Below are 59,268 nucleotides of genomic sequence, written 5' to 3'. Positions count from 1 at the left end.
GTTTGTCAAAACTTCATTTGAATACACTTCATCTCCACTGTAACTGTAGTTGTCAGAACATTCAGTATACTGTATTTTTGAGTGTGTGTACAGTGTGTATCATCAGTCCTGCTGTAGCTGTGTGTAGTGTGTGTGTAACCCAGTAAGAATGCAGGTGTGTGTTTATCTGCTCCTTGTGCTCCACACTGCTGATGGTGAGTGTTATCTTCTCTCTACTTCTGTAGAACATCAAATATCTACTCAGTAGCTACTTTATAAGAAACACTGGAAACATCTAATATGAGTCCAGTTAGAGGCGACATGTCATATATTTCTGATAACGTATAAGAGGCACTCCATGTTATCTGAACATATAAGGTAGAATTTGAACAATTACGATTTGCTTTTTAGACTGCCATCGGTCGTAAATCTTGAAATCAATGTATTATTGTGGTGCAGTTAAATCTCATGCATATCAGCTGCAGCGCTAGAGCATAATAGAGCAAAGTAAGCAATCGTTATACTGTGATGGAGTAAATCTTACTCTCAACAATCCCTCTACTAGTTAAAGGAAGTAGCAGTATAGTGTAACTTACAAGTATGTAAAAGATAATTAGGCTTTCTGCATATAATAATGTGCTTAAAGCAATTCACTGTGTGCTTGAGATAGTTAAGCCATGTCAAAAAGAAAATCAATGCTGAATTTTTAATTTGAAACACACATGTGCTGAAGACATTAATAGTGAAGGACTTCAACTGGTGTAGCTGAAGGCTGTACACTGGAACATCACAGGATCACAGAGATCACTGTATACGCAGGAGATTCAGTACTGCTGCCCTGTTCCTGCACTGATATACACACCAGACCTGAGAACTTCACCTGGTATAAATACAACACAAACAGAAAAACATGGGAAGTGATCTCCAGTGAGAGTGAACAGTACAGAAACAGAGTTCATACTTATAACTGACCACACTTTTCTATTCTTGCAGAGGCTCCATATTAACCTGTAAATCTTACTCCAGTGGACTCTGACACATCAAGTCCAACAGCTTCAACTAAACCTACTACAACAATGACATCTCCAAATGGTTATAAGTTATTAATTTCATCAACTACTACTGATGGTAAGATTCATTTGTTTAATAGTATTCTCCAATCAACACCATAAAATGATTCCCCACTAAATACTACTACTACTAACAATAATAATAGTAAGTGACATCAACAATTAATTTCTTAATGTAGTTCACTTCATATAGGATACTGTAAGGGTTGGCACCAGGCCAAGGCCCCTCCGGCCACCAGAGGGAGGCCTCGAGTCAACCACGACACTAATCAGGTTTAACACCCCACAGCTGGGTTAGACCTTATAAAAGCCCCGTGACCCCGTCATTCAGTGCTGGGTCTTTGCTAAAGTTTTGATCCAAGCTCCTAGCCACTAGCTTTGGGTATTGAAGTCTGTGAGCCCTCGTGCTACACCTCACTTCTTGTCTGTGAGGGTGTTTGTGCTTTTATGTGTTCCCTCCCCTCTCCAGTTTTCCGTCTGGAGTCTGTCTCTCTCCCAAGGCTTCCCTTAGCCATTCACGTTCCTCCCTGTTTTCTGGTTTTGTTTGGGAAGTTTTAGTTTGGTTTTCCTCAGTGCGTCTGCGTTTCCATTTTTTCCTGTCATGTCCTTTGTTCTCCCTTTTTCCACGCTCGGCATGGTGTTTAGTTATTTACCTTTTGTTTTACCTGATCCAAGATCTAACTGTTCTGCACAGGGACCCACCATTGTTAAAAGCATTGTTGCTTATCCAGTAGGCTATTGGTCTCGTTACTTAGGTGACCTGGGTTCAAGCCTGCCTTACAGATATGTTCTTGAACTGCTTTACAGATGATCTTTCCTACAAAGGGCCATATTTATAGATACTTTAGGAATGTTTCCCAGCTTTCATACCTGACTCTTCACTGGCTCCTACTTTTCAAACCCCTATTAATATGATCATTTCATGTTCATTCATGTTGTGTTTATGGCCTGATTATATATAATCTTGCATTCAGAATGTAAGATTGTTTGTGTTTATTTTTAATGATGTGTGATGTTTGGTTGTTAGATTGTAAATTTTTTTTGTGTTGTTTTTTCATGGTGCTTTTATTACCCAGTTTGATTTGTTAAACTACGCTTCAGGAATTTCTGCTCAAGCTTACCGTGGCCTGCACAGTGTTGTATTCCCAAAGCCTGAGGAGCTGAAGACAGACCTGGTAGCTGTGAAAGAAACACACCACCTAATGGTGGCAGGTTATGGTGAGACTGATGAAGACATTGAAGACCCATATGAGGATGTTGCCACGGATGCCTCAACAGATGATGAATTCTAGACTCCATCCTGTCCACTGCACTCACCACATTAATTTCAAATCTGTATGCCTATATAATACATGTAGTGTTTTTTATCCTTGTCTCTTTGTAGCTAGGTTGTTTGGTTGGGTGTTCTTTATAAGATATAAGAAACATTTTTAAAATGTATGCTAACCTTTTTTTCTTTTCAGCAGTAATTAACCTTTGTGAAGATGAGATCGAAATGTTGTGTTATAAAACACATATTGGAATAGCCCCTGTAAAACCACATGCAGGTTATTTTGGGGCTACAATTCTGCACTTTAAAAAAATATATTTAAAAAAATAATAAACCATTTGAAGCAGTAATGAACGGAGCATTTAATTGTGTTTGTCTAGTTGTTCAGTTTCATAATATAAGCATATATTATGCAAGAAAGTGTTTGCATAACTGCGTAGCCTTGGTACTGAAACACCAGAATAAAGATAAGCCTTGTTTTGTTGAACATTGTATTGGGACCAATAAGCCTAATTTTCAGTTAAAATGGTATAATTTCTTAAGATTTTATTATTATTGTTGTTGTTTAGGTTGCATTTTGATCCTTAATGAGTGTTCAAATGACTTTGGATTATAACGAATACAGAGTGAGTGAATTGTACCTATGTGGAATGATTACTAATTAATTAATATATAGTTTACATGTATAGGTTATATTTACTTTATTTATTTAGATTTTTTAATCTGAGCCAGATAACAAAATGATAGCGTAAAGAGGGGGAAATGATTTTAAAATGTGATTTATAATATGAGACTATAATGTCATTTCAGCTGCACTTCTGTCATTGTTCTAAACAGCCACTGAACAAAATTTAGCGCTCGATTATGTCATAATTTGTCATTCTATTTCTGACCCCAGATCAGTTTATTGAGTGGATTTGCCGATGACGATCATTTTAGACAAAACATCAACAGAGACTACAAACAATTCTTCACGCATAAGAGGTACTGAGAAACGAAAACAAAACGTAAGTAGAATTTAGTTTTATCTACAAAGGCAGATACTAAATATTTGATAACGGAATCGTATTATAAACAAGTAGCCAATATGCGAAATTAAAATGAGAACACACATTTTAATGATGGAGAACTTGTGACTGAACGGAGAAATAATTAGTGGGCTGATAGTGAGCTCCCCGCCCCACTAGTCACGTGGTACGGCCCGCCGCCTGCAGTGGGAGTTCATGGTCTTGTGTGAAACCACGACTATGTAGTCACATACACCTGCAGCGGGTTATTCTCCTAATGTCTGTGTGTGTTTAAACCCCGGTTGGTGTGTATATCCCTGTCGGTCTGTGTTCTCGCTAATGTTGACGTACGTGGTGCACTTTATGTTTGTAAGCTGTGTTCAATGTTGCTCATGTTCATCTTGCCTGTTTCGTGTGAGCGCCACTGTGTTCGTTATTCGTGTTCGTCTAATAAACGTCTGTCTACGTCAAGGGAGTTTGTGGGACCTGCGGCACTCGGGCCCTCACAGCTGTTTAACTTCACTGACCGCACAAATATTTTAAAATGCGGAATAAGTGAATAGAGAATGAACTAGCTAAAAGGAAACGTTGATAAATAAAAGGGGAAGTAGCTGAAAATATTCGGGTAACCGAACTCCTTTAGATGAAATACGTTGACTGAGACAAGGGAAAGTGACTGCTGCGCTTGTTTTAGAAAAGCCTCTGTAAGACCACGAGTGTGGCCATTATGCACTGTCGCACAACAGACAACCTTTGTTTCACATTTATTAACATTTGTAGAAGAAATTGAGCTACGGGTGGCCATTTGTTCTGTTACATAATAACTGTATATGAATATATAAAGTCTACAGGCTTTGATTTCTCATTTCCATATAGAGATATGAAACTGGGGTACAAAGGTAATCCTTTGCACAAATGCATGTAAAATAAGCCTTGTTTTGTAGAAAACTGCCTAATTTTCATTTCAAATTTTAATTACTTCTTAGGAATAAATCTTTAATTCTTAAAAATTAAAGTTTTTTTTTTAATGTCCAAAAATACATGAAAACTGTTACGACTTTTTAAAAGAAAGTAAACAGCTTTATTATCGTTCAGTGCAATAGAGCTTTCTTCTGCCCTTTCTAGATGCCAAGGGACAACTTCATTATTAATATTATTACCAGAAGCCAGAAGAGTCATAGAGACCCTGCTCCCATTGCTTGGTTTAAGCAACATTACTGTGCCAATCTGGGAGAAAGTGTAAGTGTCTACATCTTTTTTACTGCATCCACGGTTTTATTTATTTTGCCTTCACATTTTCCTGACTTGTACAGATGGCAATCCAAAATATGCTGTCCATTAGTGGAGTTTCGACTGCCCAGGTGGGGTCAATGGATGATTCATTTCCGTTACAATTCATCACTGATTATTTCTCATTTCTCACCCAAGAAACAGGAGGACTGTAAGGAGGTTCGTACCATCCGGAGCATAACTGCTGAATGCTTTATGGTCACAGAGTCGACGGAAGATATTTGCTCTTTGGACCACAGTGTACATGTAGAAGGTGCAGATGTACTTTCTTGCATAAATCTAGCTTTACATTAAGAACACACAGTAGGACATGATGTTTGCTCACTTTAAATATGTTCCTGTACTTTATTATGTAATTGCATTTTTATTGATTTTTTGGGGAAAAAAACAATATCTGTAGATGTAAGAGAGGATCTGGATGGAGTAGTGGAATCTATTACAGAGGCAGTCAAAGTGGAGAACACCCCAGCTGGTGAGTAGCATCAAAGCACCACATCAATAATCAGAGTTTACATACATCCACTCCATGGACACCAGTTTAAAAATTATACTTTTATTTCAAATATAAAGGCTCAGAATGCAAGAAGTTGAAGAGAGTACGCATCTTCTTCAGACGAGGATGGCAGGCTCTAAAAAGCACCTTGTCCTGTGCCAAGCGCTCCAACAAAATTAGCCCTACTCTTTAACTTTTCCCAGCTCTTTTTAGCAATTTATTTTGTATTTCTTTTTTCCCTTCATTTTCCCCAACCTGTCTTTTCATTTTCTGAAAAAAACATCTTTTGACTTTTTGATTTATTTCTGATTAATAAATTTTACTTCATGCAAAGATTTTGTTTGTTTGCATTCTGGACCTTTTAATCATATTTTCATTCTAAAACCAGCCAGGTTATGATTCTAATTCAGTCAAATAAATCTTGAATGATTCAACTCACTTTAATAACATTTTTAGATTATCACATATATGTACAGTTTCATGTCACTCACCTTTAGTGAGAGGAAGTACAGTAAAGAGAAAACACAAACTGAGCATCCTTGTCTCTATGGAAACACCACTGACCTCCCAGCACACACTGACAACTCTACAACCAGATCTCCACTGCCACTGTGGACACACACTGACTCCAGAACTCTCACAGCATTACTTCAGTACTCCAGACCCAAATGTCCACCCAGCAGAGAGGAACTGGGAACAAATGAACTTGGCCAGAGCTCTTATGTTTCTTTTCAAGTTCACATCACCAGCTTTACGGAGACATACAAAACCACACACAGTGCCCTCATGTCCTTTGACCTGTGAGGTCTCTGGTTGTTTCTTCCTTTGTGATGTATCCTATAACCCCACACTGACCATGATGCTGCATCTGTGAAACCATATAGGAGACACACATGCTCATTATAAAGCAAAGGGGGTGGAGTCTGATGTAGAGGAGAGAAACAAACAGACATATTATCCCATCGCTCTTATTCTCAAACTCCTCTTTTTAAGTTTATAGTTTTAAAATGCAGTTTATAGAGTTAATCACCTCAAAGCTTGCACATATACAAATTTTTGCATTACTTTTTCATGGCTTGAGATATTTTATGTTTGCATTATCTTATGATGTCCTGTGTACTTAATATGTTATTAATTGTATCAAATTTGATTTATTGGTAAATATACTTTGAACTATTATGCACTGTCACTACAGAATGCTGTCTGCTTTATGTCTCCAGAGACTATAAGCATGCAAACATACATACACACACACACACACACACACACACACACACATTCAAGAATTTCTAGATAGTGAGAGGACCTGCTTTTTGTTTGGTTTTTCAGTTTCCACATCACAATAATTTGTTGTGGACCATTGCTTATGCAGAAATGTTCTTTAAGATTTTTTGTGAGTGTGATGGAAATTATTATTCGATCATGTATTATCATGTGATTCATATATAATCATGTTAATCCTTTCTCTATGTAATCCTATATGAATAGTTTAGTCTGCACATTCTGTCTTTGTATATTGTGTGAACAAAACGACTGCTGAATCAGCTGCTTCATGATCTTGCATGTGTCGTGAGACTAATGCTGATAAAGAGAAACTAGCAAACTGTGTCTGTCCTGGTGGAACAGAGCATCCTGGTATGTGCAAAAGTGTTTAGCGCGATAAGGAGCAGGAAATGGGTAAATAGGATGACCGCGCACCCTCCCTGGGGGAAGTGAAGTTTAGATATAAGGAACAGAGTCAGTCTACCCCTTCAGAGCTTTCACTTTAGAGCATTAGTTCTCACACAGCTGTGTTTTGTATGTCTTATTTTCTTTATTAAATTATTCTTTTAATCACGTCTGACTTGCTGTTTATTCAAAATTCCACCACAGAAATTGACGTAGTCGGCAGGATCAGCGAGAGTCACCACGCAGAGCAGTGGTGACTGAACTTCGAGGATGCTCCTCAGAGAGAATTTCTCGACTGAGCTGGAGAAAGAGGGAAACCCACAAAAATACGGGAAGTACCTAACCAGGGAGTGACGTCCCGCTTGACTCCGGTCTGATCTAACGGACTGAAAGTAAGTGGTGGAGATAGTAAACCAATCGTTAAAAGGACAAAATCCGCCAGAGTTTGCCTGGGGGCGTGCCTGAGAAAGCAGCGTAGTAGAGGAATACTAGCGCTCAGAAAGGAGTCTGGGACTCCGGAGTCTGGAGTCTGGGACTCCAATAGCCTAAAAGAGTTAGGCACACTGTGTAGACGTACAAGTGTAAGAGAAAATAGGCCCGGGCTGACAGGACGCCCCATTAGAAAGGAGTCTGGGACTCCAATAGCATAGAGAAAGAAGGAAACTCTGTTAACCAGCACGAATTACTGGAGCGGAACTAAATTAAAGCAACGTTAGAGACGTGATTAACAGAAGGAAAAAAAAAAAAAAAAGGGGGAGAGTGTCACCCATACCCGTATTATTCATATTAATTGGTCATATTGTAATCACATTTGTGCAATCACCCTTACCTACAAAAAAAAAAAAAAGGGTAAAGGGCAAAGTAAGGAATATGAATTTAGCCAAGACAGGTTTTCTAGTAGCTTGTTCTTCCAAATGAGTAAAGACTATGGGGAACATGTAAATAAACATGTCCCGTTTTGGATTAAATACTATGGGTTTAATGCATCGGGGACCTTGAGTGTTGCATATTACTTAAATTGATTGAAAGAGTAAAGGTTAAACCAAGGGAAGCTGATAAGAAAGTGAGGAAATATTTTGGTAAGAACAGTGAAGATATGCTGGAAAAGGCAAAAATGTGGTTAGAGGAGGCTGCAAAAAGACAGAAGCAGCAGGTAGGGCATAGAAAAGGTAATAATGAAGTGTCTAAGTGTGTTTCCTTAGCTGATCCTGACCTCGATGCCGCCCTGCCGAGAGCCCCCCAGCTGATTCAACAGCCACAAGCGCTAACAAACCCACTTCCATATCCTGAGCCAGGGACTTCATCGCTAACATCAAAGCTGTCTCCATATGACGAACCAAGACGACAACTGGAGGCAATAACCTCACCAGTGGCTCATCGCACTCGAAGTCACACCACTATAAAGCCATCTGCAGAGCCTGAGGCAGGCTGTGCCCCACAGTTCCCGATGGTGGAGGTGTCTGGACCAGATGGAGTAATTATCGTCCACCGCCACTGGACTGCAGATGACATCATGAAAGCGGCCGACGGCCTGAGCAAACCAGGCGATATCGGTGGACAATGCTTCCGACAAGAACTTATGGTATTTGTGCAGTCCTGCAGACCAACTCAGGCTGAATTGAGACGATTGCTTATGATTCGACTCGGACCGCAGTATAACCACATTGACAGAGACTGGGTGGATGGAGATGTTCGTCTCCATCTGCCTGAGTGGAATGCATCGCCCCAAGGCCAGCTTGACTCAAATGGCCCATACAGAGAGATGATAAGAGGACTCATCGAAAGGGTGGAAGCAGCATACCCGACAACTATTAACACCGACGTGATAGCAGCATGCAAACAAAGGGATGACGAGCCCGTGGCTGATTTCCTTGTCCGTTTGACATGCGTCTATACTGATCATTGTGGAATTGATGCACCAGCACAACGTGCAGCGGGCCCCGGAGAAGTGGGGGTGTGGGAAGCTCATCTGAGAAACAGCTTCCTTATGAATGAGAGGACATTAGCGACCTCATCAGAAAAAACTGCATCGGCTATAGTCGAGCCCCTTTGTCAACTATTGAAGAACACGCCAAGCATCATGAAACTATTCTGGGCAAGAAGGATGCTAGACGGGAGTGCCAGGGCGCCGACACCACCCACCAGGCGATGCTGACCATGCTCCAAATAGTAGGAGACAGAGGAAGAGGTCGCGGACGTGGCAAAGGACGTGGACGCGGATGAGGGAGAGGAAGAGGTTGAGGAAAAGAGTCTGGAGGAAGGGAATGCTACAATTGTGGAAAATTCGGACACTTTGCAAGAGACTGTCCTGAAGAAGAAGGGGAAGATAGAGACAGCATGGCTGTGGAAGTCAAAAAAGATTGACGGACAGCCAAGAGGCAGGACAGCGACGGGCCACTGAAGGAAGACGACAAAAGGGAAGTAACAAATTTAAATGACCAATTATTACAGCAGATTAGTAAAGGGTCAAGAGGCGTCCCTGAAGAAACTGTGAATGTAGAAAGGAAAAATGTTACGTTTTTGGTTGACAGTGGTGCCACCCATTCGGTGTTGAGAGAAGGTTTAATAGAATGTAGAATGAGACCAGGGTATGGGATAACAGTAATTGGAGTGGGAGGCCATCCCATTGATGAAAGGATGTCCAAGCCTCTCCAATGTAGTTTAGGAAATAGCCAATTCAAACATAGATTTTTGTGTCCAATTAATTTGTTAGCTAGAGACCTGATGTGTAAACTTGGATGCACAATTAGCAGCAACCCAGAGGGGTTATTTGTCACGTGGGAAACACGCACACAGGGAGTCCAGTTAGAAGTGGGAGTCCCTTTGTATGTTTATGAATTGCTGCGCACTGTTGGGGAAGTACTAACACATTTTATGCCTGAAGTTACTAACACACTACCTGGTGAGCTGACGGTTAAACAAAGTGACTCTATTCACTGTACAATGGAAGTCCATGAGGGACCAGACGTTGATTTTGAGCAGAAATTTGACATAGGGAGCAGCGACAGTTTGATTATCACAGCTATAGCATGGGACTGCGAGTGGGCTGCGGGAGTGGTGCAGCTCTCAGCTAAACAAAAACCTTTATATTCGGTTTCGCATGCAGCGCCTCATGTGTCGCTGGCTAGCACACATGCTGACCCAGACTGGCAGAGAGCAGGATTATGGACTAAACGTGTGTTGAGCGCAACTGACTGGGTAAAAGAACCCCAGTGTGAAATTATGTACAGCCCGAGCATAAAAGCGTGGAAAATGCCAGCCCCATATAGGTTAAATTGCAAAAGGGGGGTCGAGCTTGTGAGTCCAAATATGACGATTATGGTAGCCTCTGTTACACTCTCAGAGGAAGAGGAAGAGGAACTGAAAACAGTTCCTGCAGGGTTATGGGCACAGCGAAAAAATGATGTGGGTTTAATAAAAGGATGCGAGCCTGTCCACATCACCCCAAAATCTGATTATAGACCACACCAACACCAATACCCTTTGAAACCAGAGGCAGCAGAGGGTATTAGGCCAGTGTTCAAATAATTAATGCAAGCAGGAGTAATCGTGCCATGCCCAGATTCACCGATATGTACTCCAATCTTCCCAGTTAAGAAACCAGGGAGAGATGAATGGAGATTTGTGCAGGATTTGCAGGTTGTCAACGCGGCAGTACACCGTAGAGCACGAGAAGTTCCAAATCCGCACACCATTCTCTCTCAGATCCCACCAGACAGCAAGTGGTTCAGTGTAGTTGACTTGGCCAGTGCTTTTTTCAGTGTACCTGTGCACAAGGATAGCCAATTTTGGTTTGCTTTCACTTTTGAAGGAAAGCCATACACATTCACGAGGTTGTGTCAGGGGTATTGTGAATCACCAACTATTTACAATGCCGCCTTACACCGAAGCCTAGAGGCTTTAGCGCTCCCTGAAGGAACAGCTCTGCTGCAATATGTTGATGATCTTTCAATTTGTGGAAAAACACGAGAAGCGTGTAAACAAGCCACGGTGGCACTGCTACATCATTTAGCAGGGGAAGGCCACAAGGCATCCAAATCTAAATTACAGTTTTGCAAGCTGCAAGTGCATTTTTTAGGACATGACATTACCGAACAAACGCGCATGCTGACTAAAGACCGGGTGAATGCTATTTTGACTATACCGAAGCCTACGACGAAAAAACAGCTGCTGTCCTTCTTGGGCATGTGCTCCTATTGTAGAACGTTCATACCATCTTATGCAGAGCATGAGGGGCCACTCAGGAATATAATACCGACCAAGGGGTCGAATTCCTCCCAGTTAGAGTGGACGCCAGAGGCTGAAGCGGCCTTTACAGCATTGAAGCAATTACTACAGGTCATGCCCACCTTAGGCATCCCAGACCTCAGTAAATCATTCGAACAGACAGTGGATGTGAAAGGACAATACATGACAAGCGTTTTAACACAAAAACACAGGGACAAACAGAGGCCAGTAGCCTACTTCTCAGGAAAGCTGGATGCAGTCGCAGCAGGCCTGCCATTGTGCATAAGAGCAGTAGCCACAGCAAAAAAGGCCCTAGTAGCATCCAGAGATATAGTAGGATATGCTAATCTGACCCTACATGTTCCCCATGCAGTATCGTGAATATTGCAGGATCAAAAGGTGGCACATTTATCCACTCAGCGATGGCTCAGGTACCACACTGCTTTATTGGATATGCCAAATGTTACTGTGAAACGATGCACAACCTTGAACCCCTCCACTCCATTGCCTACAGAGGAGGAGGGGGAACCCCATGACTGCCAACAAGTGTTAGAAATTGCAACATCTCCTAGAATAGATTTAATGGAGGAACCGATACTTAATGCGGACCTGGAATTGTTTGTGGATGGTTCAGCCAAACGTGACTCTCAAGGCACTAATCGAGCAGCATATTCTGTCGTGTCACACACAGAAGTGGTGAAAGCAGAACCACTCCCATCTAACTACTCAGCGCAGGCTGCTGAGCTTGCCGCACTCATACAGGCTTGTAAGATAGCACGGGATAAGACTGTGAATGTTTGGACTGATTCCCGATATGCTTGGGGAGTGGCACATGACTTTGGGGCCATTTGGAAACATTGCAACTTTCTCACCAGCTCAGGAGCAAAGCTAAAAAATCACCGCCTGGTAGCAGAACTGTTGGAAGCAATCCAACTGCCAAAGGAAGTAGCAATTATAAAGTGTGCCGCACACACAAAGGCAGATGATGCTGTGTCAAAAGGAAATGCTTATGCAGATAAAGTAGCTCAACTCACAGCGTTACAGCTGCTCAATCCACAAATGGCATAAGCAGATACTGAAACCAGAATAACTACCAAAGATATCCAAAAACAAGCCACTCCACAGGACTATGCAAAATGGAAAAAAGGGGGGTGTAAACAAATAGGCAGGATATGGGTACACCCAGATATGAACAAACCATGTCTCCCCACAGCTTAAATGAAAGGACTAATTGAGATTGCTCATGGAAGGAGTCACATGAGCAAAGGGGGGATAGTGGAGAGTATAATGAGACATTGGTATGCACCAGGAATAAACAGACATACCCAAAATTTTTGTTCCCGATGCCTGGTATGTGCACAAAATACACCGCATGGAGACAATCATACCAAACATGCACCCTCTGGACACCCGCCGCCTAGTGAACCATTTCAACATTGGCAAATAGATTTTGTAGAACTAACACCAGCAGAAGGGAAGAGATACATGCTTGTGTGTGTGTGTGTGCATGTTTAGTAAGTGGGTGGAGGCCTTCCCAACAGGAAAACAAGATAGTGATGCAGTAGCAAAAGCGCTACTGAGAGAAATTATTCCCCGGTGGGGGTTGCCGCAATGAGTGTCCAGTGACAACGGAACACCCTTCGTACACGAAGGGTTAAAAGCTCTGACTAAATACCTAGGAGTGGATATGAGAAAACACTGCAGCTATCACCCTGCTAGCGCAGGGGCAGTAGAACGGGCAAACGGTACCATTAAAGAGGGTCTAGCTAAATTAATACAGGAAACAGGCATGAATTGGGTAAAATGCCTTCCCCTCGTCCTGTGGCAATGTCAAACCAGGCCGCAGGCACGAACAGGCTTATCAGCTTTTGAGATAGTGTTTGGACGGCCTCCCAACACGGGGATAGGTCCGCCCGACTGGGATACTAACCTGATCAATGAATCGCTTTTGCAGTATTGTGTGTCTCTGCACAAATCTCTCTCCCATGTGTCTAAGCAGGTGAAGGCAGTCCTTCCCGAGGTGACGGACAATCCCCTCCACACGCATCAGCCAGGCGATTGGGTGCTGATAAAAGACTTCAGGAGGAAGCGGTGGAGCCAACCCAGGTGGAGAGGACCATTGCAAGTACTGCTGACGACACAAAACCGCATGGCCTTGGACATGCTCCTCACTAAGGAAAGGGGAGTGTGCTCAATGATAGGCGACCATTGTTGCACGTACTTACCACCCAATGATGCACCTGGAGGTAATGTCTCCATGGCCTTGGACCACATGAGTAAGATTGCTGACCAACTTCGTGCTGAAGAAGCCGGAGTGAGACCTTGGGACTGGAAACAGGGATCTCTATTCTCAATGTGGAAAAGTATTGCAATTATGATTCTCCCATCCATTTTACTACTTGCCTTGATTATATGTTGTGGACCCTTGTTATGCCAGTGTATACTTAGTACTATTTGCATGAATATGGATACCAGATACCAACTTATTCAGGTCACTAAAGAGGACCTGGATGAGGATAACACCCTGTACCTGCACACTGTATTCTCTGATAATTAACAAATGATTGTATAAGAATCAAAGGGGGGAAATGTGATGGAAAATGATACGAAACGATGTATTATGTTATTTATATAAAATCACACTGATCCTTTTGTTCTTAAATTAATAATGCTGTTTGCACATTTGTATCCGCCTGTTGCTGATAAAGTTGAACATGTATCAGGAACATCAAGGTCAACTTGACATACAACCCACACTGTTTGGAGTCAGTTTGGGTTGGTTTGTGGGAAAAGCCAAGCCGAGAGCTGATTGGCTTATAGCCACAGCAACAAAGGGAAGAAGAGCTGCTTAAGAAAAGATGATTGGTTAAAGACAGCACAGGAGTAGTATAACTAGCCACGCTTTTGTATACTCGGGGCTCCCTATCTGAGGCGAGCCAAACATTTATTTTATTCTTTTTCTTATTAAATTACTCTCTTAATCACGTCTGACTTGCTGTTTGTTCAAAATTCCACAACAGTCCATCATCTAGCAATGGAGGTAACATGCATTGGTTTAACGAGTGTGGGGTAGGATGCAAGTGTGAGTTATCTTTGATGTGGTTTTTAATGAAAATGAAAGCACACGTGAACATACGGTGTGAACGTTGCATACACAGAGTAATACATGCGATTAATGCAAAATAATTGACATTAGTGGTTGGAAAGGTTCAGGCTTTATATGGGAAATAATGAGGGTGAGACTAGACCCTATGGGCAGCTAAGTGAAAGGGGAGACACAGGACCCCTGTGTGATGGTGGTGAAGGGGTGTTACAGTAGCCCCCACCCCAACGTGCAGCTCCTGACATGCGTACCAGCTGACGAGGGTCCCACATGACCCTTTTGGTTCCCCCAGTTAATGTGCAGTCTGTGAAAAACACCCGATGGAAACAGTTCAAAATTCCCAGGATGAGGGCCTCTGCCATCCTTTTTGAGTATCAAACAGGCCTTGACCTCCATAGTAACCCACAGTAACATGCACACTCTTTAGAAATATAGTCTACTGAATGTTCTACACTTACAGTGGAGAGGAAATGTATTCAAATGAAATTTTGACAAACTTCTAACCCCAACAGACACACCAAATATTTTTACTACCCTGTTTGGTCAGTTCATTTCACTATCAGTTCAAAGGGATCTTTTCTTCTTATTAAGGAAAATAGCAGGTGGAATTAAAGCAGCTAAAGAATTGGCTACCTGAGACTTTTAAAAAGTGTTGAACAGATGTTAAGGAGCATTTTAATTTCAGAGCATTCTTATTACCGTCAAAGCAGTTTGCTAAGCATCTGGATGGTCAACCCTCAGTGAGGAGTCCGGTTTCATCTTTGTGAACCTCAGGTTCCTGGAGAGAAGTCCTGAGCTGCACACAGGACACTGGAACCATTTGTCAGAGGATATTTGAAGAGTACCGACAATGGTGTGCAGCTTAGCATTGAAAAGTCATGGAAATACCTACCTGTTCATTGAACAGTTGTCGCATCCTCCAGTGTTGTTAATTGAGGTGATGTTGGTTAAGTAACGGGTGGCTTGCAACGGCAGTTCACGGCTACCAGAGAGAAGCCACAAGCCGGGAGCTAATTAAGGTTGGTTAGCCTGATCTTCTTCAGGTGGCATCACCCTACATATCAGCTTCACAAAAGCCCCTCTTAAAAAAGTCTTGTTGTGACACACGTGTGTTACGTCTGTCAGGGTGCCTCACCCCTGATCAACCTGACAGTCACAGGTTACATGTTGAAATTCTGATTGGTGGGTTGTGTGAGTTGTGGATGCAGACAAAACCACACCGGGGCACTTGGTGTATTGCATTGCTCCTCCATGTTTTCCTCAGTGTCGGTTAGGAGTTGGTTTATGGGGCAGAGTTGGTGGCTCTTAATGAGGGCACAACCTGATCAGAGTGTGCCAAACAGCTAGCAGGAGGTTGGCTCAAATGGTCTTCCCATCAAAACTTTGAAAGGGGACACTTTTGTGGTTGCACTAGGAATCATATGCATTTCACAAAGAACTGCAGCTAGCAGATTTTTGATCATGTAGTCTGTGATTTCCACTATGCCTGATGACTGATGGTAATTGCGGATGTGAAACTTTGATGCTCAGATATTTACAGAGCTGATGAGTCATGCAAAACATCAAAGCACTGAAACAGGCAATGAGAGTCAACGTTCAGGATGGTAGATAAAAACAGATGTATTTATTGACACCAGTATGGTTTACAACAAAGGAGTTGCCTACACCACCACCAAAATAGAGTGTCACCCTCCAAGGATGCCATTTTTTATTTTCTTATGCCTCAGTGAAATGTCGTCTCTCCAGTCTGAGCTCTCCATTACCTTTTCACACTTATCTGCACCATCTTTGCATTGGCAAAAGCACCATTGTGTGTTAATATCTGCTTTGGTCATTATTTACATTCCAGCATTCAGCCCATATGTGTCATATCGCCCGATTCCTCATCACACTATAACACTCAGCAGGCTGTTCGTCACCCAACCCAGGACTCCACCAATCATGAACTTCACGTCAGATCGTCATCACCGGGAATATTGAACTCCCCTGTGTGCTTGATTATTTAAGCCTGTCTTGAACATTAGGACACTGCGAAGTATTGCGTCTAGAGTCCTATGCATACCGAACGCTCTTGTGGATTGTTTTTCTGTGTACTGAACATTGACTTAATGTTTCCCGTTTCTGATTTTTGCCTGCCCCTTTTGGAGTCTGATGCCTGGATTATTTGATGGTCTTTATGGTTTTTTGACACAGGCTGTTTTCCCTACTTTTGAGTTAGTAATTTTTTTGTGACTGTTTCCATTACCTGTTACTTGTTTATCCGTGAGCGTCTGATTTTGCCTGCTCCGCATAAAACAGAATACTTCCCCTCCATGCAGACCGCAGCATCAGATGCTTTGAAGGAAGCTTTGACCAACCAGGGTCAACTAATCCACCAACAGCACCAGTTGCTTGAGGGTTTCACATGGGCAATGGATACTATAGGCAAGCAACAAGCAGACCAACAAACTCAAATGTTGGAACTAGGACAAAGTCTCAGAGAACTTAAATCCCAGCTACAAATGATGACTACTCCTTCTCAGTTCAGTCCTACGCCTGCACCTACTACCGCCATGAGCAGTATCCAACCAACCCTCCCTGTGAGTAAACCCAAAAATTATGGCTCCCCAGACAAGTGGTTTCGTGTTGCATTATTCATTGTATTTCAATATCCTTCCAACCTGTTCCAATCAAGATAAAATTATCTTCATTACCTCTCATCTAACTGACAAAGCTCTTACCTGGCCGACTACCATCTGGGCTAACGTATAACTGGCATCTTATGATGATTTTATTGAGCAATTCAAGGCTGTGTTCGATCACCCACATGAGGAAAGAGCCTGTGGGGAGATACTTACCAAATTACACCAAGGCAATCATTCTGTGGCTAACTACGGATGAGAATTCCGTAGAGTCGCTGCTGGCAATGGATGGAATGAGGCGGCGTTGATCGTCACTTTCCGTAACGGTCTCAGTGTAGAGGTTTTACATGAACTGGCTTGCTGAGATGAAAAGTTAGATTTAAGTCGGCTTATACCTCTTTCTATACATCTGGATCATTTCATCCAAGAACAAAAACCATGTAGAACTAGTAGTTCTCGCCATACCTATCCCTCTCCCAGTTATAGACCAGAGCTCAGACGAGAGCAGACAGAGGAACCAATGCAATGTGATTCCAAGACGGTCTCTGTTTTTACTGCGGCTACTTAGAACATGTTATCAGGGATTGTAGTCTTCGACCTAATCGAGCATCACTGAGCCATAGACGCATCAGGCAACCCACGTCAGAAAACAAGATAGAGATCTTGCCACCAAGAAAGATGATTGTTAAGTCATTTTTTAAAACTGTTTATGTTGGGCCTCCTGCACCATCTTCTGTGTTTGCAGCCTTAGTTGATTCAGGAGCTGAGGGAAACTTCATACACACACATGTTGTACGGGAATTGGGACATCCCCTCCGGCCACCAGAGGGAGGCCCTGAGTCAGACACGCTACTAATCAGGCTTGATGCCCAACAGCTGGGGAGAGATCTATATAAGCCCAGTAATTCAGTGCTGGGTGTTTGCTAACGTTTTGACCCAAGCTCCTAGCCTGTAACTATGGGTATCGATGTCTGTGAGCCCTTGTGCTACACCGCTCTTCTACTGTGGGTGTCTGTGTTTTTACACGTCCCCTCCCTTCTGCAGTGTTCCCCTCTCGAGTCTGTCTCTCTCCCGAGGCTCCCCTTAGCCACTAAATTACCGCTCTGTTTTCTGATTTTGTTTGGGAAGTTTCAGAGTTTGGTTTTCCCCAGTGCATCAGGGCTGCCATTCTATCCATGACATCCTTTGTTTTCCCTTTTTCCACACTCAGCTCCCAACTTGCAACTGATTTTGGGGTACCCCTGGCTTCAGCGACATATTCCTCATGTAGACTGGCTGAGCTAGTCAGTGCTGTCTTGGGGTTTGACATGTTTTGTTATCTTCCATTGCTTTGAAGTGCAATATAAGGGGAGGATAGTTTATGTCTGCTGTAGTCTAGCGGGAGCTTGTTTGCCTCGCAACAAAGCGGTTTGCTTCCCCACCATTGGGTTTTTACTTTTCTTGTTTTCTGTTCTAAGATCTAATTGTTTTGCACATGGGCCCACCTTCATTAAAGTGTGGTAGCTCACCCAGCCGAGTGTTGGGGTCGTTAGCTATCTGTCCTGGATTTGAGCCCCATTACAGATTATCTCATTTCTTGTCATAGAAGATGCCTCATTTCCAGTCATTTTAGGTCTACCTTGGCTAGAACAACATGACCCAATTATATCACAGTCACGTAAGGAAATCACTCAGTGGTCATCTCAATGCCTAAGAAATGGTTTGATATTACCAGTTGTCCAGTTATATTCCACCACTGTTGAGAGCCCTGCTGATACACAAGCCTTTTCCCTCACTCCGGAATACCAGGATCTCTCTTTGGTCTTTAGTAAGAAAAAAGCAACCCTGTTACCTCCCCATCTTCCCTACGACTGTGCTATTGAGCTCCTGGAGGTAGCCGTGTTTCCCAAGGCTCGTATTTATCCTCTCTCCCAAGAAGAAGAGAGGATCAAGGAGGAATATATAGATGAAGCATTAAGTCAAGGCTTTATTCAGAAATCCACTTCCCCCATGGTATCAGGATTTTTCTTTGTAAAAAAGAAGGACGGAGGTCTTCGTCCCTGTATTGACTACCGAAATCACATTTCCAAGAAATATTCATACCCGTTACCTCTCATTCCTGTCACTCTGAAACTACTACAAGAAGACAAGATCTTCACCAAATTAGACCTCCGTAATGCATTTAATTTGATAAGGATCAAGAAAGGTGATGAATGGAAAACCACCTTTTATTGTACTTTCACAAGGACAAGATAAGTCCAAGTTACACCCAGTAGCTTATTGTTCCCATAAGTTATCACCAGTGGAACATAATTACTGAATAGGAGAACGTGAACTGTTGTCCATTAAACTGGCCTTAGAAGAGTGAAGGTGTTGGTTAGATGGGCGACTCATCCCTTTCTTGTTATCACCGACCACAGGAATCTGGAATACATGCCTACAGCTAAACAACTCGAGATTTGATTTTAAGATCGTGTACCATCCCGGGACCCGGAATACTAAAGCTGATACCTTATCCTGTGTTTTCTTGGAGGAGACAGGAGATGGAAACCATCCTTCCTAGCTGGATACACCTGTCATCTATACAATGGGAAATAGATGATGAAACAGAACAGGCCATGCAAGACACAGTCATTCCAAAGGTGTGTCCGTCAGGGAAACAGTATGTTCCTACCTCGTGCCGTGACCGCCTGTTGACGTGGGCTCATTCCTCGCTGGTTTCAGGGCATGCTGAGAAGACATGTACTCGACAGCTTCTGGCTAACTGGTACTGGTGGGAGACCATGACGGGCGATGTTCATAAATATGTTTCTTCGTGTTCAGTTTGCAGTCAGAGTATAACACCTAAGACCCTACCCACAGGAAAGCTCATGCCACTTCCCATACCAGACAGACCTTGGTCTCACATCGCTTTAGATTTCCTTACAGACCTCCCATGTTCTGAAGGTAACACTACGGTCCTCACTGTAGTTGAAAAAGTATGGAAGGAGACACACCTGTGTATTGAACAGAACCATAGATATAAGGAGGTGGTGGACAGACATGGGAGGGAGACCCTGCTGTACCAACCTGGTGACAGAGTGTGGCTCTCTACGCATGACTTCCGCAAGCCAGGGTCATGTCGCAAGCTGGGTCCCAAATTTATAGGTCTGAATTAAATTACAAAGCACATGAATGAAGTCACATATCAACTCAACTTACCTGCTCACTTTTGTGTTTCAAGGTCATTTCATTTGGTCCTTCGGAAGCCTGTGATTCCAGGGCCCTTGGATGAGGTCTCTCCCGAGGCCACTCCTCCATAGCTCTGACTGTGCCCCGATCTATGAAGTGCACCATATTCTGAACTCTAGGAGGCAGGGTGGTTCGATGCAGTACTTGGTCGACTTGGTCCGTCTCTGCTATCCGTCTGTCACCATCTCTCTGCTAAGGAAGAAAAAAACGTGAGACTGAGAACTTCTCATAGCTCTGATTGTATAATGTGTGCATGTAGTTATTGATGTGTATACATGTATTTGTGTGTGTGTGTGTGTGTATTGGTGTATGTAAATAACTCTTTTCATACAGTAGGATGAGTCCCAGCAGCAGAAGGAGAACAGGATTGAGGATAAAGTAGTACTGCCTGTGAGAGGCATTTTGGGAAATATTGCCACTTGTATTGTATTGCATTCAGTGTGTTATGCAGTGGTAGTTTAGTGGTTAAAGTATTTGACTAGTAATCAGAAGGTTGCCCATTCAAACCTCACTGCTACCAAGTTGCCACTGTTGGGCCTCTGAGCAAGACCCTTAATTCTCAATGGATCTAATTGTATTTGGTCATAATTGTAAGTTGCTTCGGAAAACAAAGTGCTAGATGAATGTTATATATTGTATTTCTTATTTCTGTTTTTTGCCCATCTTGTATTTGTCTGCCTGAATATTTTGTCTCTCTAGATTTCGACCTGGACTGTAGTTCCTCTCTGTGATGCTCCCTGGCTCTGTTTATCCTATAGTACTGGTTCTGTTCCTTGCCTGTGTTTTGACCATGTTGGATTATCCTTTTCTGATTAAAACCACATTTCATTTTATCCTCGAGCATCTGGCTTTCTCTGAAACATCACAGTGTCACTGGAGTGAATGTGACATTGTTCCTCAAAATCCCTCCTGAGTCAGTTAGTGATTTATTGATTAAACCATGAAGTTCAGAGCTGGATCACAGCAGAACCTAAATCCCATTAATCTCCAAAAGTATCATGGTCTTGTGTGTGTGTGTGCGTAGGTGTGCCTGTGTGGGTGGGTGTGTGTTTGTGTGTATTTGCATGAGCTGTCCAGTCTTCCTGACCAAGTGGATAGTGACCAACAGCTGCATCATATACAGAATGAACAAGTGAGGAATAAATAACACAAACAGAAATAAACAAGTGAGCACATTTCACACATTGCACCAGTGCACCCACATTAGCAATACATATATGAGGAGGAAGAGATGCATCCTGGGAACTGTCATATCTGTAAACTGGTAGCTGTTGCCACAGTGACATCAGTGATAGTGTGTGCACGGGAGCATGCATGTATTTGTGAGTGTGGGAGCATGTGTGTGTATTTTGGGGTGGGCGGTGGTGTATCACTTTAGCAGATTTTTATCACTTTGAATGTACGTTTAGGGTGTGTATAATGATGTCTTTCTCCAGGTCCTTCAAATGTGGGTCTGGCCATATTGCAGCAGTCGTGTGTGTGTGCGTGTGTGTGGTGTGTGTGTGCGTGTGTGTGCATGTGTCAATTTCCCCCCAGCTAGACACATTACAAATTCAGTAATGCTAAACTAATTATAATTGTAATATAAGTTCATTTTAACAAGAGTTACAAGTTTGTAGTAAGAATGATCCAAGGATTACTAATAACTGCCTGAGAAATAAACATATCTGAAGAAGATTCCAAGTTCCACTTCACCAGAAGCACTTTGATTGTAAGATATCCATCACATCCCAGTTTAGATATCACTGTGTGGTACAACGGGACAAAAGCAACAAACACATCTGGGTGATGCTGTTGAATGTGCAATTGCATGTTCATGTGTTTTTGCCCACAGACTCTACAACACCAACACACTGTCCTCGTCCATCACTCAGGTCACTGGGAAACTTTCTCACACAGGTGATTTGAAAGAAACAGCTCATAGTGTTAATGATTCAGTAAATGTCGCTAACGAGCTTAAGTTAAATCCAGCCTAGCGTGTTGATAGCTTTTTTTGGCGGCGAATTTGCGAGTGTGAAATTTGATTCCACATTACGTTCATCAGCTTTCACATTTAGACTACCACATACTCTCCATATGACTGCATACACAGAACCGTAATGTGTATGTGGTGATTTGGGATGAATACATGTACCATTACACTCCTAATATTTATATTTTAGTATAACTATATAGTTAATATGTCAACAGCAAAATATATTCACTTTGCAGAACCTTTTCAATGCTGCTCTACTGCCCTAAGCAACCACCTTCTATGACCAGCCTACATATGAACCTTTTCACACCAAACACTGGACCAGAGTTGTCCGTTTGGGATACAAGGTGATTTTCACATTTGGTATTTTTTCTTGAGTCTGAGTGAGTCTGTTTCCATGTCACTGATTTGATTTCATATTGTGTACAAATCTGCAGAACCATCTGCTCTACTTTGGTGTTCAACCCTCCTGATCAAGCTTGTCTGTCCAGTGCACTGAATTTGTACACCAGTAATGTGTACATGTGAACCCAACCACAGCTCAGAATGGTTTCCACTCTAAGGTCCTAAAGAGAAAGTAACAGACAGTGGCGTCCAACTGCTGTCAGTGAACTGCACTCTACACACATTCTGCTGTCAAACTGCACCACGCACACCTTCATGATGTATGTGGTTATCAGTGGGTGTAAACAGAAACCACAACTCTCTGTCCTGCTTTGGCTCTTTATTTATGAAACAGCAATAGACTCTCACAGTGGAAGTGATGCATACAGCCAACGTTGGCATTTGACCTTAAAAGACATGATTAATAACAGAAAAAATATGCTGCTATTTAAAGGCCAAATATCTTCAATAGAGATATACACATAAAATGCAGAAAAAATTATTCCTTAGGAAAAATAGCATAATGTATTAATAAAATTTTTTACAGAATCATAGAGCAAAATGATGGTTGTTGGAGTTAGAATTTAGTTCTAGATTGACAATATTTAAATTGACATTTTGATTTAGTTAGCCTCTTTTCTCAAGTGTACCAAAAACAAACAAAAAACCCCACATGTACTCTGGTTCTATATTTTGTCAGTCTTAGTCTTGTCCCTACAATTTCTACTTTATGCTAGTATCTAATTAGCAATTAGCAAATAATTAGCACTGCTTCCTATTTTCTGGACTGAACCACAGTGCAGATTTCAGTGCCACTTAACGGGACAGGTCGGCAAAGAAGCAAATTTACTTTATTTTCCCTTAACCCAGGTGGACAGGACATGTTTGGAGTCTAAACTGAAGGAGCACATTTTGGTCATTTAATTTAGAACAAAAGCTGCTAATGTTGCTAACAGACCATGCTTTTACTCAATAAATGTACACAATGTCATTTTAGACATTTCTTAGACATTTCAATATTACTTTATTCATGTATTTCATTACTTTGGTAAACCTATTTCAATCACCAAACAGGTCCACATGAGTAAAGGTATTTTTTCATGAGATGAAAAATTTCCATATTCCATAATATTACTTTATACAGTGATCTATGTCAAATTCTACCTCATTAGGAAGATAGCTGAGATTGTTCTGAACACTGTGATATCAAACATGTAAGTACCTTTAAGGTGAATTTAAGAATATATGCAGAAACGGACATTGCTCTGAGCCATCAGATGGTTAAATGATGGTGTTACACCATAATCTGTGACCACCAAATTCTGTCACTGTACAACCTGCAGCACACAGATCACCATTTCTGATGCCTGTGACTGCACTGTACCATCATAATAAATGAGTTAAACACCAATCCAAATGTTTTTTAGGTGTTGTGATTTCAGATGGCTGGGTGCTGCTGCTCTCTGCTGATCCCAGATATAAATACCTTTGTGTAAATTAATATATGAGGATAACAACACCTGTAGAGAGAAGGTAACACTCACCATCAGCAGCGTGGAGCACAAGGAGCAGATAAACACACACCTGCATTCTTACTGAGTTACATACACACACACACACACACACACACACACACACACACACACACACAGACACACACACACACACACACACACACACACACACACACACACACACACACACACACACACACACACACACAGCAGGGCTACTGCTACACACCATACACACACTCTTCAAAACTACAGACTAGTGAATGACCTGACAGTTACACTTACAGTGGAGAGGAAGTGTATTCAAATGAAGACATTCTGATGACTCTCTAACTCCAACACACAAACACACAAACTTGTTCAAGTCAGTGGGTACAGCTGATCAGATGTGTGTGGCAGGTCTGTTAAACAGGTGTGTAGGTCTGTAGCTGATCTGTTGATTTCTCTTGGTTTTCTTCTCTACTGCAGACTAGCTGTTCCATCTCCACCAGCAGTGTTATAGTGAACTCTGCTCATTTCTGACACTGAAGCAGGTCACATGAACAAGAACAACTCAGTTCATTCAGGATCTGACTCACACATGGTAAAATGGATGTTAATGGACACAATGAGAAAACAATCTGATTATAACAGATTGGTAATGAGATTTTTACCTTTGTTTCTCTTGGTGTAATAAACCACAGCCACGATAATGTGGAGGAAGATCACAGTGACCAAAGCAAAGGGGATGTAGGGCAGAGTCTGAGGAGAGACTGTAACAACACAACAAACACTGACCCCAGTCTTACACAGCAGCAGAATACATTTATTTAGCACAGCTGTGAACTGTTTCCTCTTCCAAACACTCCCTCTTAATCTAAACGTTAAACTAAACTAAATGTCATTTACTACTATTATTATTATTATTAGTTTAATTCATCATGTGCTTTTGTTTGTTTGTTTAATATGTATTCCCAAACTCTTTATGTTGGCTCTATGACCCTGCAACGTGACTATGACTCTGATTATGGATTTGCCCTTAATATATTTCGCTCTTCTCAACTCATGCATCCGCCTCATGATCGCTCCACGTTACACACTGTATGGATAGTGTCATAGTCAGGACACATGACTCTTAAGAAAAATGCCATTTTCAGGTAAAATATGTCTTTGGCAACTGGGAGCACATGTAGTACTAGGTGAAATGAGTCAAAAACAGGTCATTTCTGTTATTGTGGGTGTAGCCTAGTTTTATGCTGGGAATTTGTCAGGATGCATCATAGTCAGGACGCAGGATTTTTGACTCATGCAAATTTATGAAAAATACAAATTTGAAGTAAAATATGGGTATTTGGACAACTGGGAGCATATCTTGTACAAGGTTATAAGTCAAAAACAGTGGATTTCTGTCATTTTGCAATTTTCTTAAAGTATTGTGAAGTAAAACATTTTACATCAAAATGATATTTTTCATAAATGTTGACATGTCCTGACTATCACAATATCAAAGTGCCAGTGCAGAACAGTATTTACCCAACCACTGTAGTTTTAGGTTTCAGCTCACACGGTTCCTACTTACTCTTTGTGGATGGTCATAGTTAGGACGCATGACTATTTAAGAAAAATGTCATCATGAGGTAAAATAGATAAAATAGTTATTTGGACAACTGAACACATCTAGTACTAAGCAATGAATCAAAAACAGGACATTTCTGTCACTTTGGGTGTATAAGATGTAGTGTGGCTGGGAAACAATTTTACACTGGCAGTTTATTATTGATACTGTCATAGTCCACCTATAGACTTTAGAAATAACATGAAAGACAAAATGAGGGTCAGTGACATTATGGATTGTTTCCAGAAGATTAAGTCATGATTTAAATCCCAGTCAAGTATTTTTAAAGTACAAGAGCACTTTAACCACAAATACACCCTTATAAAAATGTATGAAATGTATATTTACCCTGGACTTGTTTTAGCTGTCCTTTTGCAAACAAACACCTACCAAGCCACATCAGTGAGAAAACACCACTCCAGTGATCTGTAGCATTCATCCTATCTCCAGTATAATAGCCTTTGATAGTCTAAGAGTGCTCTATAGGTGTAACTGGTGCTACAGGTATAATGTAACATTATGCAAATGTTATGTGTATTTGTGTGCGTGTTAGTGTTTGTGTTTTTACACAGCATGCATTTTAATTGCTTTTTAAGATATTAGGAGACCATGTTGATATGCAGTAAATGCATGTTACCGTCAGTCAGAGTCTTTGCACTGTCAGTAGTGGAAGCGTCAGCTGGAGCCTTTGCACTTGTTATGCCATCAAATCTTGATGTAAATTCTGTTGTTGAGATTCCTGGAGAGGAACATGTGTTTGTTAGCATAAGATGGTGTACTGCTTTAGTACTACTTGTGTTTGCAAGTTTGGCTACAGTACTGACCCATTATAAATGTGTATAGGAACATTCAGGGTGGTTTACATTTGTGACACTAGTAGTACAAGACCACTTTAACCACAAATACACCCCTATAAAAATGGATGAAATGTATATTTACCCTGGACTTGTTTTAGCTGTGCTTTTGCAAACAAACACCTAGCAAGCCATATCAGTGAGAAAACACCACTCCAGTGATCTGTAGCATTCATCCTATCTCCAGTATAATAGCCTTTGATAGTCTAAGAGTGCTCTATAGGTGTAACAGGTGCTACAGGTATAATGTAACACTAGTTTGCTAAAGTTCAGTTTATTTGTGAGTTATCAATGCACAAAGAATACGGAGTGAGTCTGATGTATAGTTCTTCATATTCCTTATGTATACAATTGTAATCTCGCTCATCTTCCTCAGTCAGATGTGATATGAGTAGAGAGAGATTTCCTGGAGAGTGAACAATACCCAGCTGAACTCTGTTTCTGTACTCTTCACTCTCACTGGAGATCACTTCCCATGTTTTACTGTTTGGGTTGTATTTCTTCCAGGTGAAATGTGCAGGTTTGGTGTGTAGGTCTGTGCAGCTGCAGGGTAGCAGTACTGAGTCTCCTGTGTGTGCAGTGATGTGTTTTGTCTCCCAGTTGTATTCTAATACTCAACCTGTACTTTACTTTAATATTATATGATTTTTAGCATTGTTCTAATGACATTGACTATCCTTATAACAATGATAGTTATAAGGTGTAACTGAGCAAATTGGTTGCTCCATTTAGGTAACAATTTGAGCTTTGTTTGTTTGTTATTAAGTACCAATGTAACAATTTTTTAATATTTGATCAAAATCTACATTTCACATTTACTAACATGTTTCTTAAGAGTGGTCTTCATAAGTCCTTCATAACAGACGCCGCCCGTCCAGATCCTGATCCTGTTCCCGGCGTGAGAGACGCTGCCCGTCCTGATACCGAGCCTGTTCCCAGCACGAGAGATGCCGCCCGTCCTGATCCCAAGCCTGTTCCCAGCACGAGAGACGCTGCCCGTCCTGATCCCGAGCCTGATCCCGCCACGACAGCCACCGCCCAACCTGATCCCGAGCCTGTTCGCGGCGCGAGAGACACCGCCCATCTTGATCCTGAGGCTGAGCCCGGCACGAGAGATGACTCCATCAGTTCAGTTCCCTTTTCAGTCCCTGGTGCGAGAGATGCCGCTCATCTCATTCCTGGCCTAGTGGTGTCCGCCTGGCCTGTTCTCGCCGCTGAAGAGGTCTCTCAACCTGTTCCTGTGTCCTGTGTTAAGTCAGTGCCTGTAGGTGCACCTCCGGACCTCGCTGCAGTGCCACTGACTGGCGCAGCCGTGCCTCCGGACCCGACGCTGCTGAACACCGCAGCCACACCTCCGGACATACCCCTGGTCCCGCCGCTGGCCGCCGCAGTCAAGCCCGCAGACCCACCGGTGACTGCTGCGCCCCTGGACCCACCACTAACCGGCACAGCCTTGCCTCTGGACCCGCTGCCGGTGACCGCTGCAGCCACACCTCTGGACCCTGCAGCACCACTGAGCAGAGCAGCCCCGTCTTCGGGCCTTCCGGACCCGTCGCTGACCGGCGCAGCCGCACCTCCGGATCTGCCGCTGCCGACCGCCTTAGCTGCGTCTCCGGACCTCCCTGCAATGCTGCTTACAGCCACAGCCGTGCCTCAGGACCTCCCGGACTCGCCGCTGAATACCACAGCCCTGCCCTCAGGCCTGCCACCGCTGAACATCACATCACTGGACCCGTCTGTTCATAGAGTGGAGGAGGCCACTCCACAAGTCCCAGTGCCATGTGCCAGGCCTGTCCCCAGGGTCGCTCCTCGAGACTCCCCTGTGGCCCCTGTAGCTGCAGTAGGTGTGCCCCTATTTGGTACTCCCTCAGTCATGCCTCGTGGTGAGCCAGTGACCCTTGAGGTCCCTCTGTCGACCTCCTGGACCCATACTAACTCCTTGTTTATGCTGGGTGTCGCTCCTCGGCTCCCTAAGGCTGCTGTGCCAGCACCCATTAATGTCTGGGTGCTTCAGTGTCTCCAGTTCCTGTGTTGCCTAATCCTGTTCCTGGTTTCGTCTATGTTTCTGTTCATGTATCCATGCCTGTTTGTGTATCGGTACTTAAACCTGTTGCCCTGCCTCGTGGACTCGGCATACCCCTGCCTGTCCCTGTCTCTGTAACCATGCCCGTTATAAATGTTGCTCCTGTTCCTATGTCTGTAGTGGTTAATATAATCTCATCTGTCATTACTTCTGCCCCTGCCCCCGTTCCCATAACCATGCCAAAGTCCGGCGTTGCTCACCTTTCCTCGTCTCTGTACCCGTCCCCTGTCCCGGCCATGTTTCAGATCCCACTCCTTTTCCCATTGTGTTTCAGTCCCTCAGTCGGTCCCTGCCCCTGTGCCTGTCGGTGACATAACCCCTGGTCTCGTACCTGCTCCTGGACCCATCTTGGCTTCTTTACTTGCTCCTGGTACCCTGGATTCTGTGTCGGCTTTTGAGTCTCCTGTTCCTTTGTCTTGTCTGGTTCCTGTCCCTGCTCCTTATCTGGCCTGTTCTGTTCCTGTTAGTGTCCCTTGTCCTGCTGTTCCAACTCCTGGTTTGGGGGGGTGGGGGGTACTGTCACATCCACAAACCTGAGCATACCCCGTTGTGAAGGCAACCAAATCACTTCTGGGTTTTCATTCGTCTCCATGGTTCCCTGTCTCCTCCCCTTTCATGCCAGCTGTTCCTGGTTTATCCCTGATTGTAGTGTTATAAAAACCCCATCCCTACGTATTTTGTTTGTCGGTCATTGTCTTTGTCTTAGAGTGGCTTTCATGGTTTCTGGTCAGTTCTCGTTTGGTCGCTATCATTGCATTTCTAGTTCGATCTCATTTGTTCTCCGTGTTTAGTCTGATCTGCTGCATGTTGCTTTCCTTGTTTAGTTCTGTATCTTCGTCGTCAATATTGTTTGTGCATCTTATGTAGCCCGGTTCTGTGTTGTTCCCGTTTGCCTGTCTTTATGCTCACTGTTATGTTTCATTATTGTTGTTCTCCGTTAGTCTTCCCTTAATGTTGTATTCCCTTGTTGCTCATTTCTCGCCCTCACCCTGTTCTCATATTATTCTTCTGTTAGCCTGTTTGTTCTTCATTCTATTCTGTGTTGTTAGTCTGTGTCGATTATTAAACTTATTTATTTCTTCTATTCAATCAGTTTGGTTCGTTATGGCGTCGTCACTTCGCATGAGTGTTCGCTCTCCACCCCTCCCGCGTTACAATTAGTTGTTGCTTACCAAGTGAGGGGTGACATCTTAGAACAGGCCAGACGCTTGCGGACAGCCGAGTTTTATTTATAGCGGAATAAGCAACAATTGTAAAGTGAAAGAGGCGAGAGTAATGGCCAGATATACACACACCAGGGAATTGCTCAGTACATGCTGATAGACCAGCGATAATACTTTGCAGGGAGTGAACGGAACCAGAGAGAATAAATAGTGTAGCAAAGATGAGACACAGGTGATACTAGTAAACTGGTGATGAGGATCTGGTGAGGTTGTGCCGGGGAAGACGGGAGTTGCAATCACAGATTGAGCGCAGTTGCGGAACATGAGGTTACTAGGAAAACTGAGCAGATGTGAACACCTCAAACCACGTAGTACCTTCCTGTTCTTGACACTGGCTGGAGAGGCTGAAATGAAAACTCCCATATGACTCTGTTATAAATGAACGCTTTGACAATGATTGTCCTGACACTGTATTGAAAGTGTTCTGGCCTGGTCTATAAATAAGGTGTTTTATTTTATTACTAATAAAATGTTGATTGATCTCTAATGCCACGCCATTCTACCAGTCAAAGAAAGATCAGACAATATATGTATAACTCCATGATAGAGCGTCAGTGTGGAAGCACTAGAATTCTTTATATCAAGGCAAGTGCCACATACAACACATGCTAGTGATCACATTCTTGCAGTGCTCGTCTTTGTTCAGTTTTCCACCTCATCTCATTGAGTATGTCTGTGTTTAGTGAGGGGTTTGGTGTTGTGTCTATACAGGCAAAGGTCTGAGTAGGATCCATTCTAACAGAAATGGAAATTTATAGAGATGATCCAGTTAGATTCCCATTCTAATTAGATTCCTGTTCCCATCTTTTTGAAGACTTAAACGTCTGCCACATCTAACTGCCACATCACTCCTTTTTCGCCTGAGTGGAGCAAAATCAGGTGTTTATGGGCGGTCTTGATATTGTTTAATTTTGTAGGTAATGTAGTACTACAGAAATCAGCTAACACTATCTGACTTGTTAATCTGGTTTTTGTGACTTTGTGTTAACGGATGAGAAAAAAACAACTAGTAAAATGATTGTAGCTGTTTTTTTCTCTCAGAAAGAAGCAAGTACAGCACCATCCTCTGGTTTTATATTAGTTCTCACTTCCAAACTGCATTAATTAGAAGGTTTCAGCTAGATGAACTCAGCACGAACATTGATCTTTAATATAAATATATAGGCCTCCATTATAGATAATTGGGCGTGAAGCGAAATTACTCGCTACCAGAAGCGAATTCATTACCTTCATAGACATGCCATACATTTCTTTACGAATTTAAAGGCTCAATCAAACCAGCTACAAGATTAAGAAAAAAGAAAATTGGAAAGAAAGCAAAATTACAAGACTTTGTATATAAATGCTTCATTAGAATTATAAATTCTATAATGCCCTCATACAGGTAGCTGGCTATACACTGAAATACACTGAGCTACAAAGTAAGTTGTCATGACTGTCATTTAACCAAGAAAGTCAGAACATATTCCTACTTGTAGGCCAAACTCTCATCTATACATTTTTTGTTCTTGTGTAAACCAAATCCTGTGGTCATCTCTGGTCTCTTGCAGAGATGTTGTTATTAAAGCTACATAACACACCTAACAGCTCCGAATGTGCCCACACACACAAACTGCATAATACACACAGGTAAAAGATACAGATCACAAAATTAATGAAATATTGAATTATTTGGATGAAATTCATTAGACAAATATTCACAAGTTTATGTTAATGTGTTACATTTACAGGAAACTGGTGTCAGCAGTTTATAAAAAATAACTGGTTCTTCACTCTAGTTAGGTAGTAGTTTTACATGATATAATACTACATAAAGAGCCGAGTTTCATATAAGTTCAAGGCAACAAAGGGTTAATTTACATACTACAAGCCAGTTAGATACACATTACACTAGGACAGATATTGTAATGAAACTATACACATGATATAAATAACAAAAATATGGCACAGGAAATACTCTCTAAATGTTTCTAGAGAGAGAGCCAGCAAGAGACAGAGAGCGAGAGAGCCCAAGAGAGAGGTTTCCCCCAATGTACCACCTCAGGCCACGAGCTCTGCTCCAGCACTGTGACCTTCAACCCAGCATTAACTCCCCATGCTTTAGAATTTCTTTAGCCTTAATTTCGATATGCTATGGTGCATTATTGTTGTGAGTGGTAGCTCAGTGGTTGAATTACTTGATTTTTAATCGAAAGGTTGCTGGTTCAAGGTCCTTAACCCTCAATTGCTCAAGTTATACTCAGTCATAATTGTAAGTCGCTTTGTATAAAACTGTCAGGTAAATTTAAGTTTGTCTAAATGTTTATTCCAATTGTAATCAATTTGTTATTTTAAATATTTTTAACATTCTGTTTCTAATGTTTGATCATTCATGATCACATATGTAATTTTTACATTAGGCTACTTATGTTTATCACAGTAAAGGATCCAATACTCCCTCTTGCATTGCGATTTTAACACTGTCAGAACACAATGTAGACAGAATAGGTGGGTTACATAAAGTATCCAGTCTCTGCACCGCACATTTAGTAGGTTAAACCCAAAGTTAGGCTGACTGAATGGTAAAGCTCTGAGAAAGCAGGATATATTATGACTAAGGAACCTAGTCACACATTTTCTCTTAACACATGCTCGGTTTTGCATAACACATGTTAAATTGTAATTACAGGCATACTTTGGAATCAGATCATTTCTTAAAAGTTTTATGTGCATTAAACCTTTGCCTGCACCTCTGCCATTGGTTGTAGGTAAGTGGGACAGGGATAAATAATTACAGTAACAGAAACTTCAAATATATCACTTTTATTGTCAAACTGACCAACATTGACTAAATCAACTTTTATGACTGTGTGTTTACATTTATTTGCAACTTGTCATAGCAAAGCATTACCTCTTATTTTAGATGTTTTAAATCAAAAATCTAAAATAAGAACACATTAGTGATTGTGATCCAGCTGGTCCACCTACATTAATGATCTGCACACTGTGCAGTTTTCAGAACGATAATGTAACGCGGAGGCAGACAGGACTTGACGCACATGTGTAAACAAAAGTTCTTCATTTCCAAAACAGGTAAACACAACGTCAGAAGTAACAAAATGATGCAAACTAAACACTGACAAGGGAGAAGAACGATATAGGAACTGCGCAGAAACAATAAAATTGTGATGGAACGTTTGATATTAAGACATCAAAGCTCTTAACACTTGAAAAAGCTTGAATTAGTTACTCTTACCACTAATATTACCAATAAAGTTACTAATAACACGTGACTAATGATATTTGAAGCTTCAAACGTCACCGAACCACAGGATGAGGGTGAGACTGTTATAAGTTTGGTGCTGTCCTATAATGTATCTTTTTACTAAAAAATTGGAAATGTGCAAATTATAGAAGCCAAAAGAGAGAGTAAACATTTCATAACATCACCCTGTTGTCTGACAGTAAGGTTTTGTATCAAGTTTTCACATAAAAGGGAAACAATGATTTTACACAAATTATTTCAGAATTTAATTACTAAACATCATTACTGATCATCCATTTTTTTTTATGACATATGAAGGCGGTGCAGTGTTGTATTATTTATAGTGCTGCGCAGTTTTGAATCTATGGCTGCTATAATTTCTGAAAACCACCAGGTGTCGCTGTTTTGTCACCAGCTTTCAATTCTCCAAAGCTTCGAGTCCTTTAGCAGTACAATAAGGAAGAACCTCAAACGCTTCACAGGACTTCGTCTGCACATCATTACCAAGAAGGAAGTTAAACAGTAAACACTAGAATAACGAGCAGACTAATAACGTTACCAAACAACAATAAACTCACGGGAGGACGAGACCGCGCACGTTCAAAGACCCACAGCCAAGACGATAAAACAAGGGATATTTATACAAAGGTTAACGAATGCAAACTAGACAAAGATGAAAACAGTGACAGGAAAACCAAACGAGGGGTCGAAACAGAAAAACCAAAACAAAGAAGCATGTGTGTTAAAAACCTGAGCCATTCTTACTTGAACTGCACAAGATATTTGTTACAATTAAAGGAGTATTTGACCATCACTGAACTAAAGGTTACTGGTAATGTGCACAGATGACAGCACAACAACAAATATAACAGCAGAAAGTCTACAAGTAACTCAGACAACCAAGACTTTGCTAGTGTGGATACCTAAGAAAACCTTAAAGCTGGATTTATCGTTTGCAGTTGGATTTGGATCAAAAACAGTGTTTTACCTTTAACGGTGAGTCTGATGTCTTTATATTTCTGGTTTGTAAGATAACACCTATAGACTCCCTCATCCTCTTCAGTCAGGTGTGATATGAGTAGAGAGAGATTTCCTGGAGAGTGAACAGTACCCAGCTGAACTCTGTTTCTGTACTGTTTACTCTCAGTGGAGATCACAGTGTGACTGAAGTCTTGGAATTTCTCCCAGGTGAAACTCTCAGGTTTGGCGTGTGGTTCAGTACAGGAGCAGGGCAGCAGTACTGAGTCTCCTGCGTATGCAGTGATGTCGTCTGTCCTCAAATTCCCTACCAACATGCAACCTGCAGAAACACACCAGATAAAGGCCTTCACTATTAAACATGGCTGCACATGTACATGTAAAATGGTTATTATTACATATGACATAATTAATTATTATTATATGACATACTCCATTATTATTATATATGACATACTTAACTATTATATATGACATACTTAATTGCTGCAGGTCCAGTCACCTGATGGTACTGATGGTACCAGCCAACTGATGATGGTACTGGAAATCACTAAGAGATTTCCCAATAGATGTTGGTATGATGGATGCATGACCATCAAGTTATATGATTTAAATGTCTGATTATATTGATTATAGATTGTCTCTGCCTCCCTCTCTCTCCCTCTCTCTCTCTCTCTCTCTCTCTCTCTCTCACTCTCTCTCTCTCTCCCTCCCTCTCCCTCCTACCTTCACTGCCTCACCCTTCCCACTAAAGAAATTACCACTAACATTACCACTAAAGTTACTAATAACACGTGATTAATCTTGTTTGAAGCTTCAAACATCACAGATACACAGGATGAGCTTGAGACTGCTTCATAAATTTGGCACTGTCCTATAACTTGGAAGCTTTATCTTTTTACTAAAAAATTGGAAATGTGCAAATTATAGAACCCAAAAGGGAGGGTAAATGTTTCATTACATCAACCTGTTGTCTCCCAGTACAGTTTTGTATTATGTTTTCACATAAAAAGGGAAACAATGATTTTAAACAAATTACTGCAGAATTTAATTACTAAACATCATTACTGATCATCATTTTTTTGATGATGGAGTGTTGTATAGTTCATAGTTCTGCGCAGTTTTGAATCTATGGCTGCTATAATTTCTGAGAACCACCAGGTGTCGCTGTTTTGTCACCAGCTTTCAATGCTCCAAAGCTTCGAATCCTTTAGCAGTACAATAAGGAAGAACCCCAAAGGCTTCACAGGACTTCATCTGCACATCATTACCAAAAAGGAAGTAAAGACACATCTGCAGATAAAAAAACAGCTGAATTCCACAACACACTACACACAACTCCAGCAGTAACGCTGCTACACATCTTATACACTCTACAAAACTACAGTGTACTGAACGCTCCAAAAACTGCAGCCCAGACTACAGTCTGCCTGTGGGAATCACCACACAACTATGACCTGGAACTCTACAACTCTCTCAGTAGAACTCCACTGAAATTCTCCACCCACTAATGTCCACAGTAGAGGGGAAGTGTGTTCAAGTGCAAACTAAATTATTCCTCCCCATCTTTCTCTCTCACATACAGACTAAATATAACAGTGAAACAGTGTCTTATATTTTTCCTTTATTTTATAATTTTCTTTGGTGTCCTCTTACAATGTTTTTGTGGCGTTATCTTCCAAAAAGAGTCATAATTCAGTTTTACACAGCTATTTTCCAACCTCTCTTTATCCCTTGGAATTAAACAGGCCATTTCTGTAGCTGTTCCTTTAAGATGTAAGATAAATGAGCTCTGTTCTGATTGGCTGCCCTGTATTGTGCTTCATTTAAAAAGCACTAAGAGCTGAAATATGTCTGAGAACTGCAATGTAGGTGTTAGGGGTTAAACTGCTGTAGGCCAAAGAGGCAGAGATAAGTAAATGAGCTGGTTCTCATGACATCAGAGAAACAGTGATTTCAAAACAGGCTATTTTTACAGATTAGATTCCATATATGGACTGTAAGGAATAGGAGAGTAAACAATGTGTTTTGAAAATGTAACAATATTTACATATTACTTAAAAATTTTTTATTTCAATAAAGTGAGTGACATTCAGTTTTTCATGGTAGGGGCCCAGATATGACTTTGGCAAAACCAATAAGCAGAGTCAGTCTGCACTGTTTGTATTTGGTATCTTTTGTGGTGCTGTGGTTGTTAAGGTGCAGTTCCATCTCTGAATCAGCGTCTCACCTACTTCCCCTTCAGTCTTGTTGCGACATTTGTATTCCACATTATGTTTGATTTACTGTTTCTTTTCAAGAACACAGAAGGGAAACGTGTGCTACAGTTTACAAACTTGATGCAAATTCCTGAACACTATACAAATTCAGAAAACACTTTATTCAAAATGCCATGTGTGCTATATTTTGGAAATGCGAGGCAACTTCAGAAAACAGTTCCATTGTGTTGTGACTGAGTTTGCAGCATTTCTGAAGTTGCACTGCATTTTGGAACTGTAGCACACGCGTTTCCATTTTAATGAATTTGCGTTTTTTAATTTATGCATTTTCTGCACAATGGGTCTTCACACCCACCGTAGAGCTGGACCTGGATACCTCACTTGTCTTGCCAAATGTATTTATTCATCACTAGTCCAACTCTTTATCCTGTAGGTAGTGAGCTCTGCCGCTCCTCAGGTCTCCATGGTAACAGAGTAGTATTGTCTTGCATTTGATAAGTATGTCAAAATTCATGAGATCAGAACTCACTGTAGCCTCTCCCTGAAACCCACCCCCACGCCCCACTTTAAAACACACAGAAGCACCAAACACATACACCATACACCACACGTAAAGGACTGTACCACAATCAACTACAATGAGGTGTGACCTCTGTCACAGGCAGCTGGATACAGAAGTGGGTAGTGGACAAGAGCTGCATCATACACAGAATGAACAACTGAGGAAAAAATACCACTAACTGTGTGTGTGCGCGCGCAGCAGCATGGGCTAACCAAGCCTCATGACCAATTGATGAACAAATGAGGAATAAATAACACAAACAGAAATAAACAAGTGAGCACATGTCACACGTAGCACCCAGATTAGCAATACATATGTGAGGACAAAGCAGTGCATGCTGGGAATTCTCACATCTGTAAACTGGTAGCTATGACTATGGTGACAGAAGAATTTAGGACTAAATAAGAAAAGTCTTTAAACTGGAGTCACTGGAGTGAATTTCTGCTGCCAGAGTCAGTTAGTGTTTGACTGATTAAACCATGAAGTTTAGAACTGGATAACTGACACTGATGAGGATTTGGAGACTGTTTGACAGTCTTCATGGGTGAGTGAAAGAAGTAAACATGTCATTCACACACCACTCAGAGAACAGTGCAGCAGCATTTTAAGCTCATGAACCCAAAAAGGAAGCATGCACATATGCATGTCTGTGTGTGTGTGTGTGTGTTATTTATGTATTGCTAAAGTGCACCAAGTTTAGTAATACATATGTGAGGAGGAAGAAATGCATGCTGGGAAACTGTACTGTCTTTATGGTTTTATTTTTTCTCATTTGTTCATTTTTTATTTGTAAATTTTTCTAAGCACCTAAGATAAGAGGAACAACATAGGAGAACTTGAAGCCCAAACACCCAACAAGAAGAGAGAGAGAGTGAGTGAGTGAGAGAGAGAGAGAGAGAGAGAGAGAGAGAGAAAGAAAGAGAGTGAGTGAGAGAGAGAGAGAGAGAGCAGGGTGGGGATGTTTTTGCATCTACAAGTATCACTTTGAATGTACATTTACTGTGTGTGTAGAATTGTCTTTCTCCAAGTCCTTCAGATGTGGATCTAGCCATCCTGCAGTAGCTGTGCATGTTTGTGTGTGTGTGTGTGTGTGTGTGTGTGTGTGTGTGTGTGTGTGTGTGAGATTTAGTTATGTAATGTTAAATTGTTAAACAGTGCTCCAAGTTTGCTAGGAGGAAGAGGTGTTTGCTGGGAAACTGGACTGTTTTTGTGATATTACAGTTTTTTGCAAGACATAAAAACAGGGACATGTGACACAATAATTGAAACCACTAACTCATGTAGCCCATCTCCTGACCTGTTATACTAAACCAAAAGCACCTTCTCTGATTTACACTCATTTTGTATTTCTAAAACACATTTTTTTCAATACGTTAAACACAATTCTCTATATTGGACACATCATTCAACAGAAATACGTGTGTTTCTTATGGAAAACCCTCAAATGCAATTGATGCATCCATTTATCAATTAACCAAACCCAGTACTCACAGGTGAAGACACTTGACAAATTTTACTAATGACACTTAGAAATCAGAACCTGAGCACTATAAAGAGGCCACAGGCTCGATATCTTGGTTGGATATCAATGGAGGTCAGTATTGGAGAGCGAGGATGAGGGGGAGGAAGAGCAACCATCACGGATGAGATCTGGGCCACTTTGGTTGACCATGTAGTTAAGCATGGGTTGTGTTTCAGGAAAGCTGAGTAGGGCTCTAGCCTAATTGGAGTCACTACACTGTAGGAAGTGTCAGCAAGTACTATAGTCAGTGTCCCTGAGCAGCACGGGGGTAAACCATAAACAGGTAAAAAACTGTCTTCACAGTGGGAGACAGCTGTCTGGCTGAAACCCTCTGGGAAGTCCTGATAGCTGAGACCTCCTAATGGAAATAGATTTATTCAGTACCAGTCCAACTCTTTAACCTGCAGGTAGTGAGCTCTGCCCCTCCTCTGGTCTCCACAGTAAAATAGAGTAATACCAACTTGTTTGACTGCTAGCTCAATAAGGGATATTATTGGTACGTCAAAATTCATGAGATCGGAATTCTCTTTAGTCTCTCCCCCAAACCCACCCACACTCCCCACTTGGGCAAACACACAGCAGCACCAAACAGATACATCAAACACCACATGTACAGGACTGCACCACATATTCAATCAACCACAATGAGGTGTGACCTCTGTCACAGGCAGCTGGATACAGAAGTGGGTAGTGGACAAGAACTGCATCATACACAGAATGAGCAAGTGAGGAATAAATAACACACACAGAAATAAACAAGTGAGCACATTTCACATACCACACCATAATAAAAAAAAACAACATAAATTGTTTTTGTAAATGTATAGACTTATAGGGAAAAATGATGCTTGTAAGAGTCACAATACTCTTTTTCTTAATTTCATCAGTCTTAGTAATGTCCCTACAATTCCTACCTTATGCTGGTCTGAAGTAACTAATTAGCAATTAGCAAGTAATTAGCAGCGGTTCCTCTCTACCGGACCGAACCACAGCGCAGATTTCAGTGCCACTTAACAGATAAAGTCAACAGAATTTACTTTATTTTCCCTTAACCCGGGTGGACAAGACATGTTTGGAGTCCATATTTCGCTCCTTTAGAACAAAAAGCTGCTAACAAACACTGGAAGCCAACAGCAACGATAGGTAATAGGATTTGTAAATAAGTCAGATATCGAGCTACATGTCCTCAAACCTCATCCAGGTCGCTTCCCGGTGACGTGTTTCTTCACTTGTCTAGTTCACAGTGAGTTATACGACACACCGACTAGTCTGGGAGGCATTTATTAACACTTGGATGCGGTTTGACCGGCTTGAGAGAAGTTTGTGGGCATAGATTTATGAAGGCTATATTTGAGTTTCTGTTGACCTCCAGTGTTTGTTAGCAACGTTAGCATTTAACAGCTTTTGTTCTAAACTAAAGAGGCAAAATTTCTTGGTCGATAGACAGAATCTGGGGTAAGTGGTGAGCTGCTGCTCTCTGCTGCTCCCAGATATAAATACCTTTGTGCAAATGAATGTATAAGGATGACAACACCTGTAGAAAGAAGGTATCACTCACCATCAGCAGCGTGGAGCACAAGGAGCAGATAAACACACACCTGCATTCTTACTGAGTTACACACACACTACACACAGCTACAGCAGGACTGCTGATACACACTGTACACACTCTTCAATAAAGTCTACTGAATGACTTCACAGCTACACTTATAGTGGAGAGGAAGTGTATTCAGATGAAACTCTGACAAACTAAGCTCAACACAACACACACCAAATATAGAGATGCGGTAGGTTTTGTAAGTTATCATGTGGTACGTCCTCTTTCTTCCTTATCAGTCAGTGATCTATCAGATATTCTCACATTGTCAGTGAGGACGGTCTCATTCTTAGTTAAGCGGCTCCGTCCTTTGTCATAGAGACACGATGTAGAAGCTCAGGGGGTGAGACCAAACATAACTTCCCTCACTGCTGTTTGGTCAGTTCATTTCACTACGACACCCAAAGTACTTCAAAGGCTTATTAATGAAAAAAAGTGTAACGCTTCGTACCTGGAGTGAGGAACAGGTGCTACGGGGTAACCGCGATGCGTGGAGTTAACATGGAGTGGCACACACACTGGTGTGGGCAATCTGAAAGACTTTTATTCTCTCCTGGACCACTTCAAGCCAGGTCACACGGCTACCTTCATTGTATTTACACGTAAAGGAAACAGAGAAGGCGAGCAGAAAGGTGACGGTTCTCCCTTCACACAAACACACACACACACACACACACACACACACTCTCTCTGTTACTCAATTCACATTACCATAAAGCTCCCTCTTAAAGGCGCAGTACAACAGTGTCTGTTACAAGAGCATGTGGAATTACAGCAGCCACAGTGCTGGCTACCTGAGACTTTCAAAAAGTTTGAACAGATATTTAAAGGAGCATTTAATTTCAGAGCATTTTATTATTTATTTATACATAATGCAGTGCATGAAACATAAGTCAGGGTATATTTTTAATTGCACATGTTCAGTTTGATTAGTGTTGTTCAGTTTCAAATTTGATATGGAATTTGTTTGCAGGAGTAACGCGTTTGTTGGCCAAAAAACTGGTCCTCCTTCTGTAAGACTGTCACTCCACCACTAGAGATGTGAACTCTACTCACACCACAAATGTACTGTTGCTTTCAGACTGGACTGTCCAATTAAAATGAAAGCTAAAATAACCAATTTGACAGTCTATAGACTATTAAATAAATGTCTACAATCATGGACTTAATTCTCCAAATAAAGTGAAAGCTGCACTATGTAGAATGTATGTTGTCCACTACACTATCTGACAGAAACCTTGGCCTCACCATTAAGAAACAATGTCATCGTGAGGACTTACTGTGCCCTGGGCCTACATGGCACTGTGTTTACCGTCCCCTCTGCCCTGGTGGCACAATGTTTACCATGCCCTGGGCCCTGGGTGGTGCTGTGTTTACTGTCCACAAACTCAGGAATCTGAATGGTAATAAAGGATTTGAGTGAGACCTGAATCGGTCTTCATTTGTTTTGACAGACCAATCATAGCAGTCTCTAACACACAAATCAGGGGCAGTTATAACATTAGGCATGTTGGTGATATTTGTCATTGTTTCATGCACATATTACTTAAATTATGGAAACTATGTAATTCTAAAACAAATGTGGCAATGTGACAAATATACATTAACCTCGAAACTCTCTGACTTACCTGTGACTCATTTATAAATTAGTTATTTCAAATCAAAGTGTATTTATATAACGCTTTTTACAACAGATGTTGTCACAAAACAGCTTTACAAATGATCAAGTCCAAGCTCTCAGGGAGCAAGCCAAGGGCAACAGTTCTAGACAAATCTCTCTAGAAGAAGAAATAAGGGGAAGAAACTTTGAGAGGAAGCAAGACTCAAAAGGGGGGCCCATCCTCCTCTGCTCAACAATGGTCACCACAATAATAACAATTTAAAAAGAAAAATAAATGTAACAAATTAAAAAATAAGCAATTAATGTCTAGTCCAACTTTCTAGAGGTCCTGTTCTTGTCCCAAGGTGTGCATTCCCGGTGTGTTGTCTTGTATGTTGATTCACTATGATGATCTGATCACAGCAGTTGGTGCAACATCCAGGCCCTTCTGAGTCTGTCAGCGTTCAAAATCAGATTTATCACCTCTGGTTTGGTGTCAGATAAAGTAATAAGAATCACAGTAACACTGCTACTAAGCCAGTAAGTGGAGGGGCCATAATTGTAAAAATATGTATACAGTTCTGGTTTGACCATTTGAGCAGTAACTGAGTCAGAAATCAGACTTCAAAATGCTGTTCTCAATTTAAAGAATGTACGATGTATGGTAGCTAGGTCTGACATTGAGGATTTTAGAGGGGATCTCATTTTTTTAAGATGGTGAATTAGAGAGTAAGAATTTTAGTTCTTTTTTTCAAATGTATTTGATCTTATAGGATTTAATGTCTGTACTGGATCTGAAAACCCCCTTGTCCTGTAACAGATAACTTTATTATATATCTCTAGGATTAGGTAAAACCATGCGTATTAAATGTAATATGTTTTAAACCATTTTATTCTTAGATTTAGTGCTTAGATTTTTACCAAGGCCCAATCCCCTCTCATTTTTCCTCCTACCCCTTGTTTTCAAGTGTCATCTTGCCCCTTGGGACTGAGTTACAAAGGGTAGTGGGTGAAATCTTCCCCCTTGCTTCTGCATCCATTTTATCAATGAATCACGAGGGATTCTGAGAAATTTCACACTCAATTTGGAGTGTGACTCTGAAAACCTTCAGTTTGGAGGGCCATTTAGCACTAACAGTGCACCCTAGCCCTCTATCGGACACCCAACCCTTACTTATGAACACCGCATATAGAGGGCCAGGGTTAAGTGGTAGGGTCAAGGGGTGAAATGTGATTGGGCCCAAGTGATGGTTTAGAACATCTGTGCTAGCTGAGCTGTTTTTAAAAAGAAACACACGTGGCCTGAGCGAGCTGTTAGTCGTGGTTTTGGTCCTTGTGGTTTTAACCATCGCTTTTTAGTATTAAGTGTAACGGCTCCTAGCAAAGGCAGAGTCTAATTATAACTGATCACCCAGGCTCTGTTTAACTGGCTTGTCAAATGTCTTTCAAATACATAATAAATAGAATAATACAAATATTTACACTTTATTACAAGAAAAAAGGATTTGTGCTGGAGGGGACATCCATAGTTTAAAACACCATTCATTACCAAAAAAACAACCCACTCTATTGCTGATTTTATGTATTTATGCTGTATGATGTTTGCTGTATTTATGTATTTTATGTTTATAAAGTGTTATGGCTACACTATAAGTAGTGTATTCAGTTTTTGTCCACCAGTAGACTGGTTGTGTTACATGGCTGCTTTAACGGCAAGTTGTCAACAAGGAGGCTTTTTCAGCCTTCAGGTGGCTTCTCAAGCCTCGTCTTTCTTCCCCTACAGACCCCCCCACACTGAAACCACAACATGCATGTCTGGTACACAGCGGCACCAGGGGCCCTGTGGGCTCTGTGAAACTACACAATGAAAAAACAGACCTCAGGTGTTCTCAGGACTCACAAGACACCACATTACTGTGGGGGACGTAGTGAAGTCCTTGTGCACTTCAGCGAAGTACTGCTGAGAGAGTTCTGGACTGATCTCTGGAGTCAGTGTGTGTCCACAGTGGTAGTGGAGTTCTGGGTGTAGAGTTGTCAGTGTGTGCTGGGGGGTTAGTGGTGTTTCCATAGTGACAATGCTGCTGAGTTTGTGTATTCTCTTCACTGAAAGTGAGTGTAAAATTCTCTTTTAATGCTGAATTGCATGAAATTGTACATTTATTTGTTAATATAAAAATGTTATTTAAGCAAGCTGACTTTTCAGGGAACTGGAAAAATATTTTACTTAACAAATAATTATTAAATATTTCTGCATATCTTATGATTCCATCTTATGAAGTCTGTGTACTTTTTAATATGTGCTTTTGTATGTTTTAGTTTGTAGCTCCTCCCCTGCTCTGCCCCTTGACATGTGTCTCATGTGAGTTTTGTCTCTTATCCCTCCCAGTAATTGTTCCCAGATATTCCCTGTTTGTCTCCTGCTGTATAAATACCCTAATGCTAATGTCTGCAGTCATGGTCAGTGTATGACCCTACTTTCATGTAAATACTTGTGTCATGAAATAACTCAGCTCAGTGAATACATCAAATATAACATACAAGCACTGTTCTTAATCTTAGTGGTGTGAGAAAAATATGGTTTGTGGACTAAATCGTGGTAGAAATGTATTTGATAAGTGTATGGCATCTTAATGTGAATATGTGCAGTTTTTAAAATCAGTAAACATTTTGCTCTCCATATACCTTATGAACGCCCCAGAAGAAGGAGGAGACTGTTCTGGTCTGAGAGCTCAGGATGTCTGACGTCTGCTGTGGTTTCATTTCTCACAGTTCCAAGCAGTGGGTACCAGAGCAGAATCTAAAGCCCATTTTAGACCAGAAGTGACAACCATGCTGCTTCTGCACCTCTGCAGCTAAGCTGTGGTCACACACTCACAAGCTCAATTTTGTTCTAGTCTATTTCTTGCCTTATACCATGACAGGCTTATAAGTGGTTTCTAGCTAGAAATAGTACAAAATACTACATTTATTCTGTAATGTGTAGTTTAATAATCAAAACAGCACAACTCTGACTGCTGGGTCTATACTAGTGTAAAATTGGGATAAAGGATGATGAAACACAGACTAAAACTAGGACTAGGCTCCAATGTGTTCTCAATGGCAGGACCAGTTTGACTGTAATTTAGTACAAAACAGGTTTAGTATGAGTAGGACTGGTATGGTTACTGATCATTTGGGTAATATTGTGTACTGTGAGGAGAGATGTCAGTACTTCACTGAGAAAAGAGACTGATCATGTACTACCCAAACCATGTCTATGTTCAAAGGGTGATTAATAGAGTTTATCAAAATTCAAATAGGTTCTTATTGTGAGTAATGCAGGTTTTTGTTGTTTGTTTTCGACTCGCTCAGTAAATCTAGAACTTCATATTACTCACAAAAAATCTTAAAGAACCTTTCTACATAAGCAATGGTCCACAAATTATTGTGAAGTAGAAACTGAAAAATCACCAAACAAAAAGCATGTCTGTAAACTACATTTTAAAACTATAAACTTAGAAATAGGAGATTAGAATAGAGTGACGGGATAATACTGCTTGTTTCTCTCCTCTACATCAGACTCCACCCCCTTTGCTTTATAATGAGCATGTGTGTCTCCTATATGGTTTCACAGATGCAGCATCATGGTCAGTGTGGGGTTACAAGTAAGTAAGTAAAGCATATTTCACACATTGCACCCAGTGTACCCAGATTAGCAATACATATGTGAGGAGGAAGAGATGTATGCTGGGAACTCTCACATCTGTAAACTGGTAACTGTTTCCACAGTGACATCAGTGACGTGTGCGTGTGTGTGTGTGTATGGGAGCATGTATTTGTGAGTGTGGGTGCATGTGTGTGTTTTGGGGTGGGCAGGGGTGTATGACTTTTGCAGGTTTATCACTTTGTACATTTACTATGTTTGTAAAATGATATCTTTCTCCAATCCTTCAAACGTGGTTCTGGCCATCACACACAGCAGTGTGTATGTGTGTGTGTTGCAGATAGAAATTCATCAGAGTTTCATTTGAATACACTTCCTCTCCACTATAAGTGCACTAATGCAAAAACATAAGAGGACACCAAACCAAACTATAAAAAAAAGGAAAAATGAAGGATATGCGCCCTCTGAAGACCATTTGGTGAGATGGGAAGGTGAGTGGCTACAGCTGAGGAAGCACCAGGGGTTCCTGTCTGGGTCCCACTGGGCAGCCATATACAGGGCAGCTGTGTACAGCACAGGTTCTGAACTTGGCTGAAGGGTGCAGGTTGAGCATCTTGGACAGCAGTCAGGCTGCCTTGGAGGTGAAAGATGTTTGGTCTGTGGTATTGGTCTACAACTCTAAACATGTTTTACTAAAGTAAGTCCTCATTTGGTCCTTTTAATTAAATCTACATCTTTAAGTACAAACCCCATCTCTAAGTAAAACTCTATATCATCTCTTGGAAACATTGAAATAAAAAATGAAAAAAAAAAAAAAAATTAGCAAAGCATTAGCCATTAGATTAGAACATATTATTCCATCACTGATACACCCTGATCAAACTGGTTTCATCAGAGGAGACACTCAGCCATTAACAGGGTAGACTACTTAACCTAATACTGTGACGGTGGCAGTTCAGAGGAAGCGAGAGGCAAGGTTGCGCCAAAGTGCTCTTTATTTTCCATTGTCAATATGTGACGATACCGCTTCTAACGACAAACACTACTCTGTTCCAATAGTCCTTGTAGCGATGTACACGTTGGGAGTGAGCAGTCCGACGGGCCACTAATATGCTGCACTCTCTCTTGACCTGTGAGTTTAAATAGAGAGAATGAACAAGAAACAGGTGAAGGTGATTAGTAGGCAGGAGACTGGGAATGAGGCAGGTGTTTAGTGTGATCCCTAGCAGGAGTGGGTGTGTCCCTCCCTCTGGCTGCCCGGCCAACCGTGACAAATACGTCACACCTCACTCCACATATTAGAAACTGCTATGCAGAGAAGGCCTTCAGTAAAGTAAATGGAAGTTTTTCTCCTCACATTTTATCTTTAACACCACACCTAAGGCCACAGTCAGTACTAATGTAATAACATCATGTAAAAACACGGTATTTGATCCAAATCCAACTGCAAATGATAAATCCAGCTTTAAGGTTTTCTTATGTATCCACACTAGCAAAGTCTTGGTTGTCTGAGTTACTTGTAGACTTTCTGCTGTCATATTTGTTGTTGTGCTGTCATCTGTGCACATTACCAGTAACGTTTAGTTCAGTGATGGTCAAATACCCCTTTAATTTTAACAAATATCTTGTGCAGTTCAAGTAAGAATTTCTCAGGTTTTTAACACGCATGCTTCTTTGTTTTGTTTTTTCTGTTCCGACCCCTCGTTTGGTTTTCCTGTCACTGTTTTCATCTTTGTTTAGTTTGCATTCGTTAATCTTTGTATAAATATCCCTTGTTTTATCGTCTTGGTTGTGGGTATCTGAATGTGCGCTCTCTCGTCCTCCCGTGAGTTTATTGTTGTTTGGTAACGTTATTAGCCTGCTCGTTATTCTAGAGTTTACTGTTTAACTTCCTTCTTGGTAATGATGTGCAGACGAAGTCCTGTGAAGCGTTTGAGGTTCTTCCTTATTGTACTGCTAAATGATTCAAAGCTTTGGAGCATTGAAATCTGGTGACAAAACAGCGACACCTGGTGGTGTTCAGAAATTATAGCAGCAAAAGATTCAAAACTGCGCAGCATTATAAACAATACAACACTCCACCGCCTTCATATGTCATAAAAAAAAAATGGATGATCAGTAATGATGTTTAGTAATTAAATTCTGAAAATTTGTGTAAAATCATTGTTTCCCTTTTATGTAAAAACAACAGGTTGGCGTTATGAAATGTTTACTCTCACTTTTGACTTCTATAATTAGCACATTTCCAATTTTTTTTAGTAAAAAGAAAAAGCTTTCAAGTTATAGGACAGTGGCAAACTTATGAAACAGTCTCACCCTCATCCTGTGCTTCAGTGACGTCTGAAGCTTCGACCATCATTAGTCACGTGTTGTTAGTAACTTTAGTGGTAATATTAATGGTAATATTAACTTTAGTGGTAATAGTAACTGATACAAGCTTCGGTACACTGCGTGATATGAGCTTCGATGCCTTAGTATCAAATGTTACATCACAATTTTATTGTTTCTGCACAGTTCCTGTATCGTTTTTCTCCCTTTTTGGTGTTCCATTTAGTCAGTGCTTAGTTTGCATCATTTGGTTAATTTTGCTGTTGTGTTTACCTGTTTTGCAAATGAAGAACTTTCATTTACACATGTGCGTCAAGTCCTGTCTGCCTCTGCGTTACATTATTGTTCTGAAAACTGCACAGTGTGCAAATCAGTAATGTAGGTGGACCAGCTGGACCAAAATCACTAATGTGTTCTTATTTTAGATTTTTGATTTAAAACATCTAAAATAAGAAGCAAGGCTTTGCTATGACAAGTTGCAAATGGGCGTAAACAAACAGTCATAAAAGTTGATTTAGTCAATGTTGATGTTAGCTTGACATTACAAGTGACATATTTGGAGCTTGTTACTGTAATTATTTACCCCTGTCCCACTTACCTACAACCAAAGGCAGAGGTGCAGGCAAAGGTTTAATGCACATAAAACTACAAAATGTATCTGATTCCAAATTATTCCTGTAATTACAATTTATATTCTGAAGAGAACGTCCTACTGCATTGTCTAACGTGTTATGAGAATATACATAACCACCTTTCTAAAATTCCTGTCTTAATACATCCTGCTTTGTCAGCGCTTCTGTCAACCTAACATAGGATTTGACCTACTAAACTTATAGTGCAGAGATTGGATACTTTACAGGAAACTGGTGTCAGCACTTTACATATATAGAAAAATATAGCTGGCTCTTCACTCGGCCTCAATCCACCAGTGCAGAGAATTTTGACTACACCTTTGGATTTCCTCTCTCTTAATAAATTATCAGTGATTAACATCATCTGCGAGTGTCTGGACTCCATCAGTCTCATTACAAATACTACACGGAGAGCCGAGCTTCATGAGTTCAATGTAGCAAGGGGTTAATTACCATAATAGAAGAGAGGTAGATACACAATAGAATAGAATAGATATTATAATGAAACCAAATAGAATAAAATAGATATTATAATGAAACTCTGTAAATAAGTTACAGAAATGTGGCACAGAAAATACTTTCTAAATGTTACCTAAGTGTCAGATTGAGAGAAAGACAACATGGACATTAAAGAAGGTGAAGTGGGTGGCCAGGCCAGGAACAGTAGAGCATGTCTGCTGGGGCATCCAAGCAGAAAAAAGAGAGAGAGAAGGAGAGACAGAAAGAGAATGTGACTGAGAGAGAGCATGACAGAGAGAGAGAGAGAGAGAGAGAGAGCACAAGCCCAAGGGAGAGATTTCTCCAAATGTACGTCTTCAGTCCACCAACTCTGCTCCAGCTCCACTCTCAGCTCTGCTCCAGCATTAACTCCATATGGTTCAGAATTTCTTTAGTCTTATCTTGATTGATCAACAGCAGAGTTTGTCCAACACTGACTAATCAAAGAGTGACCACATACGAGCAGCATCCCTGTCATAGCACATCCGAGAGGAACCCACAGCTGGTAGGGTGATTTACTGTCCTGAATAACAATTGATGAATAACAATATCTCTGCAAGAGACCACAGATGACCACAACAGTTGGGGCAAATAAGAACAAGACTTCGTAGTTGAGAGTTTGGCCTACACATATAAATATGTTATGATTTTCTTGGTTGAAATGACATAGTATGCCATGACAAATGACGTTGTAGCTCAGTCTCTCTCAGTGTACACATATCTCAGCTACCTGTATGAGGGCATTATGGAATTTGTAGTTCATGAAGCATTTATGTACAAAGTCTTGTAATTTTGCTCTTTTTTTAATCTTAATTTTGTAGCGGGTTGGGTTGAGGCTTTAAATTAGAATTTTCTGGAATGTCTATGGAAATACTGACCAATATGCTTCCAGATCCAAGACTGTTGAATAAATGTGTGGTCCCTGTTCTCCCTCTGACATATACTGCCTGCTAAGGCATCTTATTTAGGTTCAATTTAAAGGCAGCATCAGACACTAAATCTGCAGTATAAATAATCTTTCACATCGAACACGAGAAAGAGAAAAATTTGCCTGGTGAAAAACCTCATTCACTTGAAGGGGCAAGAGCTTTACTTGCTTCTTTCTGAAAGAAAAGCAGCTGCTATTCTTATACTAATTATTAGAACAATGTCACAAGTAGTGTTAGCTGTTTTCTGAAGGACTACGTTCCCCAAAATTACACAATACCAAGACCGCCCATAATCCCCTCATTTTGCTCCACCCATGTGAAAACATGAGCGAGGTGGCAGTTAGATGTGACCGACGCTTAAGTCTTCATACATGATGGGAATGGAAATCTAATTAGAATGGGAATCTAACTGGATCATTTCTGTTACTCAGACCTTTGCCTGTACAGACAACACCAGACCCCTCACTAGACACACAGACAAACTCAGTGAGATCAGGTGGAAAACTGAACAAACATCAGCACTTCAAGAATCTGTAGCATTTGTTGTATGTGCCACTTGATTGCTGTAACAGCTGGAGTGCCGCAGGGCGCGGAGCAGGACGCACAGACTCCCTCGACTTTGACACACATTTATTAACACATAACGCTTACGACGACGGCACTCACACAACATAAACGGATAACAGGAATACACGTAACACTGGCAGGAACACTAACGACGGCAACATAAACATATACGTTTAACATGAATACACGTAGGACTAGCAACACAAACAATGACCAACACTAATGCACACACCAACAGGGGTTTAAATACACACAGACACACACAACATTAAACCAGGGGCAGGTGTGTGCCATCATGGGGGCGTGGTTACAAAACAAAAAATCACTTCAACTGCACGCGGTGGGCCGTACTGCATATAGCGACTGGTCTGTACCAATAACTACTGTACTAATTATGACACTGTCAATAAAGTAATAAACTGTATTTCCCAACCACAGAAGTCTAATTACAGGCTATATACCTAAATTGACAGCTTTTTGATCAACATATAAAACAAATTTAAAATATATATTTTAAATACTTTTAATACTTAATTGGGGATTTTATTTTGACATAATTTGATTTGTTTTGTGGCCGTATCACGATGCTCAAGAGGGATAATTCCATTGCATTAGTGCTAACTCTAATATAACATCATTACTTGGAAAGTCAAGGCTTCATTATAATTAGATTTAAACAACTTTTAAACATGCACCGATGAGCTTGTTCACCTGCCCCCCCAGTCAGGCGCAATCACGTCTGCTAGTGTCACGAATGTAAATGTGTATGTTCCTATACACATTTATAATGGGTCAGTACTGTAGCCAAACTTGCAACCACAAGTAGTACTAAAGCAGTACACCATCTTATGCTAACAAACACATCTCCCTCTCCAGGAATCTCAACAACAGAATTTACATCAAGATTTGATGGCAAAACAAGTGCAAAGGCTCCAGCTGACGCTTCCACTACTGACAGTGCAAAGACTCTGACTGACGGTAACATGTATTTACTGCATATCAACATGGTCTCCTAATATCTTAAAAAGCAATTGAAATGCATGCTGTGTAAAAACACAAACACTAACACGCACACAAATACACATAACATTTGTATAACGTTTGCCTTCAGATGTCCAAAACCCTGCTGGTGATCGATTATATATCCTCATGACTACTGCTGTGGGAGCTGTCCTCCTCCTGCTGCTGGGTCTCGTGGGGGTCTTGTGCTGGAGATACAAAGGTACACATACACATACACACACGCACACACACGCACACACGCACGCACACACACACACACACATATGCATGCATACAAGTTGTGGGTCACATTGCCTGGTTTTCTAATGTAGTCCAGAGACATGGACAAACGAGGCTAAGAAAGGGGCAAACAGAAGAGAAGAGAGAGCAGGAGACACAGGTGAACGCTCACATACCATCCACTGTAACATATGAAAAACAACCTCCACATCATTACTGACACACGACCTTCAAGGTCAAATCTTCCATGGTGTGTGTGTGTGTGTGTGTGTGTGTGTGTGTGTGTGTGTGTGTGTGTTTACAGGATTGTTCTGATGTGCTTTGTTAAACTTTTCAGGTGAGTGCTACTTTGTATCTGAATACTGAGGGGAGTTCAGATGATACAATACAATTAGTACAATATAGTTAAAATAAAGGATCACATATATCACATACAGCACTTTTTTAATGTTTCTTTTTGTTTGTTTGTTTGTTTGTTTTTTTAATAAGGAAAACCATCTTTGGGAAACAGGTTGTGAAGTTCAGGTTTTGTTGAAGCAGTACCAAATACCTGAGCAGTTTTATACAGATAGTGTGTGGGGTTCCCTAGTTGTGTGGGGTCCATGTTGAGTTTCTGATGCAAAGCAGCTCTTGATACACTGATGAACGTTTTTGATGATGGCTGTTGTGATCTCCAGTTTGAAATCAGTGGAGATGGTGGTGTCTAGGAAGCTCAGACTCCACATCACTTACTGTACTGAGTTACAAAGGGAGATGGACAGTTGTCTTATTTCAGAAATGTATCATCCATCTCTACTGCTTTTTGCATGTTGACCTCCAAGTTGTTTTCAGTGCACCACAAAGCCAGACGAGCCATTTGACTCCACTAGCAGTCCTGTTAGTGTTGCTAACGAGTCCTGTTAGGGTCATTTGCTTGATGATAGCTGGAGATGCACTTGTTGGTGTAGCAGGAGAAGAGGAGGACTGAGAGTGTCCAGCCTTGAGGAACCCCAGTGCTGATGGATAGGGGCTCTGACAGATAAGGTTCCAGGCACACAAGCTACTTTCTATCTGACAGGTAGATGAAAATGCCCTGACAGACACAGGGTTCCACTCTCAGTTGTGTTAAAAGCTGAGTTGAAGTCTACAAACATGACTCTGTCATAGGATCCTAGAAGGTCCAGATGAGTACAGACATAGTGTTGATTGTGACTGTGCATAGTGCAGATTGCTCTGTAAAACTATATCAGTCCAAGGAGGTGAGAGTGATGGACTTGACGTAAAACAGAACCAGCTTCTCGAAGCATTTCATGACTACTTATGTTAAAGCTTCAGACTTGTAGGTATTAAGGCTGGTTATATTGTCCTTCTTTGGACAAGGATTATTTACCATTAAATTCTACATGTGTTTCACTTCACCTGCGCCCTTATGGAGCACAGCTCTTAATCACTGCATTCATATGAAAACGGGTCTTCTGGACATGTACCAGTGATGCTAAGTTTGCTAATTTTCCATTTCTGTGTTTCTACAGAAAGATTCGAGTGTCCTATACCCAACTGTAAATCGAAAAGTGAAATGCAAAACAGCACAAGAACAGGTCTGCATCATACTGAATGTGTGTTTTGTAAACATGTGTGTTATGTAACAATTGTTAATGTGTTATTCCTACAGGATGATATCACTTACTCCACTGTAATACACAGTCAGAAAACCAAACCAGCATCCACTCCAATGGATAATGCAGATTAAACAGAATATGCCAGCATCAAATTAAATTCAAATTAAGCACACACTCTCTCTCTCTCTCTCACACACACACACACACACACACACACACACACACACACACACACACACACACACACACACAAACAAACAAAAGCAATCAAGCAAATGGACAAAAAATAAACATACAAAAACATATATGGTAGCCAGTACATAGCAAGTATTTTATTTATTTCTTCACTGTAAATGCCTCATTAGGGGTTAATCTGCTGAAAGATGATTTAAATACTTCTATGAATTATTAGCTTTTTTGCATGTAATTTATTAGTAGTAGTGCTTTTGGCTTTAATGAAATAAAAAATGATGTGTAAATGTTCACGGTACGGCCCCTCCTCCCAGATGTCTTTCTCTTTGTGTGTCGCCCTGTGTTTCACACCTGCTCCTCATTTTGTGTCATTACTGTGCGTGAGTATAACTCTCCTGTTTAGTAGTGGATGTTGTTATTGATTGACCATGTATTAGCCTATGTGCTACATTGTCTGTTGTCTGGTGTTAATAAACGTAACTTTTGTCGGCTCATTCGTGCGTCCTGCCTAGCCTCTGTCGTTACATAAATGTGCATATCATTTTATAGCAAGTGCTTTATTCTTGACTGTAGCCATTATTTCACTGTGAGAATTTATTTCTATTTTAAAAATAAAGAGCAAAAGCCAGATGAGTGTGGTTTCTATTTTGACCTGCTTAAAATGACACATTACACCTTTATAGAGGTGAGGCACTAAAATGAGTTTAGACTGTGTACTAAGTTACCTGTCTATATGTAAACCTGCTCCATAGCTATGACTGTAGAATTAGTTTAGGCTATAAGACATGACACTGTTTCATGGGTTTCTAAATCTCTGAAAGTGTAGGTGGGATGTTTTTCATCAAATTACCTAAATTATTGCAAATTCCATTAGCATTAAAATGTCTTGCCACTGGAAATGACAAATCCTTAATTCTGATGGTCCAAAGGTGTTCAACAAAACAATCAGCAAACATTCTCTTGGTTCCTCCAATATACAGATGAATACATCTCTTGCAAAAGATAAAATAGTCCACTCCTGTAGTAATGCATGAGGAGGAATAGGTGATAAAAACGGATCCTTTTGTTCTAGTTATTTTATTGTCTTTGTTAATAAGGTTTTATGAAGCACATCTAGAGCAGGCTACAGTACCAGTTATTATTATTATTATTATTATTATTATTATTATTATTATTCAACGGGTCATTTACCTGTCTTTAAGGGCATGCCTGTTTGTTAGTTTACTAACTGTAGTGATTATACACACACACACACACACACACACATATATATATATATATATATATATATATATATATATATATATATATATATATATATATATATATATATATACAGAGAAATTTCAGACAGCGACCCTTCATAATCTGTGCAAGCAAAGTGCTTAAGAAGTTGTTTATTTTTTGATAGATATCCACTCGACATCTTTAACTACAGTACCTTGCAGCTGCTTCCCAAGAATCTTCAAGTGCAGAAGTGCTTCAATTTCCAGAATAAATGTATATTAGAAGTATCTAGATAACACTTCCCCTTTGGTCAAACACACATCACTTATGAAAAGCAAGACAATGTAATTTGGTACAGCACCTTTCATCCACAATAGCAATTCAAAGTGCTTTGCACAAATATATAGTAGCAACAAAGAAAAAAAACATTAAAATAATATGAAAGATGCTAATAAAAAGGACACCATGTACACAAGGTACAGGATGGCAACACTGTCAGTGAAACGATAGATAGATAGATAGATAGATAGATAGATAGATAGATAGATAGATAGATAGATAGATAGATAGATAGATAGATAGATAGATAGATAGATAGATAGATAGATATACTTTGACAATAGAATTTGGCAAGAGCTGATTACATGTGACTGTGATGCATCACTTTAAGTAGTGTGTTAAGCCGTCCAAAATGAGCTAAACTTTAAAAATACATGATGCAATCTGGTTTATGAGAATACATTAGAATTATTTGGTTCAGTTAACCAACTGCCATCAAATCTATTGGTAATCTTGCTGGTATTTAATTATGTTTATCAGGGATATTTTGTACATAGGCTTGTCCTAATTCTACAAATTGGAGTCAGTTTCCCAACAGAGTGATGCAATAACATAAAACAGCAGAGTGCCACTTTAAATACTCCTAACAATATAATGCTGTACATTGAAACTGAACCTAAATTAGTCAATGATGTGTTTATGTACTACTGTGGTTAAAGCAAAACTCTCTCATTAGTTGCATAAATTAATGTGTTTCTGCACAGGTGGCATCTTAAAAGGAGAGAATATAAAGACACCGTACTCACCGTTAAATCTCTATCAAGCACAGTGATAATGTCATCATTAGACTGAACCCACAACTTTTGACTGTTCCAGACCTTCTGTGTTAAGCCATGTTTAGAGCAGTACTTTAACCAGATGTTACTCAAATGCACCACCATGTTGTAATGAATGCCATTAGGGTTGCAAGCAGTCAGCACTGAGGTAGTAGATGGCAATTTTAATTTTAGATTAAAACTGCAGCTATGAACTTACTTGAGCCGTTAACACACGTAATACATAAAACTCTCTCTGAACAAGCTTCTCTCACTTCTCTATTCTGAGAGTGTAGGGATCACTGAAGAAAATCACTCCAGATGAAGCATCTGGGTCAAAGCATTTAGGTGGTGTCATTTTGCTTTTTATTTGAAATCGAAAACCTACCCCAAACTAGCAAGGCCTCCTGTTGGGTCTACATGAGCTTATGGAGGGTGTCTGTGGTGGTTCAGTCTGCAGTCTGGCAGGGAACGTGGAGATGGAGAACGTCACTGCTTACTCAGTCCTGCAGCCCTGCTCCTGACTCGGTCCTGCTGCCCTGCTCCTGCACTGACCCGCACGCCAGACCTGAGAGGTTACACTGTGCCAGGCACAATTCAACCAGAAACACGTGGAGTGAGAGTGAACAGTACAGAAACAGAATTCACCTTTACTGCTCACTCTCCAGGAAATCTCTCTCTACTCATATCACACCTGACTGAGGAGGATGGCGGGCTGTACTTATGCAATCATAAAGGAGCTCAAAACAGATGCATCAGGCTCAATGTACAACGTAAAACATTACATAATATATATATATCAGTGGGCTTGTATGTTTAAAAATGCCCATAAAAAGTATAACTTTTTAAACATAGCATAGCTTTTAAATAACGACTAGAGATAATGTGTGCAATATGGCTCAGGGCCAACTGTCTCCTAAATGAGCAAAAGGATTATTTCATCTTCATTTTCAACATTCAGAGTGGTCTTTGCGCTGCACCACCCCTCACTCCTCACTGTTGTTACAGTCTCTCCTCAGACTCTGCCCTACATCCCCTTTGCTTTGGTCACCGTGATCTTCCACCACATCATCGTGGCTGTGGTCTACTGTACCAAGAGGACCAAAGATACAAACAACATAAACAAGCTGTTGTAGTATCACCATGCCTCCTGAAATTAAGAATTTATCATCCATTTTACCTCAGCATCAGTTCCTGCCACACTGATGGAGATGGAACAGACAACAGACATTAACAGGCCCACAACAGACCTACACACTTTCTCAATGTACCGTCTATGGACCTAAATACTTGATCAGGAGGACAGCCAAAGAGCTACACAACTGATCCTATCTGGGTAACCCTTTATTTGGATTGTCTGCATTTAGACATTCAACAGACCATCTCTAGACTATTGACTGTTCAAAGTTATGAATATCTTATTAACCAATTCTCAACAACATGTGAGTAGAGGTTTATCTATCTTTCAGCATGTCTTATATTTCACCAATAGACTGCATGTTCCTTATCAACTAAAAGCAAGGAATTATAGTATAGATAGGATAGGTGAATAGATGTTGCAAATAACCATCAAAGTATCTCTAGAGATTGTATAGCCTGCACTGTATAGATGAACAACTGTTCAATTCATTTTTATTGAAATTTAAAGTTCAGTTACACTACAGTGCATATAAATGAGACATTGCAGTTTCTGAGGAGTATTATATTTATTAACATTTTTACCTTCTCCAGTAAAGTACTGTTTTGATAGTTCCTCTTTTTTTTATACACTGTTTATACACTATTTTTAAACATGTATTAAGCATTGTTAGATTAATAGTCCATCAAAATGAAATTCTCTTTTAGTCCTCCGGTTGGCACTGTTTCTGCGTCGTGAGGCCAAGGTTTTTGACAGAGTGTAGAGGACAACATAGTCACCTGGAACATACGGCCGCTTTAACTTTTTTCGGACAATTCAGTCTGTCGTTGTAGACATTTCGTTAGTAGTCTATAGACTTATATACTTATAACTTAGCCACTTTAGCTTTCATTTTAGCGCTCAATGCACTGCTTCTGGTGTGAAATGGGCTTAAGGCCTACTTTGTTGTAAAAATGTCTTTATTAGATCAACTTGTTGCAAGTTCAGATGTAACACTTTGCAGATGTAAGTTCAGAGGTAATACTTTTAAAGTCTCTTAGACTCTTCAGAAAATCCTCCCGTACCTCCCAGCAAAGGTCAAAGTGCATTTGGTTCAATTTATCTGAAGAAAAGTTTTACTTATCATAATAAACATAAGCACTCTTACCTGTGGACTTCAAGGACTTTTCCTAATGAATAGTGTTTCTCGTCATTTCTTGTCATTGCATGTACAGGTAGAATGAGATGAGTGCAACACTTTTTTCTCTCAGTTACTCAGAGACTATTTGGACTAGACCAACCACTTCTTTACATATAAAGCTTACATCTGTCTTTTAATTAGTCATGCCATTTAAAAATGATTACACATGACATCCACTTATTTAGTTGAATAGAAGAAGTCAGATGTTGCAACTGACCCCAACCCTGGGGACGGTCTCAGCCCAGATCAGGGATGGTTGCAGCATGTTACATATACATTATTTTTACTTTTGCTTTTTGCCTCATCTTAATTAAATAAAACTAGAAACAGACTTCCTGGCCCAAGAGTTCAAAGTGTCATGCCCAGCAAGGTTGCTTTAAACCTGAGCACACTTCAGACCGTTTCACTCTGTAAATCTTTCCAGACCTAAGAGGTCACAGAATCATAGCCAGCAAAGTAGCTCTGGGCCTGGGCACACTTCAAGCAGTTTGACCCTTTAAATAAAACTAGAAACAGACTTCCTGGCCCAAGAGGTCACACAGTCACGCCCAGCAAGGTTGCTTTAAACCTGGGCACACTTCAGACCGTTTCACTCTTTAAATCATTCAAAGCACCACATTTCAAGGCCCAAGAGGTCACAGAATCATGCCCAGCAAAGTAGCTCTGGGCCTGGGCAGACCATGCAGTTTGACCCTTTAAATAAAACTAGAAACAGACTTCCAGGCCCAAGATGTCATACGGTCATGTCCAGCAAAGTAGCGCTGGGCCTTGGCACACTTCACGCAGTTTGACTCTTTAAATAATACTACAACCAGACTTCCAGGCCCAAGAGGTTTCAAAGTCATGCCCAGCAAAGTACGTTTAAACCTGGGAACAAATCAGACCCTTTCTGTCATTCAAAGCAATGGGCCTGCAACTCACAACCACATGCACAGTGAAGCGCACCCTCACCCAGCCACACTACGCCACCTTGCCCCTTCTGGAACAACCACACCTTCAGGGCAGCACACGGCAAACTCTCATGCCCAGCAAACTGCAACCTCACCCAGCCAGGCCACACACCGTCTCCCCTTATACCGTCCAGGGACGCACCCCTCCACAAACCTGGCGAACACGCACGCACGCGCACTCGCAAGCACACACGCGGACACACGCACACGCATGCACACGCATGCACACACACGCACACACTCGTAGCGTGAAAACAGTGGGTCCGATCCGCGTGCCACTCGAAGGTGATAACAGGGGAGATGCAGCCCTTTCCAAAGAGCCATGAAGAGACTTTCTACTCCCAAGGAGCCCAGAGATATTAACCGATAAACCGTTACGCTCCAGATGGATGAGCGTGAAGCGCATGCGCAGTTGCAACAAATTGGAGGAGAAAGTTTATTAAACAAACGCGCTGACTTTGAACATTCACATCTAGGTCGGGCCAGGTTGAAATGGCCTGCAACTCGGTGCGCATCACCTCCATGACTGTCCCTAACGAACGCCACCTGCCACGCATTCGTCCCATCCCTGGCGGCTTTAAAAAATCGTAGCGTGAGAACGGTGGGTCCGATCTGCGTGCTGCTCAAAGGTGATTACAAGGGAGATGCAGCCCTTTCCAAAGAGCCATGAACAGACTTTCTACTCCCAAGGAGCCCAGAGATATTAAGCCGCAAAGACGTCCGGCACGCGCCTTTTCTCCGCCGCCCGCAACATTGAAAAAAT

At 41.0% G+C, this 59,268-nt stretch overlaps 3 long non-coding RNA genes across 3 annotated transcripts; 2 read left to right on the top strand and 1 right to left on the bottom strand.

Moving 5' to 3' along the window:
* The first annotated feature begins 3,214 nt into the window (after positions 1–3,214).
* Positions 3,215–5,089, top strand: LOC145660425 (uncharacterized). The gene is made up of 4 exons (XR_014126790.1): positions 3,215–3,326; positions 4,452–4,565; positions 4,755–4,869; positions 5,017–5,089. It is a non-coding gene; the product is annotated as an uncharacterized LOC145660425 (long non-coding RNA).
* A 19,379-nt stretch (positions 5,090–24,468) lies between these two features.
* Positions 24,469–40,331, bottom strand: LOC145660305 (uncharacterized). Its single transcript, XR_014126556.1, has 4 exons — positions 40,139–40,331; positions 33,798–34,109; positions 26,043–26,144; positions 24,469–24,563 (listed from the first exon to the last, which is right to left on the bottom strand). It is a non-coding gene; the product is annotated as an uncharacterized LOC145660305 (long non-coding RNA).
* Positions 40,332–43,281: 2,950 nt separating this feature from the next.
* LOC145660303 (uncharacterized) lies at positions 43,282–44,169 on the top strand. The gene is made up of 3 exons (XR_014126555.1): positions 43,282–43,396; positions 43,604–43,646; positions 43,986–44,169. It is a non-coding gene; the product is annotated as an uncharacterized LOC145660303 (long non-coding RNA).
* The last annotated feature ends 15,099 nt before the right edge of the window (positions 44,170–59,268 follow it).

The sequence above is a fragment of the Electrophorus electricus genome, chromosome 2 (assembly GCF_041902795.1).
Source record: "Electrophorus electricus isolate QZ-2024a chromosome 2, ASM4190279v1, whole genome shotgun sequence".
Classification (NCBI taxonomy): domain Eukaryota; kingdom Metazoa; phylum Chordata; class Actinopteri; order Gymnotiformes; family Gymnotidae; genus Electrophorus; species Electrophorus electricus.
Note: the sequence above shows the minus strand (reverse complement) of the source record. Positions and strands in the feature narration are given on the sequence as shown.